Genomic DNA, 72,089 nt, shown 5'->3' with positions numbered 1-72,089 from the left:
AATATCATTCTTGGCACGTCGGTCGTATTACATATTTCATGTTCACCCCTTTCACTTTCAAACATCATCATGGATTATGAACAACAAAGCATCTCTAATCACGACTTTTAGTACACATATGAGCAAATAAGAGTCTTAGACATATTAAGTTTTCTTTCATTATTTGGCATAATAACTAGCAATTAAGACACAATTGAATTGATAATATTCCGACACATGGTCACATTTGAATACATTCTCGAAGGATAACACAATGTGATAAGAGCATTCTCAAGACATTTTGAACATATATCTTTTGACGCAGAGTTTATTCAGAATAGTCAAATTTATAAGGAACAACTCGGAGCATGAGACATAAGAGCTTGAGCCAATCATAATACAACTTATGAGGACATCACGGGCTTCGATTCTACAAGAGGAGTTTAGCCAACATACCTTGCTTTGAGCTCCCTTAAGTACTACAATGATCAAGAAATCCTAGCAACCTCAATCTATTTAGAAACATAACAAAATTGAATTGTAATTAGGAACATACTCGGGGGTTCAACTCATTTGAGAATTTTATCAAACACTAGGTGTGCAATATGATTACAAGGTTCTTCTATAGTGGATTCCTTCATCCCACAACCAATGTTTACTCATTTGAACTCAACAACTTTCCCACAAACCTTGATGGTACATGCACTCATAAATAACACCCTCATACCCAAGAATCACGCTCCACATTACCCATCTTCTACCTCAAATTCGAAATTAAAGACCAGGGCTAGAACCTTACCTCTTTATAAGACAACTTTGCAAGTTTTCCTACTGAATTCTCCAAGACTTGAGAAAGGATTGATGAACAATGCCTTAGGGATTCCTCCTCTCACTCTAGACTACTTTCCTCTCTCTAAAATATCAGTTTGGACCTTCTAAAATAACCCTCAAGGATGTTTTATAAGAATGGGGTCAGGTGTAATTTTCCAAAACATAAGCTTATGAAGCCGAGTCTGCGATCACAGACCATACCCCAAAATGCCAATGCGGCCTGCAGAAATGGCCCCAAAAACTAGGCAGGCCTGGACAGGTCTACAACTGATCGCGGTCTGCAAATCAGTTCTGCGGTTGCATAATGGACCATAGAACCTTCTTCGGAAAGTTTTCTCCTGCAGGTTCTACGACGGATGTACGACTCGCAAAACGATTAAGTGGTTGCATTGTTGACCGCAAAATGACCTCCAAAAATGGCCATTCTTCTGCTTCACTCCTCGGCGGATCTGTGGTCTGCGGAGTAGTTCTACGGTCGTATAATGGACCGCAGAAATGCCCTGTTCTACAACACGTTTTCTTCAACTCCCCAATGCACTGATCCACAATCACGTTACTCTACCTCGCCGCCACGAAACCCCGGCTTCTAGGTGAAATTTCATGGGGCCTTACATCCTCCCCCATTGAATATCATTCGTCCTCGAATGAGGGTCAAAATCCACAATCAGTATCCAATGAGATTCAACTCTTAATTCACACACCCGCAGTTCTAAATTTTGACTAACTCCCTAAATTTCCAAAACTTTTGCCAGAGTCGCCCTTATAACTGGGCCTATCCACATGTAAGAGAATCCTAGAAACCAAACCTAACAACATATACATAATCTAACAATGTAACATAACATGGAAACAACACCAACCGTGGCCTCATAAGTAATATATATTACCAGAAAGGAACACCCTTAACTTCCACTGTACATGTGATACATAATTCATAGAAGGTAAGCTCTCAACATTTTCATAGAACATATCTACTTAATTAATAGCTCTCAACATTCAAATAAATAAGGGTACTTCTTCTTCATCTCTTCCTCGTACTCCCAGGTGGCCTCTTCAACTTGTTGGTTTTGCCATAGCACTTTCACGGAGGCAATCTCTTTATTTCTCAGCTTTTGAACCTGCCTATCAAGAATGGCAATTGGAATCTCCTCATAAGTCAATTCTTTATTAACCTCAATAGTCTCAACTGGAATAATAAGCAACGGGTCTCCAACCACCTTCTTCAACATGGACACATGAAACACCGGGTGCACTAAAGACATTTCTGGAGGTAGTTCAAGCTTGTAAGACACCCGACCAATCCTCTGAATGATTATGTATGGTCGACATACCTCAGACTCAACTTCCCTTTCTTACCAAACTACATTAACCCTTCATGGGGGAAACCTTCAAGAATACCCAGTCATCCTCTTTGAACTCCAAATCCCTATGACGAACATCCAAATAGGACTTTTAATAACTCTGGGCTGTTTTTAACCATTCTTTAATGATCTTTACCTTCTCCATAGCCTAATGCACGAGGTCTGGCCCTATCAACTCTGCTTCCCCAATCTTAAACCACCCAATGGGAGATCTATATCTCCTACCATATAGAGCCTCGAATGGTCCTATTTGAATGCTAGCATGATAACTATTGTTGTAGGCACATTTTATGAGTGTCAAATGATCATCCCACCTACCCTGGAAGTCAAGAACACAAGCGCGCAACATATCGTCAAACGTCTGAATAGTCCGCTCAGCCTTCCCTTTAATATGTGGATAAAAAGTTGTACTAACATTCACCTAAGTACCCAAACCTTGCTGAAATTTCCTCCAAAGTAAGCTGTGAACTGTGCCCCTCGATCTGAGATGATAAAAATCGGAGCGCCATGCGATCTGACTATTTTCTTGATATACAACTGAGCATATTGTTCTGTTATGTCAGTAACCTTAACAGGTAAGAAGTGAGTTAATTTTGTGAGTCGATCCACAATCACCCAAATCAAGTCGAACTTGCGAGGAGTGCGAGGTAGTCCTACCACAAAGTCCATATTGATCATCTCCCACTTCCACATTGGAATTTCTATGTTCTGTGCCAACCCGTCGGGCCTTTGGTGTTCGGCCTTCACTTTCTGGCAATTTGGACATCTTGCCACAAAGTCCGCTACATTCCTATTCATATCACTCCACCAATAGACTTCCTTAAGGTCACGGTACATCTTTGTATAGCTCAGGTGTAGGGAATACGTGGAATTATGAGCCTCGACCATGATTCTTTCCCGGAGATCATCTATATTTAAAACACATAATCATCCTTAGTACCTTAGTGTACCATCATCCATGCCAAGAGAAACGGCTGTGGTCTTATGTTTATGAATCCCCTCCTTCAGTTGTACCAACAATTGATCGTTGTATTATTTTTCCTTGACTTCCACCAAAAGCAACGATTCAACCCTATTTTGCACAATCACCCCTCCTTCACTAGAGTTTGCAAGAGGAACTCCCAAATTAGCCAAACCATGAACCTCCCGTTCCTACAATCCTGAATCACATTACTCTACCTCGGTGCCACGCAACCCCGGGTTCTAGGTGAAATTTTACAGGGCCTTACACTAGCTTTCCTCTCCATCTCAGCGTATTGGTCAATCTCATAAGGAACCCTGATCATGAAAGGCGCTGAAAAGGTAAGTTCAGAAATGGCATATACAGGAGGAACTATAGCTCATAGACGGCAGTATGTGTCATGGGTATGTGCTGATTTGGGTAAGTGGTAAAAGTGACTCCATCACGAGGATGAGTGTGAGTTGTGTTAGTGGTAATAGGCAGGTTTTGTGGCGTTTGAACATAATGGGGTATGTAGGGAGTATGGATAGGGTGATTTGGTGGGCTTGCGGGGATTACTGGAGGTATGACTTGAGTGGTGGGGACTGAAGTTGGTTTTGGCATGATGTGGAAGGAAAGTGGTCGGGGACTGAATCCAAAGAAGGAAAGTGAGGTCGTTGAGAGAGCGTTGTCACGACCAAATGTACAGTTCCATCATGTACAATACTTCCTCCTTTAAAGACTCCATCTCCTGGGCCATCCTGGCCACGTGTTGATCATTCCTGGTATTGTCCTTTTCTCCCGATCGCCCCGGGTTATTGGCTATGACCAGAGCATGTTCAGTCGGGATTTCTATAGAAGACATCTCTCCCTTTGATCTTAGATTGTACGACTGTTCTTCCAGTTTTGTGTCGACACAAACCAACTTTCTTTTGGGGAGTTATAATAAAGTAAGAAAGAAAGAAAAAGAAAAAGAAGTAGAAGTCAGTTTCTTCATTTATACAAGCAAAAAATAACACAGAGCAGTCAATTCACGTATTCAGGCAAGTGCGCCCTAGAATTCGTGGGACCTATCATTGCTGGAGGTAGGCCTAAATCGCGAATGTTTGACAGACAATTACACTTGACACATTTAGATCCAAAGCAATTTTTGTTTTCATTGATAATGTTTGGACTAAGATAAATGAGAACAAAAGATATCACCGTTTCTGATATTCATATAACTGCATGGGCTTAAACAACTTCCCCTTTAGGAAAATAGGAAAACTGGGATAAGGGTACAAAGTGGGAAAGAAGGGGAAATCAACTTACTTCTTGTAACCATCCCCGGAAACATTCCCCATCTCCTATTCTTCTTCTGGCTACTCCTACGGATCTTCCACCGAATCTTCTTCAAACTCCTCTTCATTATCATTGAACTCAGACTCCTCTCCTAGATCTCCCTTCAGCTCTGTCTCAGATTCTATCTGGATGTATTCCACTACCTGGTCATCGTCTTTAGCAGGTGGCAACATGTGAACGATGAATCCTGGGACCACTTGATGGTGAATTGAGGTAGTCACAAGGTAATGTGGCAGAATCTCATGGTAAATTTGCAAGGCATCCACTACGTTCTCCAACCAGGCCATACCCTTTCTGCTTGGTCGGGCTAGCTCGTCTTCCTCGTTGATCCAGACATAATACTCCGGATAGCACCATGAGTTTTGACCCATCGGCATAGTTCCACTCTTCTTGGAGCCTTCTTATCCTAGGGATTGGAATCTATCTATTGTACTTGTCCTCATATAACATTGTCCTTGTCCATAGAGGCACATCCTGGATTATCCCGAACTGTTTGAGAATTAAGGGTGAGTATGTTTGGATGCCCTCAAGTTTGATCAGCTCAATGAAGTATTTTTGAGGAGTCCTTAAGATTGCCCTCCCACCTAACCATGACAGAATCCAATTGACCCATTCTCCACTTAGATAAGTCAGCATTTCCCTCCACTCTTCTTGTCCATATGGGGAGACCCAATGTCTCATCCTCTCGTTGTGGCTGCGGATCATGTTGCTGACGCCCACAAAGTAGTCAATGGTGGCATCTCGTTGGAAGAAATGTTTTGTGGCCCAGATCTGAAGTAGCAATTTACAACCCTTAAAGAAATCATATCCCCGTGCAATCAGCTAGCACCATCGCCACCAGAGTAGCTTGAAGGTTACCACGGATGGTCGCCAGAACCACGAGTAATAAGTTGATGTTGATCCGACCTCTTCTCTGCGTAAGACCAATAATCCCAATAGTGCCAATGAGAAAGTGATAGTCCTGAGACTCTCCCATGTTGCTTGATCACACTTAAATTCCCTCGAATACCACTCATAGCTTTCACGATGTCCAAATCTATCAAACAACTAATCTAGGCTCACCCATCCGTCCTCGATATTTCTTAGACCTCAACTGTTAAGCATACCCAAAACATCCAAGAACCGGTAACCGGGCATACTGACTGGTAGTATTAATTTTCTCCATATGGATGGCAGCTCCATGAAACTAGTAACTTCTTCCAATGTCGGTATTAACTCATAATCAGCAAACTTGAACACCACCTTAGTCGGATCCTAGAACTCTATCAGGAGGCGAGTGAGTACCCTGTCTGCTTGGATGTTTAGCAAAGCGGTCAGTGCCCCCAGGTATGCCCAAATCTCATCTCCGTGTTCCTGGCGGATGTTCTTCCACCACTGCTTCAACTTGTGTGGCGCTCTCATGACCATCTTGATCTCGCGGATATTTTGGTTGATTTGCATTTCTAAAATGGGTAAAGAAAGGTTTTAGTGAGTGTTTTCTTCAGATCTTTAGGTGTCTCATAAAGTTTGTTCGTCTTTCCATAGAAATCATGTCGTTGGGTGCATGACCCGTTAATATTAGGGTAGTTTTCCTAATTATGCGTCGATGTCAAGGACTGACCCACCTAAGGTTTATGAAATATGACATATGTTTACTAGAGTTGAGTGTTTCCAACTTTTGAGTTAGACTGAAGACTACGAGAAGTTATGTCAGTTGACCTGATAAATCCATTCTCTGAAAGTAAAGAGTTTTGAAAAGAAGGTTTGGAGGGGTGTAAAAGACAACCCTTGCGTGCCATTATGTGTGATAGTGTACGGCCAAGACTCGATAGGAAGAAATGTGATGATAATATATGTAAATCAGTAACAGATAAGGGCGTAGCAATAATAAGCATGACAATAAGCATAAAGAGAAAATAAGCATGTAATTGCAAATTTAACTACAGTTAAAGCAATGTACAAACAAATCTAAGTGCCAAATTCAGTCTAAGTCTGCTAAGGTCAGAACCTAAGTGTGAAATTCCCCAACAAAGTCGCCATGTTGTTGCACCCTATGTTGCACTTGTCAAAATAAGATTTAACTTGTTGTTTCTTTGTTAATGAAAGAGAGTTGCCACCTAATATTTAAAGGTATACTAGGGTACCTATTTAATTACTAAAGGTCATATTCTTTATTAGTCTGCTAACATGTGAGATTATGGGTAAGGGTTCTTGTTCTTCTAATGGGAAGGTGTTAGGCACCCCTTAAAATCTACCTGAGGTAACTCCATAGGACTTAGAATAGATTTAGGACTAATTATTTGTACTATGCCTTAACTAGTGTTTAAAAGAGTGCAGCCTATTTTATTTTAAAGCATAATGCCTAAAAAAAGGAAATGTGGTTTAAAGAGGATGGATTTAAAGAAGAGTCTTAGGAAAATAAAGTTTGAAAAGAGGGACTGTCTTCTTTGTTATGCCTTTGGGCTTCAAAAGTCTTTAAGAAAATAGTTAGTAAAGCATAATGAATTAACAACAGTTCATAGCTAGCAGATGTAGAATTAATTACTAACTAAAGCCTCTTATAATCCTAGGTTCATTAAGTCTTTCCTAAGTAACTTTTATATGAATTAAAAGATAAAGTAAAGCATTCAATCCAATATATGCTTTTCATATACATATGAGATAAACCAACAAAAAACACAGTGAAGGATAACGACATAGTGCAACTGTAGAATAGCGAAAGCAGTAAATAAAGAAGAGAAGGCTGGACTTGGGCCTGAGGGCCCAAATCATTGTACATGTTCAAAAGAAAGAGAGAAGGTCATTAGGAAAACAATACTATATGCATGCCTATACATGAAATTTTCAAGAAAAGAACAAAGGAAAAGATCACTGACATTATTTAAATACTAAGAAAGTCATACTAATGTTGAGGTTATATATAGTAAATGATCCACGTTGAACACCTTTCGTTGCCATTAAACACCAAACCCAAAGAGAATAACAAGTATCAATAAATCAAGGGTTAAGGAGAGAATTCTACTCAAGGTCGATGCCCCCTTTGAATCCCCCGACACTTCAAAGTTCCCAAGGGTCTCAAGGCCCAGGGCAATACTTGTGCTGGGGAGAGTAGCCCAACCTAGATTTAAATTCTACTCCCAAATACCCTAACTACTAACAACTCATTCTTCCCTATAGTTTTGAATGCCAATGAGGCTCTTTCAATGCAAACCAACTACTATGACATTTTCTACCACAGAAGCATACTCTTTTTTAATAGAATAACATAGACAAATATATAGAGACAGTCCCCATTGCTTATAACAATACTTTCAGCCCTAGGTGATTGATTAACATACTAGACAAACATGAAGCTCAAATTCTAAATACTCACATCGGCAGGAACATCATAATGTGTTTGCTAAAGAAACATACAATAGGAATCAAATATCTCAGAGATAGATAAATAGCACATAGTTTAGAGTTGCAACAACTTTGGGATACAGATGTTAATGCCTCAACATTGATTACAGAATAGTTTAACACTAGATATTACCATGAGCATACACATAGGTTGATAACACTACTTGAATCCTTTAAAATCCTCAGTAAAGATACAGACAATGATATAGGCAAGTTATTGTACTCAATCAGTAACAACAAATTTTTTCTCAAATACCAGATTCAATCCAAATTAACATAGGAGAGAGAGGACTGAGTACAGTTTCAAAACAATGTTCAAAAGTATGAAGTTATGAGGGATAAACAAAGATTCATGCCAAACTTCCACACATACATATACTTCAATCAAAGTTATGACCTCACACGATAGTATGAGTCTCAAGCATTACATAATCATATTATCAGTATCATTAAGGGTTTTTAGAATAGGAGAAATATCATACTAAGAAAACTTAACTCAGTTGTACAAACTAAGGTTGATGACTAGGCATGGTGGAGTTGCACTCAACTAAAGCAGACACAACTACTATCTAGTTCATGTGAGGTAGGTAGATCATAGCAAAATATAGCAGAATGATCACTGATGTTCACAGAAGGCCTGTCCTAATGAGACTGTCTACAACTAACAGTTAGTCATAGATATAAATCTATCATAGTGATGACTCATAGAATGCTTAAAGGTTAACAAGCACTTACACAAAGGAGGAGAGCATTTTAAACACTTAAGCTTCATAAACCTTAACCAAGTGATGTAGAGTTACCTCTATGCTTTCATGTATGTTCTAGCTAGAATCATCTAACAACAACCCAAGTATAGAATAACATAACTCAGAAGAATATGGCATGATAAGCATGAAGACTACAACAAGAACCCTAAGTATAGAATAATAAAATTCAAAAGAAATACAACATGATAAGCATGAAAACTATAACAACAACCCTAAGTATCGAATAACAGAACTCGAAAGAACATTGCATAATAAGCATGAAGATTGTCACATAATCATTAGAGGGAAATCTGAAGTCTTGGTAGGTATGAGAAATCATTAAAGCATGTTAAGCAACTTAACCACATAGGCTATTTAATACAGAACAGAAGTCACAAGGTCACATAGCTACTTAATCAATACTAATGAAACATAATAGCTGACCAAAGATTGACAACAAATCCATGATGAACTAAAATAGACAATTACAGACTAATAGCAAATATTATAAATGAAACAGGTAACAGTTAACAGTAGCACGCTCATGATTTTTGAATGAAGCGATTAAAAGATAAAGGGTGGAGGTGTAATGACCTCCATTTGAGCTGCAAACCAAACAAATGATTCTTTTCTAGCCGTATAGAATCAAGAACTCACCCTGGCCAGTGTAAGACTTAGAATCAGAAAGAAATTAGAAGCTAGTTAGAACCCCTAGCTTGATTTTTACTACCCAAGACTAAAATTGATATTTGCTAAGTGATTTCGTGGTGTCTTTGTTGTATCTCTTATGTGTGTGTTAGGTTATGTTAGGTGAGAACATTAAAAGACCCTATTTATAGTGACTGTGAATGCATTAGGGTTCCAGATTCAAATCTATAGTAGAGAATGATGGAGGAATGGTGATGCAAGCACAATTGAGTGAAAATCTCAGAGAAACAAAGGGAAATCAGTAGAGATTTTACCTGAGAATGGAAAGTGGGAAACCGACCGTTGAAGCATGAGAGACCATCGGTGTAACGACCCGGCCAGTCGTTCCTAGAGTTATAGCCTTGTTTCCCCATTCCTGCTTCTTTATATGTTGTTCAGCAGTGTTGAGTTGTATCGAGTTGGTAGGTTTGGGTCCGGAGAGGTTTTGGAGTGAAATGAACACTTAGTCTCTTAGTTAGAAAGTTAAGTTAGAAAAGTCAACCGAAAAATGACTTATGAGTAAACGAATTCGGATGTGGATTTTTATGATTCGATTTGCCTCTTTGGGTGATTTTAAACTTAGGAGTGTGTCCGGAATGTAATTTGGAGGTCCGTGATAGAATTAGGCTTGAATTGGCGAAAGTTGGAAGTTTAGAAGTTCTTAGGCTTGAATCCGAGGTTGATTTGGTATTTTGGTGTTGTTTTGGGTGTTCCGAAGGTTCGAGTAAGTACGTGTAGTGATATATGACTTGTTGGAATTATTGGTTGAGGTCCCGAGGGCCTCGGGTGCGTTTCGGATAGGTTTGGGTTGTGTTACGCTTGTTTTTCTTATTTTTCGACGTCCTTTCTTCAAGCATAAATGATATCATATTAAACAAATGAGCTCTAATTTCTTTTTTGATTGAAGCATTAGATCCGTATCATAATTACAGACTCGTAGTAAAAAGAATCGTCGAATGTGGACATCGTATGGGGATTTTATGGTCATTTTACTAAGAATTATGTTGCCAGATTTTTTTTAGATTAATTACGACATTGCCACTGCATTCGTATTTAAAAATCTGCACTATTTGCAAATATTAAAACCTGCATATCTCTTTCATTATAAGGTCAAATTGAGTGATTCAAAAGCCTAACTTGACTAAAATTTCACAAGGAATCCATTGGAGAAACGAGAAACAAGGCAGAATATCTGGCAGAAAAATATATAAAATGAGAGTTTGTTCATTCGGTCATATTTTGAGTTGGGGAGCTCGGATTTGGGCGATTTTGGGGCGATTTTCACCATAAGGATTGAGGTAAGTGTTCTCTACTCAGTTTTGGTTATATTGCATGAATCCATCTTCGTTTGTGGGATTTGATTGATGATTTCAAAGTGATATTGAGGGAGTTAGGGTTTGAGTTTTGGAGAGTTTAAGTGAGGCTTTGAGAGACCAAACAGAGTCCGATTTTGATGAATTTTATATGGTTAGACTCGGGAGAGGACGAGCTATATTATTCTGCCATTTTTGACTGATCTCGAGACGTGGGCCCGGGGGCCGGGTTTTGGCCGGTTTCGACTTTTTGGCATATTTTTTAGTTTTTATTATGGAATTCGATTTGTTAACCTATGTTGATGGTATTAATCTGATTATGGTTAGATTTGGATCTTTTGGAGACCGAGTCCAGAGACGAGGGCATCCTGGAGTAGGATTTTACGTTGTTAAGGTAAGTAACAGTTTTAACTCTGGTTTTGAGGGTATAAACCCGAAGAATTTGATATCGTGTGACTGTTTGAAGGTGATACCCAAGCTAGGTGATGGGTGTGTGGGTGTATACCTTGAGGTATTGAGACTTGGTCCGTCCCGTAAGGCCTCATGGCCATCATCTGTGTTTACGTAGTTACTTGTTGTTGATCTTGTCTGCCTTCATGTTAGAGATCATGCTTAGGCTTTATTCATGCTCACATTATTTGTACTCAGTCATAGAAATTATTGTACATGTTTACCTTAGTCTCTATTATTTGCTAATATGCTGTGATACTTGATGTGGGTTGTATTCCCTTATTTGTTGATGATGGTGAGGCTAGTGAGGTACATGATTGAGTGAGGCCGAGGGCCTGGTTGTGACGATATTAATACCATAGCGCGTGAGTTGACCGTGTGGGTCCAGGTATTGATACCATAGCGCGTGAGTTGTCTGCGTAGCATGTGAGTTGACCGTGCGGCTCCAGGTATTGATATGATGGCACGTGAGTTGTTCGTGCTTAGCGCTTGGGCTTTGGGAGCCCCTCCGGAGTCTGTACACCCCCCAGTGAGCGCAGAGTGGTGAGTGCGAGTGCTGAGTGATGGAGTGACATTGTTGTGAGGTTGCATTTACTTTTGTTGTTGTTGCATTTACCTGTTAATTTTCCTTGTAGACTTACTGATTTATGAAATTACCTATCTACTCATGTTTGTACTTAATTGTGGAAATAATAATTGGGTTATTCTGCTTAGCTCGTCACTACTGCTCAGTTCCTTAGTTATTTCTGTTACTACTGAGTCGGTTGTACTCATACCACACCATGCACTTTATGTGCAGATCCAGGTGATTTAGAAGGCGGCGATCGTTGAGTTCAGGCCGGCTATCTTTGGAGACTACAAGGTAGCTGTTAGCGTCCGCATGACCTTGTTACTCCTTTTTTCATTTCTTCTTTTGGACAGTTAGACAGTTTATATATCTTAGTTTATAGTTTTAGACGCTCACGACTTAGTGACACCCCGATGTTTGGAGCTCGTTTCCGTAGTTTTCTATATTATATTTAGAGTTGATTTAGTTTATGAAAAATTTAAATGTTGAAATATTTTATTAAATTCTTATAATTGGTTTAGTAGTAATATTTTGGGAAGTAGGCTTGCCTTGTAACACGATAGGCGCCATCACGACCATGGTTAGATTTTGGGTCGTGACAATCGGTTAGAAACCTAACACCCAGAGGTCATTGTATTTGACCTCTGGATATCGAATATTAATGATGAAGCCAACTAACGTCTTCATGCCTGCTTCAATTTGAAAGAACGAAGGAAGAAGTCAGATGAGTTGAAGTTTCACGTTTTGGTCTGGGGTTTCAGATTGGGGCTTTTGAAACCAAATTGTGAAAATGGAAAGAGCAACAAGATCTGAAGTGTAGGAGCAAAATGGATAACCATGCATGCCATAGATTTGAAAGATCAAAGGTGATTTGAAGTTTCATCATTAGGGTTAGGGTTCAGATTTGAGGTATTTCAAACTCGATCGATGAAAGAGGAAAGATTCAGTGAGAATCACGGATGTGGAAGACATGGAAGATGAATCTCTGGGTGAGTTCATGATTTGGGCTGTGAGGTTGAGAGAAAACAGAGAGAAAGGGGAAAGAGAGCCGATAGTGTGAGTGACAAATAAATTAGGGTTAGGGAATGAGACCAAATAGTCTTTAGGTTAAAGTGGGAGGAAAAGATCTGGGCCATTGGATCATTTGATCAACGGCCCTGATAATTCGGGCATTTAAGGGTTATGGGGAGGAATTTTGGTGGCTGTCAGATTATAGGATTTTGACGGTGGAGATGAGATCTATGGGCGGGTGTTTAAAAATTAGGAGAAAATCAGAGATTAAATGTAAGTCGTCGATCAAATGGACTAACGGTTCAGATGCATGTGTGTTAGTTTTGTGAGTGATAAGACGGGTGACATGGCACGATCCATTGGTTCACTGGGAATGGCATGTATTGCCAAAGTGGAGGGGGATTGGAGTTGGGTAATATTTGAACTGGGCTTGTGTATTGGGTTGGAATTGATTTAATGAATAGACATTTTGTATTTAATTAAGGAATTGCAATTGTAGCCTTTTAGTTTTTAACCCTTTTAAAAATAATTTAATTAAGCTTAATTAATTACCAATAAAATGTAGTAAAATTATAATAATCAAATAAATTATTAATTATTGTAATTATTTATAAAATATATTATTTTCTAAATTACAACACTAATTTTGAATTATAGTAATCTAATTAATCTAAATTTTACAGAGTAATTAATTATAAAACCTTTATGGAGTATTAAAAATATTTTAAAATAATAAGTACTTTTGTAATTACATAATACTAATGTTGGATGATTAATTTCAAAACCAAAAATATTTTAATACATTTATTGTAAATTATTAAGTATAAGTAAATTAATTTAAAAGGGAGGGTCAAAATTGGTCGTCAACGCCAGTCAAGACTTCCCACACTTCAGAGTAGTTGGATAAGATCTACATTAGGGAGACTGTTCCCTTGAATGGTATACCAGTTTTTGTCATCTCGGATCGAGGCACTTAGTTTACTTCACACTTCTAGAGAGCCGTTCAGTGTGAATCGGACATGCCGGTTAAGTTGAGCACCATATTTTACCCTTAGACGGATGGGCAATCCGAGCAAACTATTCAGATTTTGGAGGAAATGTTGAGAGCCTGTGTCATAAATTTCAGAGGCCAGTGGGATCAGTGTCTACCTTTAGAAAAGTTTTCCTACAAATAACAACTATCATTAGAGTATCCAAATGGCTCTGTATCAGGCATTATATTTGAGGCGATATCGTTCTTCGGTTGGTTGGTTTGAGCATAGCGAGACTAGGCTATTTGGCACAGATTTGGTTCGTGATACTTTGGAGAAGGTAAGATTGATTCTGGAGAGGCCTCGTACAGTGAAGTCCATGCAGAAGATTTATGCTAATAGGATGGCTCGTGATGTAGCATTCATGGTAGGTGAAAAGGTTCTACTCGTATTTTCACCCACGAAGGGTGTAATGAGATTTGGGAAAAAGGAAAAGTTGAGTCCTCGGTATATTGGTCCTTTAGAGGTGTTGGAGAGAGTTTGTGAGGTGGCCAATAGACTTTATTTGTCACCCAGTTTATCGGGGGTTCATCTGGTGTATCATGTTATCATGCTTCAGAAGTACTATGAGGATTCGTCACATGTGTTGGATTTCAGTTGGCGTAGTTGGACAAGGATTTGAGTTAGATGAGAAGTCGGTGGTCATTTTGGATAGGTAGGTTCGAATGCTAACGTCAAAGAATATTGCATCGGTAAAGGTTCAATGGAGAGGTCAACTGGTTAAGGAGGTAACTTGGGAGACCATACATGATATGCATAGCAGATATCCTCATCTTTTTTATATCCCAGTAATCTAAACTCGTTCGAGGACGAATATTTGTTTAAGAGAGGGAGAATGTAATGACCCGACCAATCGTTTTGTGTAGTTGAGCCTCATTTCCCTATTTTATACTTCCCATATACTTATTTTTTATATTGTGACTTGCGGGGATGGTTGGTTTAGTTTTAGAAAGATTTTGGAATGAATCGAAACACTTAGTTCCATGATGTAAAGCTTAAGTTATAAGAGTTGACCGAGGGTTGACTTTGTTGTGAACGACCTCGGATTGATAAATTGATAGTTTCAATAGGTTGGTATGGTAATTATAGACTTAGGCGTAAGTCCGAATTTTGATTTGGAGGTTCCTGGGTTGGTTTAGCGTAAATGGCGAAAGTTGAAAAGTTGAAGCTTTGAAAGGTTCTTAGATTTGACCGGAAGTTGACTTTGAGGCTATTGAGGTTGGATTGTTGTTCCGGAAGTTAAAATATGTCTGTTATGTCATTTGGGACTTGTGCGCAAAATTTGGGATTATTCCGAGTTGGCTAAACGTAGTTCAACATGAGTTTTGAAAGTTTGAAAACTGGTTAGTTCATTAAGCTTGAATTGAGGTGCGATTTATAGTTTTGATGTTACTATTTGTGATCTGAGACCTCGAGTAGGTCTTTATTATATTTTCGGTCTGGTTGGTGCGATAAGACAGGGTCCTCGGGTGTATTTCAAACGAGTTTCAAATCATTTTAGAGTTGGTTGGCAGATCAGGTCTAGTGTTTTCGCACCCGCAAAGTTTTGGTTTGCAGGTGCGAGTCAGTAAAAGCGGGCATGGGGTTGCAGATGCATGTGTGGGTGGAATTAGGGATGTTTGCAGATCCGGTGACCCTTGTACAAATGCGCTACAAGGTTTGCAGAAGCGGTATATTTGCCCAGAAGCGGCAGGTCGGTGGCTTGAGTTATTTTTGCATCTACGAAGTATTTTTCACAGATGCGATGTCGCAGAAGCGAAAGTTAGGCTGCAGAAGTGAGAATCACTGGTCAGAGTATTATAATCGAGGGTTTGGCTTATTTTATCATATTTTGAGTTTGGGAGCTCGTATTGGGGTGATTTTTAAGCGATTTTCCCCCACTTGGATTGGGTAAGTGCTTTTAATTCGGATTTGATTATTATTCATGATTCTGCTCTTGATTTTGGATTTTGTTACACCCCCACATTTTTTATTCACCTAGGAAGTTGAAGATTGATAAGTATGGCTTCTAACACAGCCAATCGGCCGGTGACACATTAGGGGACAAAGAGATGATTACATTTTATTAGATTGTGATAGCTGACCTACCAGACGCAATGGTCGGTACGAGGCAACCCGTTTGGCACTTAGGGTGGTGGAATATCTAGAACCTGATATAAAAAGTAGTGCATCTTTTCTCTCTTTCATTCTACATAATCTCACCAGCTTTAAGTACTTCCAAAATACTCTCAAACTACTTCTAAGAACTCTCAAACGATTCAAGGCCAAATCAAAGGCGAACCTAGTAGAATTTAACGTAAGGAATCTTGTGGTCATCATTGTATCATCTATATTCTTATTATGCCAATTTTGGAAACTCCTTGGAGGTGGAGATAATCACCATAGAAGCATAAGAATTCAGGAAGCGCAATTAGTTCTTCAACAAGGTATGTAAGGCAGCTTCCTTCTTGGCATGACTTAATGTAAGTGTTTCCTTCTGAATGATCCTTATGATAAAAGACTGAATTGTTCCAAACCCTCCTTGATAATATTGTTCATGTCCTTGTATATTCTTTGCTGGTGGTATTTTCTTTCCAGCCTGAGGTGTTCCCGGATGGTATCTTGAGGTTGTGAAACGTAATTCATTCTGAGTCTAATATTAATATATCTTGAAATTGATCTTGCATTGAATATTTATATATATATATATATATATATATATATATATATATATATATATATATATATATATATATTTTACTTTACCAAGATGAGTTATAGTCTGCCGGGTACGACACCTATTATGCAACCACTGATCAGTTGGGTATGATGAGGCACGATGAGATGTGTGATTTTACCGAGCCCTTGTATGCCGGGTACGATCGAGACCTCTTGAGGCCGGTTACACTGAGTTTTGTTGAGATCAAGTACAGTCGAGACCTCTAGAGACTGGGTACGATGTGATGAAAGCATGAGGCTTTACCGAGTCCTCCACGAGGTCGGGCACGATATGATATGATGTGCCCCAAAGTGTAGGTATATATGATATGAGATGGCATGAACCAAAGAGTGGTGTAATAGTATTATATTATATTTAATGCATAGCCCCAAAGAGTGGCTTGAGTTTTACAAAACTTTCATACCTATATGATTCATGGTTACAGTAGTGTACTCCCACTGTGGGTTGTCTTCGGTATCCAGGTTGAAATTTTATATTCATATCTATTATGTCATGTCTTTAGTTTATATACATTTTCAGCCTTACATATTCAGTACAATCATGCCCACAACTACAGATAGACCCGGTGACGTCCCTCCTCGGTAGGGTGCTTATTTCAGCGGTTGGTTGTCACAATGTATATGTATATGTTATTATGGGAACGGTGGGGCTCTGTCCTGACCAAGTTATGTATTATGGCACTATTAGATGCTTGCAGATTGGTGTCATGTATGTATGTAAATGTTGGTTGTGACTTTACTGGAAACAGATAAATAAAATATTGGAAGTTTCTTCCATATTCAGTTGAGTGCATTTTTAATTTTTGGCATTATACTAGGAGGCTGTGGTGGCCCAAATCTCATGTTGAAGGGTCTAAGTATGGAAATTGGTTCGCATGGGTCAGTCACACCTCCCGAGGTTGGGGTGTGAAAAATTTGGTATCAGAGCAAGGTTTGTTCTTGGGAGTCTGCAATCTGTATCTAGTAGAGTTTTATTTATGGGTATGTCATGCAACATACTTATAAATAGGAGGCTATAGGATATGTAAGACACATGCCTTTATTTCTGATCTAGATCTTGCGATAGAGTTGATCATAATTGTTCACTTCTAATCTACCTCTTATTTATGTTCATAGTGTTGCCTACAACAAGATGATAAGCAGTTGTTTAGAGATCAAATGAAGAGGCAGGGACAACCAATCAGGTGCCACACACCCATATAGATCAATGTGAAACTCGCGATGAGGCTGATATTCACGTTTCGAGAACAACACCACTACCACCGGAAAATCATAGATAAATAAATGTATCCCAGTTTTCTCCCTCTGTTTCTCTTGATCAACTCTTAGACATGAGAAGTGTTGTACAGTTGTTAACTGGATTAGTAGTCCCCCAGGCCCACTGTTAGGCCCCTGATAGATCAGATAAAGCAGTTAGTGCGAGAGTTTAGGATTTTATCAATCTAGATCCTTTAGTATTCATAGGAACTTATCCACATTAAGATTCCCAAAGCTTTTTAGATCAGATGCAGTGGACTTTGCGAGTTATGCATGCCACCGATAGTGAGTTTGTAGAACTTGATTCTTTTAGATTGCGGGATGTTGTTGTGACTTGATATGTGACTAGGGAATAGTCTAAGGGACCTCTTGCCCCATTAGTAGGTTGGAGGGAATTTTCTGAGAAATTTTTTCAACAGTATTTTTCTGTTAATATGCGCCAAGCCAGGCAAGATAGATTCTTACGGTTGGAGCAAGGTAATATGCGTGTACCAGAGTATAATATGCAATTTAACTCTTTGGCAAAATGTACCCCTTCATTTGTGGCAGAGATAAGTGATAGAGTGCATCGGTACGTGGGTGCTCTGGGACAACATTTGATTAATGATTATACCACTGTTTCTCTGAATCCGAATATGGATATTGCTCGAATTCAAGCTTATGCACAGAACATAAAGGATCGTAAGAGACATCAGCGAGCCACTCGAGAGTATGACCGGAGCCAGCATAAGAGATCTCGGTCCACAGGTGATGCAAGAGAGTCCCGAGGTGGGTATAGACCTTCGTTTCCTCGGCATCCATCTCATCTGGTGACTAGTGCACTATCAAAGTTCCAGGGCCAGCGTCGTGATCAAACCACTTATTCAAGTCAAGGATAAATAGGACAAAACTCACAATATAGCGGAGATTCTAGTAGGATGAGACCCCCAGTACCGTATTGTGGAAGATGTGGTAAGGCCTATTTTGGACAATGTCGCCAAGGTTTGGACGTATGTTATTCGTGTGGGAAACCCGACCACATTATGTAATTTTCCCCGCGAGAGGTGGGAGAAGTATGGTGCAACTGATGGGATCAGTAAAAGCATTTAGCTTAGGTGGACAACATAATCGCATATATGTATTGTGATGTCGACAGGACCTAGAGTCATCACCATATGTGGCTATACGTATACTATTCGTATTCTCCATTAATGTGTATGCCTTGATAGATCCAGATTCTACTTTGTCGTGCGTTACTCTATTTGTTGCTGGTAAATGTGGTAAAAATCTAAATTGTTACGCCAACCATTTGAAGTGTCTACGCCTGTAGGTGAGTCTGTGGTAGTTAGGCGGGTATATCGAGGGTGCGATGTAAGGATTTATAATCGTCACACCTTAGATAATTTGAATGAACTAGAGATGGTAGAATTTGATATTATTATGGGAATTGACTAGTTGGCTTCCTGTTATGCTAATGTGGATTATTGGACGAAAGTAGTTTTCTTTAATTTTCCATACGAGCCCATCATTAAATGGAAGGGTGATGTTGCAACACCTAAGGTAAAGTTTATTTCTTACTTTAAAGCTCAAAAGATGATCTCGAAAGGATGCATTTACCATTTGGTGTGAATGTAGAATGCAGAGGCAAAGCCTCCAGTCCTTCGGTCGGTCCCGGTTATTAATGAATTTCCTGATGTATTTCTTGATGAGCTCATGTGTATTCCTCTACACATAGCGAGAGATCAAGTTTGCTATCGATGTGTTTCCCAATACGCAACCGATATATATTCCTTCGTACAGGATGGAACCTATGGAGTTTAAGGATATGAAAGTTCAGTTAAAGGATCTTCTAGATAAGGGCTTCATCTTATCCAGTACTTCCTAGTGGGGTTCCCTAGTGCTATTTGTTCATAAGAAAGACCGTTTGTTGAGGATGCGCATTGATTACCGACAACTGAACAAAGTAACTATTAAGAACAAGTATCTGCTTCCAAGGATTGATAATTTGTTTGATCAGTTACAAGACACCAAGTAATTTTTAAAGATCGATCTCAGTATTGGGTACCATCAGCTAAGAGTCAAGAAAGAAGAGGTTCTGAAGACAACCTTTCGGTCCATATATGACCATTATGAATTTCGCATTATGTCCTTTGGCCTGACCAATGCACCAGCAGCTTTTATGGATCTAATGAACTGGGTGCTCAAGCCATTTTTGGATATCTTTGTGATAGTATTTATACATGCCATTTTGGTGTATTCACGATCCGAAGCTGAGCATGCAAAGCATTTGTGAACGGTACTATGGACACTTCAGGAGCGTAAGTTGTACGCTAAGTTCTCCAAATGCAAGTTGTGTTTGAACTCAGTGCCTTTTTTTGGGCATATAGTATCAGATGAGGGAATTAAGGTTGATAATCAAAAGATCGAAGCAATTAAGAACTGGCCAAGTCCCATAACGCCTATGGAAGTACGTAGTTTCCTAGGTTTAGCTGGTTATTATCGAAGATTTGTAGAGAATATCTTTTATTGTTGATCCATTAACAAAGTTGACGCATAAGGCAGCTAAATTCCTGTGGAACGATACTTGTGAAAGGAGTTTCCAAGAGTTAAAGAATAGAGTAGTTTCCAAGAGTTAAAGAATAGACTAACCTCAGCGCCAATTTTAGCTCTTCCTAAGGGATCAAAGGTTATGTTATATATTGTGATGCTTCTAGAGTGGGATTGGGCAGTATTTTGATGCAACACGGTAGAGTTGTTTCATATGCCTCAAGACAACTAAGGAAACATGAGCAGAATTAACCGACTCATGACCTTTAGTTAGCGTCTATTATATTTACTCTGAAAATATGGCATCACTATTTATATGGAGTTCATGTCGACATATTTACAGATCATAAGAGTTTGCACTACATATTCAAGAAAAAAGAATTAAATTTGAGACAGGCGACACGAAGTGTTAAGGGACTATGGTGTTGATATTTTATACCATCCCGGTAAGGCAAATGCTTTGCCTGATGCGTTAAGTCGAAAGTCTATGAGTAGTTTAAGGCGTGTGGAAACTGATAAATTGGATATGACTAATGACTTGTTCCGGTTGACCAATTTAAGTGTACTATTGGTTGATACCAGCGATGAATGAGCCATAGTTCAGAATGCTATCGAATCCTCGTTAGTGGCCGAAGTAAAGGCACGACAATTCGACGATCCAGTCTTGGTGAAAATAAGAGAAAGTATTCCCTTTTATCCGGGGTCAACCAAAATGTATCATGACCTTCGACAGCTATACTGGTGGAACGACATGAAAAGGACCATTGCTGAATACGTCGCTCAGTGTCCAAATTGCCAACAAGTTAAGGTTGAACACCAGAAGCCAGGAGGATTGCTCAAGAATATGGAAATTCTAACCTGGAAATAAGAGATAATTAGTATGGATTTTGTTATCGGATTACCATATTCTCGCTGAAAGTTTGATTCCATATAGGTTATCATGGATAGACTCACAAATTAGCTCATTTTCTACCTATCAGGGGAACTTTTTCAACTGGAGATTATGGTTAATTATATATTAAGGAAATAGTTGGACTTCATAGAGTTCCAATTTCATTTATATCGGACAAAGGGGTCCAGTTTACGGCAAATTGGAGATCTTTTCAAGAAGTTTTGGGTACAAGGATCAATCTTAGCACAACCTTTCATCCACAGACCGATGGTCAGGCTGAAATATGATAACCCAGCCAGTTATTTTGAGCATTCAAACTTTGTTCGGTGGTTTTTGGTCATCAGTAACTTTATATTGTGAATTCTGACTTGCGTATATTGTTAGTTTTGATCTTCAAGCGATTTGGGATTGATTTGGAAGAATAATTCTCAAATAGAAGGCTTTAAGTTGGAAGAGTTGACCAAGTTTGACTTTTGTGTATTTGATATCGAATCATAATCTTGATGGTTTCGGTAGGTTCAGATGATAATTTTGGACTAGGGCGTATGCCCGGATTTGCATTTGGATGCTTGTAGAAGGTTTTGGCACTATTTGGTAAAAGTTGACAATTTAAAGGTTTGGAATATTCATAAGTTTGATCGGAGTTGACTTTGATGATATCAAGTTCATATTGTTATCTCGAGAGTGGGAATAGATTTATTATGTCATTTGAAACTTGTGTGCAAAATCTGAGATCATTCCATGTTAATTTGATATGGTTCGGCACGAGTTTTGAAAATTGAAAGTTCAAAAGTTCATTAAGTTTGATTTGAGGTTCGATTCGTGGTTTTGATGTTGTTACAAGTGATTTGAGGCCTCGAGTAAGTCCACGTTGTGTCTTGGACTTGTTGGTATGTTCAAATGGGGTTCTGAGGGGCTCGGGTGTGTTTCAGATTAATTTGATCATGTTGGGCAGCTCTTGTGTTGGTTCATTGCACCTGCCCAGATTTAGCCGCAGATGTGGACTTGCTTATGCGATTGAGTGATTGCTTATGCGAAGAGGATGTGTCCAAGGGAGTTCTGCTTTTGCGGAGGTTTTAGCTCAGATGCGAGAATGCTTCTGCAAGGTTGGAGTCACTTCTGCGAGATTATCGCATGGTCAGGTGTTTCGCATCTGCGGTAAATGGATTGTAAATGCAGGAATAGGACATAAGTTGAGTGGCTACTTCTGCGGTTGAATGTGCGCTATCACAAATGTTGTAGCAGTTACACTAAAGTTGCAGATGCGATATTGTTGCTCGCAAATGCAAGGGTACAGGTGCGTGTGTTGGTCTGCAAATGCGGAAATGCCTGGCAGAAGCTTATATATCGAGGTTTTGGTTCATTTTATCACAACTTTAGATTTGGAGCTCGGTTTTGAGCGATTTTGGAGAGGACTTTTACCACATGAATTGGGGTAAGTATTTTTGACTTGGTCTTGATTATATTTCATGATTCTATCTTCGATTTTGGCATTTGATTGATGGTTCTAAACGAGAAATTTGGGGATTTTATCTAAACTTTCCTAAAGTAAATAATTGAGTTTTGAACATTGACTAAGAGTCGGATTTGAGTGAAATTAGTATGGTTGGACTCGTATTCGAATAGGTTATCGAAATCTGTGAGTTTTGTTGGGTTCTGAGGTACGAGCCTAGAGTTGACATTTTGAGTTTACTTTTTGATTTTTATTAAAGATCTTAACTTTATTAATCAGAATTGGTTTCTCTTGCATTACAACAACAACAACAACAACAACAACAACAACAACAACCCAGTAAAATCCCATTAATGGGGTTTGTGGAGGGTAGTGTGTACGCAGACCTTACCCCTACCCCGAAGGAGTAGAAGGTTTCTCTTGCATTGTTTGTTAATATTAAGTCATTTTTGGCTGGATTTGAGCCGAGCGAAGGTAAATTTTAAAGGAAAAGCTATTTTGAGTGATGAATTGGCCTAATTGAGGTAAGTATCTTGTCTAACCTTGTGTGGGGGAAACTACCCCGTAGGCTTTGGTCTAATTGAACTATTTAAATTTTATGAAAGACATGTATAAGAGGTGACGAGTGTGTACATGGACTTATATGTGGTATTTGACCGGGCTTAATATGCCTTTAAATGAGATTATTATATGGAACACATTTCATTGTTTATTTAGTTCCCATTTCATTGTGTTGTTGTTGAAATTCTTGAATACATTATTGTCAAGCCGTAGGCTATGTTTGTGCCTTCAACCAGATTAGACCATAGACTATTAATATGTCTTTTATGATAGTAAACTTTATATGAAATATGTTGAAATCACTTTGTGACTACTTAATCATACCCATTACATTGATTTAGCCATAATCATGTTTTATTTAATTGAACACCCCTCTGTTGTTAAGATTATTTGCTATGTCCTTGTGCACTATTATCGGAAGTTATGAGATTATATCTTGATGAGACTTGGTATCATTGTTGTGATGTTGTGGCACTTGATATTGTTATTTTTTGGTATCGTGGCACTTGTGTACATGTTGAGCGGATTGATTGGGGATGTCAGCACGAGGTTTTTCCCATGCAATTGTGTCTATTGGTGTGCGTGTGGGGCTAAATAAGGGTGGTGTTATCTCGGGTTGCCCACATGGCAAAATAAGGGTGGCTTTATGCGCATGTCGTAAAATAATGGTGGCATATCATATATATGTGCACATGCAGCGTAATAAAGGTGGGTATATGGGAATGATATGTGATGGCCTAGGGGGCGTGTTGTTGATGAAAGAAGAGTATATGGTTGTTGTTTTGACTTCCTTACGTGTGTCATGCATATTACGTGATTTGTTGTATTGTTCTCTATGAGCTACTTGGTGTCTCTAATATTACTTGATGATTTGAGTTGTGATAGTACACTTGCACATGCATACACCATAGCATATTCTTTATACCAGTCCCGGAGTAGGAAACTTGATGCTCATTGATCATGTACTTGTATTCTTGTATATTTGCTTTCCTTGCGATACAGATGAGATTAGTACCATGTGACCATGCTGGGCGAATTGTGATATTGAGCATGTGACCTTGAAGTTGGAACACGAAGCACTAAGTTGCTGCAGTTCTCCCCGAAATATTTCCTAGCAAATGTCAACCTTACATGTCACGGCCCAAAATCCACAATAGGTCGTGATGGCGCCTAACGCCGTCGTCAGGCAAGTCAACGGTGATTGATCAACTTAATTACTCATTTTTATTACTTAAAATCATAAATCCCATTAATTAAATAGTATAAAATGAAGATTCCATGGTGAAATGATAATAATTACGTTAACTACCACACTAAACATCCAGTAGGAACCCCAAAAATCCGGTGTCACAAGTGCATGATCATCAACTAGGAAATATAATAAAATACAACATTTGTCAGGAATACAAGTTAGACAGGAGAATATAAATAACGTTGATGGAGACTCTATATGCAGCGGATCGTAATATAGAATGAAAATCACTGTAAAGTTCCCGCAATAGCTGCGCCTCTGCATCCAAGAGACCACCAGAAATGTAAACCTACACAATAAGTGCAGAAGTGTAGTATAAGTACGTAAATCAACACGTAACCAATAAGTATCTAGCCTAACCCCGAAGAAGTAGTGACGAGGGGTCGACATCGACACTTATCAGTGGTCTAATAAATCAATATGGTAATTATGAACAGATAAGAAGCACAACAGTAGTAGTGAGGTAAATTAGTAACTAATACAATCTCCAAAAAATTATTTAAACGATATCAATTTCTCATCTCGTATTCTATCTCAACAGCTCGGAAAATACCCAGTGCCAATATCAAATAAATATGAAATACAATATAAATGCAAGGCAGTAGTGGAAGGAAAAATCTCATGAATATTCAGACTGCTAGCGATATAACGCATGATTACGCTGAAGTCCTAAGGCCATAATTCAGAAAGAATATGATAATGCCGAGGCGATCGGCTCGATCCCATCATAACGTGTACACTGCCGAGGGTCGAGCGGCACGAACCATAGATGCATCTATTATACTGCCGAGGCGAACGACCCACTCCCATGAGAGTGTGGTACATAATTCTCCCAAAGCGTTTGGCCCAATTTACAAGAAAGGAAAGGAATTATCGAATTACGAGACACGAGCTTACGGTACAATATATGAACACAAGGTGACTATAACCTTTACCATTTCTCAAATAACTTCCCAACAACTCAAGGTAATAAAGCTCGGCCTAATATATATGTATATATTTCTAAATCAAGTTCAATTATAATTTCAATTAATTAAGCCAGCAGATTGAATTCAAATATTACATGGTAAAGTCCTAAGTCTACCCGGACATAAACATGCTTTAGCTACATAAGGACTCTCGTCACCTCGTGTGTACGTAGAACCCACAACTAATAGCACATAACAATTACATCACCTAGGGGGTAGTTTCCCCCTCACAAAGTTAGAAAGGAGACTTATCTCGCTCCGAAGTTCCATAACCGGCTCCAACGCCTCTCTAACACCTTAACGCAAAGCCAAACGTCCCGAAACTAGTCAAACAACTTGCAAATCAATCAAAATATACTCCAATGCTTATAATTAATCAATTTATAACAATTCCCAACTTCGCTCGAATAGTCAATAAATTCAACCCTTGAGCCCACTTGCCCGGATTCCGAAAATTATTGAAAATAAATATTTCCCATAACTCATATAGTCTATATCTATAAAATTATCTAATTTTGTCCATGAATCGACCCTCAAATCAAGGATTTACCATTTCTCAACTTTGGGACTCAAGATCCCAATTTCTACAATCCAAACACGGATAAAAATAATAACCAACAGAAATAATCATGGAGAAACATCAAAATAAAGGCCGTGAAAATTACCTCAAACGGAGCTCTAGAACTCAAGATATGTCCAAAATACTAAAATTCTCAGTTTAAAACACTGTCCAGATAATTTTTCTTCATCGCCTTAGCGGGAGACCTTCGCATTCGCGAAGAGCAATTTTTCGCAAAATCCTTTTTCGCGTTCACGGAACCTCTCTCGCATTCGCGAAAAACAAAGCTTCGCACTAGAAACTAGCAATTTTGTCCGACACAGAAATAGGCATAACTCCCTCATACGACAGCATAATTCGACGATTCTTGTTGCTATGACTCCGTAATTACGATACAGATCTAATGGTTCAATTCAATCACAAATCAAAGATCGTTTTCTCAATATTGTGCCCTTTATTTCCAAAGAAACGACACTGAAACATCAAATAAGAGCGTGATACTATCCAAACACATCTAAAACACACCGGAGGCTCCCGGGACCTCGTCCAATCACCCAAACCACTCCCAAAACATAACACAAACCTAATCGAGGCCTCAAATCACACCAAACAACATCAAAACCATGAATCGGCGATCGAAACCTTCTTTAAACTTTCAAACATTCAAACTTCGACGAACGCGTCTGATTCATACTTAAACATTCCGGAATGATGCCAAACTTTGCATGCAAGTCAAAAATCACAATGCGAATCTATTCCAATGCTAAGAACCTCAAACGGACATCGATAAGATCAAAATCCACTTCAAACCAAACTTATGAAATTCTAAAATCTTCAAAATGTCAACTTTCCATAATAAGGGCCAAAATGCTCTCGGACCACCCGATACTCATCCCGAACACACGCCTAAGTCCAAAATATCATATGAACCTATTAGAACCTTCAAATCCTGATTCCGAGCTCGTTTAATCAAAAGTCAAACCTTAGTCAATTCTCCCAACTTAAAACTTTCGAAATTAGAATTTTCCATCCGAATCAACTCTAAACTTCCCGAAATTCGATACTGACTACACGTACAAGTCATAAAATATGAAGTGAAGCTACTCAATACCTCAAACCGCCGAGTGACGTGCTAGAGCTCAAAACGACAGGTCGGGTCGTTACATTCTCCCCCACTTAAACATTCGCTCGTCCTGAAACATGCCAAGGACTGTTTCGGAGTTGTCCAAAATCACTGTTTAATACCTCGTGCACCTGCCTGTGCCACCACATCCCATGTGAACACATTAGCTCGAGCCATACTGAATATCCTCCCTATAACCTTAGCTAACAAGCCTTAGAACCAAATTCAAACATCCGAAATTTTCCACGAGACCCGATTCTAAAATACGAACACCGCATCAATCCCTACACACTGTACCCAAACCTGATCATGCACCTATGCTGAAATCACACCATGCACCACACAACTCGTCTACCCGTAATAACATCCTCCGACCACAATAGCTGAAATTCCACAAATTTGATGCCCTCATAACACTTATAAGCCCTGTTCCAACTCTCGCAATGCTTCCACGATGAAAGAGATGCATAAAGACTCATTACCACGTGCCAAATAAATAAATCATGGGGGTCTCTCCACCTTACAAGAATCATTGCCTCATTTTGAACTGAATAACGATATTTTCTCTTTAATATAGCGTATATAAATTTGATTGCACAGATTTCAGATCCAAAAATCTTGTCTCACCCAATACAAGATGCTTAGGCAATAAGCCACCTCAAACACTGACCAAGATCTCATAAGATGCCATCAATGCGCCGACAATCCACAACTTGAATATGACGCATAAAGATGAACGAACTCTGGAAAGAACTACCCAGCCCGCGTAACAAATAAAACGGTCGAACAGATGCTATGAACCCTTCTCATAGAATGAGAAACAAAATACACAAGAATAGATATAGGGAGCCATACTTAACATCTCACTATTGCAGCGTGTAACCCGATCAAAACATGACATCGTTGCGGCGTGCAACCCGATCCAAACATGATACCATTGCGGTTTGTAACCCGATCCAAACAGCATACCCGTGGCGGCGTTCCACCCAATCCACATATAACAAAAAATAAGGAAGTGCCCATCGAGCCATAATGCTTATTCCTACAAAATACCTGAATATCGACCACAAGCGCGCCAAGTACAAAAATACAACCCTGGGGAGACGGATAGCGCCATACGCTACAAAACCCAAACACAACTAAGGTGCAATAAATGACCTGCATCTCAAGAGTCATCCTGCTTATATAACACCACAAGCTACATGGGATCACAACACATGTGCGAATAATCAAGCTGTCTCAAAACCCATATAGAACAATAGAGTATTACATGGAATAGCTGACCACGGGAATAACATCAAACGTCCAAAGACTCCTCCATAAGCAACGCTATGCTAAATGAACGGATCCAGCCTGATGTAGAGCACACATTCACATTAGACCCATCAACGGACCCCAAACCGATTACGATCATCCCATACTGGGCCAGCAACCTTTTAAGGATCCACAATGGCCCCATTCATGACACACACGAGCAGTTGTATCAATCTGGAACAAACTCCCACAATTCACAACAAAAGCTATAAAGCGCCTCCTAAGCATAAACTCCCTCATTAACGATAGTACAATAATCTACATGCTTGGTTTCAATCTTTAACAATCAAGTGACTAACATGTCACACTTATACAGATTTCCTCATGATACGCTCCCACAAACTTTCGCACCAGGTAGCAAGGTCTGCACCTCCATACCACCAACAGTGCTAATGCTATAAAGCAAATTGAGAATCCGCAAATCAGTACACAAAGTCTCTTGCGCAGGACACCGTTCTCGGGTGACACTAAAGAAAAATACCATCTTACTCTAAACATCTGAATTCTTTCCTGCTCATCTGAGATCGTGACATTCTTGTCAACACCGAACTGCAACCTTGGTCCTCAACTTCAAATTCCCATGTCGCTCACTGTTTCTATCAAACCGATACGCGAGAGACAAGAATTTCATCTTAACGCCTGAAACACCAATAGAATAAACATTCCATCATCTAGAACCCCTTTCACTCAACACATTTCAGAGGAACGATGGAAACACGCAACCGAATTCCCATAACCGTAGAAAATACAAACCTCAAGTTGTGGTCTAAACCACCATAACTCTTCCAGGATCCATCTACACATAACGGGCCATTATAATCAAATACTTCAAAAGCAATCAAATTACGGCGGCTGTCAAGCCCGCACGTACCGCCACAATTCACCTGTATAACATTAACGCGCCGAAGGAACTGATCATTTCCTCAATCACGATGATTTAAACCTTTACCAACCGACCCAACTTCCTCCGATTTACTCTTGACCTGCCTTAGAAATAATAATAGCTCCATTCAAAAACATAACGAAACTCGATCAACACTCATCGTGAGTGAGCCAAATCACAAGATCACATTGTCTCAATACCCACTACAAATACTTGATCTTTAACCACACAACGAACCCAAAATACTTAGACACCGCGTTTACATCCTTGAACCCATTAGAACCACTATTGGGAATCACACACTTTGACCTGGTCCCGAGTATAATCAAACTCCAATTCTCTATTGGCACTTGAACACTCCCAAAGAAGCAACCGGATGAATTATTTTCCTTGCACATCACATGCACAAGAAGCATAAATTCTGAGTCTTCCCAAAACCTGCACATGAATCGATAAGGCGAAATATAGCACACATTCATCAAGTTCTTTGCTCGAATTACCCCTGATGTTTTCTTTTCTTAGTCATAAATAATCCACCAATGCACCGATAACCAGAAACTACACAAGCAGACAACCACGCACTCCAATCATAGACAGTGGGCACCCCCACTTAGCTTTAAGCTACAATTACATAAATCTATAACCCGCAAAGATTCCTCCTTCTCAATTACCATGATCTCGCACCTTTACCCAGCCAAATTTCTCGAAATCATTTGCTAAACATTTCATGAACATTCCGAATCATCAGCCACAATCACAAATTCGACCTCTTACCGGGTAGCAAATAGAATTCTTCATAGAAGCTTCATCAAACTCACGCATCTGCTAACCTGCTCACAGGAGATAGCCAGCCTGTGGAATTTCCATACCAACATCTTCCAACGACGTTGCACTGGGCAAAACTACCACAAAATCAGTAAACCCTCCGAAGCCCATACTCGCCCGCCAACTGTAAAAATCGGTTTATTTCCCGTAGTCATCAACTGAAATTCCGACAATACATTCTAAACTCGAAGTCACGTTGCATCCCATAACGATAATCAAGCTTTTAAACCCCTCTTCATTCCAAGCAAACTCATTTCTGTCATATTAATCCTTCCTCAGTGTAGTAGCCACCGTCCCAAATAGCATTTATGGACTTGGTCATTGTCCACCATGATTCCCAAATCGCTCTAAACTTTTCTCAAGGCATGTGGCTATCCTAACACATAATCCATATGCTACTCTTCCACTCCTACTTCGGTTAAACCATCTCCTTTAAGCAACTTCTCGACCTCTGCTTTTCATACTTGACCTGCTGGCAATTCAACCACCGCGAGATACCTCCCACCATGTCCTTCCTCATCCTTCACTACCCAAATGTTGCCTCAAGTCAAAATCCATCTCTGTAGCACCTAAACTAATACTTGCTACCAACTCTAAGCCTCCTCGAAGATCATCTTTCTCGATCCATCAGTATTAGAAATACCGATTTGATTCTGAAATGCCTACACACCGCCATCTCTGACAACCGCTTCTTATGCACTATTTCACAACACCATGCCCTGAAGGCAAATCAAAGAAGACCATAACACCAGAGAACCTTAATACGTTCAAACAAGGATGACGACACCACATCACAAATGAGAATTCCACCACGCTCGAAAATATCAAGTCCCGTTGCTCCATCAACCAAAGCCTGAAAATCCATAGTTCGATTGCCTTTCCTCCGCTGGAATTAAATGTCAAACCTCAAAACCATGCACTAAGAAATACTCTTTTTGAGTCATTCACTGCCTCGACACATAAATAAGTACCCTACCATTACACCAACATTGTGCGATAACAATGCATGAATATCATAATAATTTGTGCATAGCCTCAAAACCATAGAAAATACAGATACTAGATTGAAATGACAGTACACTCTTCTACAAGGCGACGATAATAGCCTGCCCGAATACGTAGGGAGAAACATCCTACACCATATCTGCATTACCACTACAACTCCTCGATGACCAATTGATAACAAGCGCTCCACGTTGCATAAGATTGAGTATGAAGGAAATGAAGGCATAAGCTTCAATGGAATAAAATCGCAAGAAGAGGAATCAAGAAGGGAAGTGCTCCTAACAGCCATGTAGCCTCTCGAAGATAGGTACAGACGTCTTTGTACCGATAATCAAGATTCTACTAGACTCGCTCATGAATCGTGATACCCAAGTGAACCTAGAGCTCTGATATCAAGCTATCAAGACCCAAAATCCACTATAGGTCGTGATGGCGCCTAACGCCGCCATCAGGCAAGCCAACGTTGATTGATCAACTTAATTACTCATTTTTATTACTTGAAAACATAATTCTCATTAATTAAATAGTGTAAAATAAAGATTCAAGGGTGAAATGATAATAATTATGTGAACAACCATACTAAATATCCAGTATGAACCCCCAAAACCCGGTGTCACAAGTGCATGAGCATCAACTAGGAAATATAATAAAATACAACATCTGTCTGGAATACAAGTTAGACAAGAGAATATAAATAACGTTGATAGAGACTCTATATACTGCGGATCGTAATATAGAATGCAACTCACCGTAAAGTTCCCGCAATAGATATGCCTCTGCGCCCAAGAGACCACCAGGAATGTAAACCTGCATAATAAGTGCAGAAGTGTAGTATGAGTACGTAAATCAACGCGTAACCAGTAAGTATCTCGCCTAACCTCAGAGAAGTAGTGATGAGGGGTCGACATCGACACTTACTAGTGGTCTAATAAATCAATATGGTAAATTATAAATAGATAAGAAGCACAACAGTAGTAGTGAGGTAAATTTGTAACTAACACAATCTCCAAAAATTTCTTTAAACGATATCAATTTCTCATCTCGTATTCTATCTCAACAGCCCAGAAAATACCTAATGCCAATATCAAATAAATAAGAAATACCATATAAATGCAAGGCATTAATGGAAAGAAAACTCTCATGAATATTTGGACTGCTAGCGATATAACGCATGATTACGCTAAAGTCGTAAGGCCAGATTTTAGAAAGAATATGATAATGCCGAGGCGATCGGCCCGATCCCAACATAACATGTACACTGCCGAGGGTGGAGCGACACGAACCATAGATGCATCTATTATACTACCGAGGTGAACGACCCGCTCCCATGAAAGTGTGGTACTTAATTCTCCCAAGGCGTTCGGCCCACTCCACAAGAAAGGAAAGGAATTATCGAATTATGAGACACGAGCGTACGGTACAATATATGAACACAAGATGACTATAACCTTTACCGTTTCTCAAATAACTTCCCAACAACTCAAGGTAATAAAGCTCAGCCTAATATATATGTATATATTTCTAAATCAAGTTCAATTATAATTTCAATTAATTAAGCCAGCCAAATGAATTCAAATATTACATAGTAAAGTCCTAAGTCTACCCGGACATAAACATGCTTTAGCTACGTAAGGACTCTCGTCACCTCGTGTGTACGTAGAACCCACAACTAATAGCACATAACAATTACATCACCTAGGGGGTAGTTTCCTCCTCACAAGGTTAGAAAGGAGACTCATCTCGCTCCGAACATAACCGACTCCAACGCCTCCCTAACACCTTAACGCAAAGTCAAATGTCCCGGAACTAGTCAAACAACGTGCAAATCAATCAAAATATACTCCAATGCTTATAATTAATCAATTTATAACAATTCCCAACTTCGCTCGAATAGTCAATAAAGTCAACCCTTGAGCCCACTTGCCCGAATTTCGAAAATTATTGAAAATAAATATTTTCCATAACACATATAGTCTATATCTATTAAATTATCCGATTTTGTCTATGAATCGACCCTCAAATCAAGGATTTACCATTTCTCAACTTTGGGGCTCAAGATCCCAATTTTTACAATCCAAACACGGATAAAACTAATAACCAACAGAAATAATTATGGAGAAACATCAAAATAAAGGCAATGAAAATCACCTCAAACGGAGCTCTAGAACTCAAGATATGCCCAAAATACTAAAATTCTTAGTTTAAAACACTGTCCAGATGATTTTTTCTTCATCGCCTTCGCGGGAGACCTTCGCATTCGCGAAGAGCAATTTTTTGCGTTGACCGGTCAACCCATAAATCCTTTTTCGTGTTCGCGGAACCTCTCTCACGTTCACAAAGAACAAAGCTTTGCACTAGAAACCAGCAATTTTGTCTGACACAGAAATGGACATAACCCTATCATGCGTAATTCGACGATTCTTGTTGATATGGCTCCGTAATTACGATACAAATCTAATGGTTCAATCCAATCACAAATAAAATGTCATTTGCTCAATATAGTGCCCTTTATGCCCAAAGAAACGGCACTGAAATATCAAACAAGAGCGCGACACCATCCAAACACATCTAAAACACACCCGAGGCCTCCGGGACCCCGTCCAATCACACAAACCAGTCCCAAAATATAACACGAACCTAATTGAGGCCTCAAATCACACCAAACAACATCAAAACCATGAATCTATGATTGAATCCTTCTTTAAACTTTCAAACATTCAAACTTCGACGAACGCATCCGATTCATACTTAAACATTTCGAAATGACGCCAAACTTTGCGTGCAAGTCACAAATCAAGATACGAACCTATTTCAAGGCTCAGTACCTCAAATGGACATCCATAACATCAAAATCCACTTCAAACCAAACTTACAAAATTCTAAAGCCTTCAAAATGCTAACTTTCCATAATAAGCGCTGAAATGCTCTCGGACCACCCGGTACTCAATACGAACACACACCTAAGTACAAAATCATCATACAAACCTACTGAAATATTCAAATCCCAATTTTGAGGTCGTTTAATCAAAATTCAAACCTTAGTTAATTCTCCCAACTTAAAGCTTCCGAAATTAGCAATTTTCATCCGAATAAACTTTAAACTTCCCGAAATTTGATTCCAACTACGCGTACAAGTCATAAAATATGAAGTGAAGCTACTCAAGGCCTCAAATTGCCGAGCGATGTGCTAGATTTAAAAATGACATATCAGGTCGTTACATTACGCACCGATGATAAATGCTAAAAAGTGAATATATTTTAGTATATATGCATATTAATTCTTGTGTGAGTCGCAGAAGATTACGTGGTTTTTGAAGTAAAATATGATTATTATGTGTTTCTTATGTGTAGGAACGCGTTTGGATGACAAATGATCAAAAGATGACAATTTGACACAAAAAGGAGGAGATGGGAAGAATTGGGAGCTTGTCCAATCTCGTGTGTGGCACAAAAATGGACGTGAAAAAGAAGAAAACTGAAGGCGCAAAACAACAAAGTGAAGCAAAGTCACGGATCGCTTCGCGAACTAGAAAATTACAAAAGTTGAGTCTGCGTCCATAGGCGCACGACGCACGAAGGCAGACGTGGATTCCAGCTCTCCTATCCGAGATTTGAATGTTTTAGACAGCCCTCCACCCTACGTAGGTTATATAAATACACTCTAAACATGATTTTTACAACTTTGGAGGAGGAGACACTACGTTAGGGTTACACAAAACCTTTGGAGGCAAGAATACACTAGGAGCAAGGAGGAAGATTCAACCACGAGTTTTTCTTTTCTTCTTCCTATTTTCTATTGTTGGTTATGAATTTTAGTATTGTATTTTCACATACTACTATGAGTAGCTAATTTATTATTTACGATTTTTATGGAAACTTTTGAAGGATTCCAACAATTGGAAAAATCATAACTCTAGACCTCCTTAATCTTGTCTCCAATCCTTAGTATCTTTAGTTGTTAATTTATTATTTTAATTTGTTTGTTAATTAGTTAGATATAAGAATCTTAATATTTATAACTTAGGAATTTTTCAACCTTGTCTTCTTGGTAATAGTGAACAGTTGTAGCTAAACCTTAGTTCTCTGTGGGATTCGATTCCGGACTCTTAGACCGAATTATATTTGCAGCGACCGCTTATCCTTTTTAGGATTAGAGTTGGGCGTGATCAAATTTTGGCGTCATTGCCAGGAAACTAATGGTGTAGTTGTAGGTTTACATATTGCTAGGTTTAAAGTTTGAACTTTTGTTTTGTTTTCTAGTATTTGATTATTTGTTTTTGTTTTACTTGGTAATTTGAGAAACACTGCATCTTGGAATTATGAGAGTTTTGACGTTGGTACTTCTACTTTTGATCCTCCTTGTGCATATTGTGGAGGTAACCACCCATGACAAAATTACCAAAATATTCCTGAGAGCGATTTATGTGCACTAACTCAATCTTATGTGTGGAATGTGTGTGATATGTGTGGTGGTCAAGATGGTCACTTTCATGATTGTGCTTATATTTATTATCCTCCCCCAATCCCTTACTATGATGGTTCTACTTTTTCTTGTGAGGTTAACATGAACAAAGAACTCGGGGATGACAACCTGAAAGAGATCAACAATATGCTAAGGTACCTTGTGGGAAAAAATGATGAGACACAATTACGGATACAAAGGCAAGATGCAATTATTCGCAACTTGGAGGCTCAAGTGAGTCAACGAGTTGAAACTTTTAATGCTCAACATGTTAATATTATGTATAGTAGCCAGGAGATGTGTGCATTAGAAACAGGAATTGAGGTGCCAAAGGAGGGGTCCAAAGTAGAACACCAACACTCTAGCCAGCTAAAATTTGAAGATGTCGATGTTGTAGAAGAGATACTGGAGTCAACCAAGGACACTGAGGGTACATAAGTTGACTCTACTGTGATTGGTGTTAAGGATGTTATTGGTGTTGAGGATGTTGACAATCCCAAGATTAATGTAGTTGAGCGAATTGGTTCACACTCCAAGTATTTTTCCATATTGTGTTTGGATGATGATATGAAAATAGAGTCATTCGAGACAATTGATGAGTCAAGGAATGATGAACAAGGTGCCTACATTCTGGAATTCTTCTTGCCAGAAAGTCAAGATTACATTCCTCATGCAAAGGCTAAGAAGAGCATAACGCTACATTATTTTCTTGGGGCAGTTAGGTTTGTTCCACCACCCTTGGAACATAATCGAAAACTTGAAGTAAAACTTGAGGTTCAATTCATATGCTCAAGGTGGAGGCAAAAAGTGATTTGCGTCGTGCCGCGACGTTAAATCAAGCGCTTCTTGGGAGGCAACTCAGCTTTACTGCCTTTTTTTATTTTTAATTATTTTTTATTATTATTTTATTATATTATTTTTATACTATCATTTTTATTTTCTAGGAGCATAGGAAGCAAAGCCATTGGAAGAAAGCAAAAGCAAGTGAAATGGTTAGAACTAAGTATGGGGTGCCCGCACAAAGAACCAAGTTTGGGAGAAATCTGAGTATCCCATGAGCTGCTAATGCTTCGGCCTTTGGCCTACCAGGGAGTTTCTTTTACCCTCTTGTATTTATAGGTGTGCATTGGGGACAATACATAATTTTAAGTATGGGGTGAAGAGACTGTTTGTGTGATTTTCTATGCTATTTTAGTTGTATTAATATATGTATGTTGAAAAAAATCAAAAATCAAATAAATAAATAAATAAAATTAGGTAGAAATAATCCCTCTTGATTTTTCTTATGGCTACGGTTCTTTTTCAAGGGATGACTCTTTGAACCGGGTAGCAGTTTTTTTTCTTGTAGGTAGAATTCTCAAAACGTTTTGGACTTTTCCCGACGATGAACCTCCTAGACAATTTTCTTGAGGGTTTAAAGTCCAAAAAAAAAAGGTCATTATTTTTTCTTTTTGAACTGATAATGGAATGGGAAGAACTTGAGTATCTATGCTTTTTGACTTGTTTTATGTTGTGGCTTAGAGCTAGAGCATTTGTGCTGAGTACTTTCTTCTTGAGTCTTGTGACTATATGCCTTGAGAGTATATGTGACTTATTCTGACACTTGGGCTCATCTTTTGACTTCTATTATGTTGTTACGACCCGAAATTTCCCACCGACGGGACCGTGATGGCGCCTAACATTTCACTTGCTAGGCAAGCCAACGTTAGAAAAAAATCGTTAAACCAATTCCTTATTTCCATTCAGTAAATAACAATAATTAACTAAAATAAAATATAATAAGTGCGGAATATCATAAAACTGTATTAATTACTACCACCCAGATTTAGAGTCACAATTCACGAGTATTCTAGAATTTACTACAAGTAATAGTCTGAAAGAAATTCACCTGTATGAATGAAAGAAAACAGTAGGACATAAAAGATAGACGGGGACTTCAAGGTTTATGAACGCCGACAAATCTACCTTGAGTCTTCGGATAGCGGACCAGTAGCAAATCTTGATCAACCTGAGCCGGTATCAAAATCTGCACAGAAAGTGCAGAGTGCAGCATCAGTACAACCGACCCCATATACTGGTAAGTGTCAAGCCTAACCTCGGCGAAGTAGTGACGAGGCTAGGACAAGACACCCACATATACCCTGAACAGTATAATCATGCTAGTGGCAACAACAGTGAATAAACCAATAACGCAAAAATAATGGGAAGGGGACATACAGTGGGGGAATACAACATAAAGAGTGAGAATAATGAAAAGACAGAATTAAACAGAAAATCCTTAAACGAATTGAGCAATTAAAACAGCAAAGAAAAACTACACGGCATCACCCTTCGTGCTTTTACTCTCAACCTCACCAAATAAATAAATAGAGCGGTATGGCATCACCCTTCGTACTTTTACTCTCAACCTCACCAAATAAATAAACAGAACGGCACGGCATCACCCTTCGAGGTTTTCACTCTTCCTCACAATATAAATAATGCATGCACGACATCACCCTTCGTGCTTTACACTCCTCCTCACCAATCACAAAATCAATAACAACGAATAGATAAGGGTATCACAAAGAAACCAATATTTTACCCATAATCAATAGCACAATATAATCTCAACCTTGAATCAATATTCGAAAGTTACCAAATCTCAGTGAAACCGGGTATGAGTAACCCATCATTTCAAATAACCCGATAAGCATGGATAGTAGAATTTAAGGGTACAAAATAGATAAGAATAGAATTTCACTCGCATGCTATGACTCGACAACGACGCATAGATGCTCGTCACCTCACTTATACATCATATTTAACAACCAAACACGTAGCAAATGAACACATAATACCTATTCCCTCAAGCCAAAGTTAGACACGACACTTACCTCGCTCTGAATGCCACTTAATTTTCAATCACAACTTTTCCTTTGGAATTCACCTCCAAATCACTCGTATCTATTCAAAAATGACTCAATAATATCAAATATTACTAAAGGAATTAATTATATTTCATAAATTAAATTTTCCAAATTTTCCTCCAAAAAGTCAAAAAATCGACCCCGGGCCCGCTTGGTCAAAAACCCGAGGTTCGGACCAAAATCCTTTTACCTATTCACCCCCGAGCTCGACTATGTAATTAGTTTTGGAATCCGACCTCAAATTGGGGTCTAAATCCTCAAATTTCCGAAATCCCTAGTTTCTACCCTAACCCCTAATTCTACCATGAAAACTCTAGATTTTAGGTTGAATTCTCATAAAATGAAGTAAAAGATTGAAAGAAACGAGTTAAGGAATACTTACCTATGATTTGGGGAAGAAAATGTCTTTGAAAAATCGCCCTAGGCCTCCTATCCTTTTGAAATGAGAAGAAAAATGGCTGGAGTCCGAATTAAATGAACTCGCTGCCCAACCACCTTCGCACCTGCGGTGCTTTGATCGCATCTGGGCATCCGCACGTGTGGACAGGATGTGCGCTTCTGCGGAAAAAGACTGGGCCAACTGGGGCTGCACCTGCGGACAGGGTTCCGCTTCTGCGGTCCCGCTCCTGCGAAGAGAAGTCTGCATCTACGGAAAAATGAAGTCCAGGCCTGGTGCGACCAAAGGCTCGCAGGTGCGGGCACACCAGATTTGGTGCACCAGTAGCCTTGTTGAGGTTTGAACTCAACTCGCGCATCACCCGAATGGCACCCGAGCCCTCGGGGCTCCAAACCAAGCATGCATGCAAGTCTAAAAATAACATACGGACCTGCTCGCGCGATCAAATCGCCAAAATAATACCTAGAACTATGATTTAGCACCAAATCAAATAAAATTCTCAAGAACACTTCAAAATTTCTATTTTCTCAACTGGACGTCCGAATCACGTTAAATCAACTCTGTTTCTCACCAAATTTCACAGACAGGTCTTAAATATCATAATGAACCTATACCGGGCTCCGGAACCAAAATACGGACCCGATACTAACAATGCCAAATATCAATTAATTCTTAAAAACATATAATTTTCAAACTTTTAATTTTTATCAAAAATTCATAACTAAAGCTAGGGACCTCCGAATTCGATTTTGGGCATACGTCCAGGTCCCATAATTAGATACGAACCTATCGGGAACATCAAAGCACGGATCCGGACCTGTTTACCAAAAATATTGACCGAAATTAACTAAAATCAACTTTTAAGGCAAAAATTCTTATTTTCATTAGTTTTCAATATAAAAGCTTTCTGGAAACCTGCCCGGACTGCGCACGCAAATCGAAAAGGCTACAAATAAGGTTTTAAAGGCTAACGGGCTCAAAATAGAGTCTTAATTCATAAGATGACCCTTTGGGTCATCACATATGTACATCATATGTGATTGAATTATATTATGATTGTGCTAGTTGCTTTAACTTGAGAGTTGTGTCTGAGCCGTCCAGAATAAGTCATGTGCATTGTGTGAGGTGAGATTTTGTTTGTACTTTGTGCCATACCTTGTTAGTCTAGAACTTGCCCCATGTGTGACTCGAAGCGAAATGATTAAGTCTTGTGAGTTTAGGAAATGATATATGCATTTCTTTGATTGATCCTTCAGTCTATTTGCCTGCCAATAATAAATATTTTCCTTTGTTAGCCCGTTTGATCCTGTAAACCTTTTTTTTGGTACCCACATTACAAGACAAATCCCTTTTGTTCTTAATTAAATCATGTTGAACCTTTACCTCCAAAAGTACTTAAGTCGCTAGAGTGAAGGAAAAGAGATTTAGTAGTTTTTTAGTGAAACTATAGAAAGGTCAAAATGTGCATATGTGAATGGAGAGAGCTACTAGCTGAAAATACCAATTTATGAAGGGTGTTGAAAAGATTTTGAACAAAAAAATACAAAATTAAAATAAAAAAATCCCTCCAATTCACTTTGATATGTGCTAGTGCTTATGTAGATGTGCTTAAAGCCAATGGGCTACTTTATTTACGGTATCGTAGTGATATGTTGAGTGATCATGAAGAGGATGTGCTTAAAAGTTAAAGTGTATTTGTATTAAAAGTGCTTATGACGGTTAGTCACTATTATCATATCTATCCTACCTGTCCTTTATCCTACGTTACAACCCATGAAGACTTAATTGATCCTAAACTTTGAGAGCTTAAATTAGTAGAGACTTATATTACGGGCAAGTCTATGGTACGAGCTTTGGGGGCATATGAGTTTATTTGCGAGAATGAGTGAATTCTTTTATTCTGTGAGTCCTTAAATTATACTTGAATTTATATTTGAGTGTGCGGACTGATTACTCTCTTTGTTTTGTTGGTGAGGGCATATGCTTTACAACGGATTGGTAAGGAACTCATATCTTTACTTTGCACAAGAAGCAAGTCACAAAGACGAATGTGGTGGAGTCAATTTTTGAGGCTAGGATGTTAGAAGAGTCAAACAAATATTTTAAATAGTCTTGGCATTGGTCTAAAAATGAGGAGAGTATGAAGAGTCCTTATGTCAGGTTCTAAGCATTGATATAAATCATTGTCATTGGTAGGATGCTTGAGTATGTTATTAAAAGTGTACTTACCGACGTGCTTAATTTTAAGTTGCTCGAGGACGAACAAGAGTTTAAGTGTGTGGTGGTGATAAATGATGAAAAGTGCATATTAATTCTTGTGTGAGTCGCGGGAGATTATATGATTTTTGAAGTGAAATATGATCATTATGTATTTCTTATGTGTAGGAATGAGTTTGGATGATAAATGATCAAAAGATGACAATTTGACATAAAAAGGAGGAGATGGAAAGAATTTGGAGCTCGTCCAATCTCGTGCGTGGCACGAAAATGGACACGAAAAAAGGAGAAAACTGAAGGCACAAAACAGCGAAGTGAAGTGAAGGCACGGATCGCTTTGCAAACTAGAAAATTACAAAAGCTGAGTCTGCGTCCATAAGCGCGCGACGCACGAAGGCAGATGCGGATTCCAGCTCTCCTATCCGAGATTTGAATGTTTTGGACAACCCTCCACCCTACCTAGGTCATATAAATACACTCTAAACATGATGTTTACAACTTTGGAGGAGGAGACACTACTTTAGGGTTACACAAAACTTTTGGAGGCAAGAATATACTAGGAGCAAGGAGGAAGATTCAACCACGAGTTTTTCTTTTCTTCTTCCTATTTTCTATTGTTGGTTATGAATTTAAGTATTGTATTTTCATATACTACTATGAGTAGCTAATTTATTATTTAGGATTTTGATGGAAACTTTTGAAGGATTCCGACAATTGAAAAAATCATAACTCTAGACCTCCTTAATCTTATCTCCAACCCTTAGTATCTTTAGTTGTTAATATATTATTTTAATTTGTTAGTTAATTAGTATGATATAAGAATATTAATATTTATAACTTAGGAATTGTTCGATCTTGTCTTCTTGGTAATAGTGAACAGTTGTAGTTAAGCCTTAGTTCTCTGTGGGATTCGATTCCGGACTCTTAGACCAAATTATATTTGCAACAACCGCTTATCTTTTTTAGGACTAGAGTTGGGGGTGATCAACTGCCAAAACAGATGGACTCAGTAAATTGAATTTCAATAAAGATCAGTGACAGATTATAGCTTACCAGAATGCCCAACGTATTCATATACAGAGGTTGCATAAGAGATATAAAGAATGGGTTCTAATTAGATTCAAAAGCTTTTGCTCTTTGATATGTAGCCCTCTCTTTGTCCATTAATTTGGGCATTATTGTCTTGTTCACATCATAAACAGTCTTGGATTGTTGCGCAAAGATAGTCTTGCAGCCTTCAACGCTTGCTTCACACAGAAAGTCAAGATCATTATGTTAAAACAGAATTACATGTAACAAGATGAATGATTTCAGTAGTGTTCACATATTGCCAATAAGCCAAGATAAAATACTAACATTGGCCCTTTCTTGTGAAAGAAGATAAAGCAACATCCTTTTCCAAATGTTCAACCTCCATTCTTTCGAAAATTAAAGCATATCAACTGAAGCATTGTCCTCTGCATTTCCTTGTCTTTTTCTTTTTTTTTGGATTGTCTAGTTGTTAGGGATATAGTAGATATGCTCTAAATTCAGAATTTGATATTTTGAACATATTTTTGTAAACGTTATTTGATATAAAAATATATGACATTTGATATTCTTTTATCGTAGTTATTATTAATTATTTGATTAACTTGATAAAGCTCTTGATTAAATTTTGAGACTAGTCATCGTGATGGAGATCATGATAATGAGAGTGAAGTTTCTTATAATTTAATCTAAATTTGTTCTTGATCGTAGGATTATTAATTTGGACATTAGTTATCCAGTTAGATCAATATTTATGTGATTGTCTTTATAGGATAAAAATTAGTTAATCTAATTAACTAAATCACATAGATAGATGATGCATATAGAGATATGATCATTGAACCGACTCATTGGATAATTCCTAATGGCTAGAATTACCATAAACTGTCAATAGGATATTCTCTTGAAGAATGTGATGTAAGAATTTCCTTTGACCTGAGATCGTCATAGTAATCGACAATTTATTTATTGTGCTTTGATACTAGACACTCATGGCCCAAGGGCGCTAGTTGAAGGATATTGGGTATGATTAAATGCTTGTAAAATTAGTGATTGATCAAGATGGAATTTGTCAACTCTTGGTAATGAGTTTAAGCTCCATATTGTCATGAATTATAAATAACCAAACTAAGACCTTGGCTAGGGCAATTGAATGAAAGAAGAAAAGAGTTTCTTAGGTCATTCAATGGTCGATTATATTTGACATGAACACATAGTTGGTCGCCTATTAGGATTTGACAGTTGAACCATATCCTAGGGTGACCAGAGCTATAAGGACAGAATGAATTACTACATTATTCTTCTACGGGTTCTTGAGAGTAAATTGTATATTTTATGATATCCGGTCGTTAAGCAGTGTTGCTAGACGCCACCCTTGATTAGTATATATATTGATGTGATCAATTTACTACCGAATTAGTATTGAACCTATGGGGTCGCATACTAACGAGTGTTTTGATCCTTGCTAAAGGATCAATTTCTTTATTATTTGATGATTAAATTAAAGAATTTAATTAGTCAAATAGACTTAGTTATTAGTCCAAATAAAATATTATTATATTTTTTGCTAGCACAAAGGATATAATTAATATTGTGAACCAATTGAAGTTTTTTATTTGGAATAGAAAATTAAAATATATCTCTTGGTTGAAATATATATATATATATATATATATATATATATATATATATATATATATATATGTGTGTGTGTGTGTGTGTGTGTGTGTGTGTGTGTGTGTAATAATAGAGAGAGAGAGAGAGAGAGATAATTAATATTTATTTATTTAAGATATATATATAAATATTAATAAAGACTTCTAAGTAAATTCAATTTTGAATTGGATTGACGTGAAGTACGTAAAGGACGTGCGGCTACTTCAGACCCATTAAGAATGGGATTAGAATTTTCTTAATACAAAATGCTATTAGTATTTATAATCCAATTTGGAATTGGATCTTATGGTAAAGTCCATAAGGTCTTGGTAGTCACAATGCAAATTTGAAGAGGAATTCAAATTTCCATAAAGTTTATTTAGATATAAACTTTTACCCTAAATAAACCATTACCTCAACCAAATAGGAAAAGGATTTATAGGTGATGCTATATAAAGGGTGATGGAGAAAATTTATCGTATTAGTAATTCTTGAGAAGAAAAACTACTTTGTGAAAGTGAGAGTACAATACAGAGCCAAGAGAGAAAATACAATAACAAGAAAAGTGTTTCTTGTTCTTCTATCACAATATTTCATTCAATTTACTCACGGGTTTCATTGATCAAAGAGTTGATAGCAAGGATCGATCTCGGGTATGGATACGCATAGAATCTTCGCACCATCTAAAAAATTTAAAACGAGACTCTATTCATCAAGTACGTCTTAGATTTGATATTTGACATGTAAATAAATTTTAAACACAAAAATATCTTTGTAGGAATGTTATTGTCTTCTGCTGCGTGTCCTAATGGACAATGGTGAACAAAATGCTCAACCATGTCTCGTATTTTTGCTTTCCCTCAGTTGTTTCTTCGGTTAGCCTCTAGGATCTCTATAGAATCATCAGACTCTATGGTGTGTGTAGCTATGTGTATCGCCCCGCATATTTTCCGACCAAATTTGCCGCCTAAAGGGTTGCAAGTCGAGCCAAACTTGGCTGCCAAAGAATAGAAGGTCTTTGCACATGGAGGTTAAAATTCCACAGGCCCTCATGGAGGCCACACTCTGCTAGCAAAATCACATGCAGCACAACTGGGCAGGACCACAACCTGCCAGGACAATCATGGAAGCAACTCACTAGCAGCAAAAGCATATGCTGCACAGCTGGGTAGGACCACAACTTGTCTGCGCAATCATGGAGGCAACTATCTACCAGCAAGAACTGGGGCACAACAGCTGGACAGGACCATTGGCACATGGGTTGCCAACACATTCATGGAGATCACATGATGCCAGCATAAAGCAGTGCACCACAACTGGACGGGTTCACAGCCAACCTAGCTGCATGTGGACATTTATTGTATATATAGACATGTATATGCCTTGTTAGAGGGCAGATCTCATACACTTGTATTTCCTTCTTTTGTATATGAAGTAAACCCGAAAATTGGCCTTGGCCTCCAAATCATTGTGTGTCCTTCATTATCTTCCAACCTTTGAGTTTGAAGCCCTAAAGCAATAACTGCAGGCAACAAGGTCAGCCGGTGGCCCTGGTCATCTGACGGTGGTGAAACCAAGATCGAGGGACCAAACCGAAGGAGTTTAGGGGCGAACAAAATGCTCAAGATGTAGAGAACTTCATCTGGAAGATGGAAGACTACTTTGAGTACCTTTGCATCGTTGATGAGGCTGCCAAGATTCGGGCAGCAACGATGTATCTTGCCGATACCGCTATGATTTGGTGGAGGAGGAAGAAAGCCGACATGGAGAAGGGAACTTGCTCCATCAAGAGCTGGGAATAGTTCAAGTTCAAACTGAAGTGCCAGTTCTACCCCCAAAACGTTGTCAATAAGTCACGTAGGAAATTGAGAGAGCTCAGGCAAACAACTTCCATAAGTGAGTACGTGAAGGAATTTACTAAACTCATCCTGCAGATTCCAAACTTAGCAAGCGATGAATTGCTATTCTATTTCATAGATGGCCTTCAAAACTGGGCCAAACAGGAATTGCAGTGGCGTCAAGTCCAAGACGTCGATGAAGCTATCGCGGTGGGTGAGTCCTTAAATGATTTCAGGACAGAAGTCATAAAGGCAAAGGACACCAACTTCCAAATGGTGGAGACCATGGATATCGAGACAAGGGCAAGCAAGTTGCTGCCCCGGACCGCGATTCCAGAGAAGAAGGCAACAAGACGTCTCATTGGCACGACCGATATCACTAAAGGAAGAGGGAAGTTGGTCCCCGCAATGGTTATTACATTTGCATGGACCCTAGTCATGGCTACTGTGAATACCTAATTTTTGTACTATTTTAACACCTCCTAAAGTCATTAGTGTTTTGTTGCTTTAATTATATTTCCCAATTTTTGTGTCTTTGATTGCATATTTCCTATCATAAAAATACCAAAAAATAGTTCTTTCTTTATTTGTGCATTTTAGGAATTAACTAACTATTCAATTGGTGAATTAATTTAGTTAATTGATCATTTGAATAAGTTACTTAATTAATTTATTTATTTGTGTAAATTTAGTTTAATAAGTAGGATTAAGAAAGAAATTGGGCCAAATTTGAAAGATAAAGTGGCCAAAAGTGCAAGATAAGGGGCTGCCTTTGAAAGGGTCCGAAACGACGTAGTTTTGCCTCAAAACTACGTCGTTTCATTAAGTGACCCAAGATCAAATCTCACCCATTGATCACCCATTGATCTAATGGTCCATATTTGATCTCTCAAGAGGTATTTAAAGCCTCAAAAATATAAAAAATTCTCTCATTTCACCCATAACTCTTTCTCTCTTCTCTCTCTCTCTCTCTTCTCTCTCTTCTCTCCACCGCCGCCGCCGCCGGAAATCATCCACCGGCGGTGGACCACCTCCAAACACCTCCAAATTAACACCATATAATCTCCACAACCTCCTCTTCCCATATCTCCAAACCAATTCCTTCAAAAAACCCTCAAACTCCTTGAATTTTAGATCTAAGAAACTTTAGCCGCCACTTTTTGGTCCAAATTCTTGAAGCTCCGGCCAACACCACCCTACAACACATACATGAATGGATAGAGCTCCACGAGACCTATCTTTTCCTACCCATTTCACCCCCAAAATCCCCGTCGCCGCCACGGCTCCGCCGCCTCACCACTGCCAAAATGCCCTGAACCCCCATTTTAGCTATTTTTCGGCTTCAAGCATACTTGTTAGGTATAATCGTCATTTCTTTAATTAATTTCTGATTTTTTTTTATTTAGTAGATTAGTTTCTGATTTTTTTTATATATTTTTTTTTTTTTCTGTTTTGGTTATTTCTTGTTAACTAATTCTTGTTATTGAATTAGCTATCTCTATTTAGTTTAGTGGTTTGTTAGATTCGTTATTGATTTAAACATGATCTTTAGTGTATTAGTTAAATCGTTCACTTAGTTAGTCGATTATTTAGTTGTTGTTAGTTGTTGTTCGATTATTAACGATGCTCGTTCTGTTTTGAGAATTAGTTTGTGAATTTAGTTATTTGTTTAGTAATTAGTTTGCACAAATCCAATTCATTCCCATCAAGTTGGTTTTAATACTTAGTTCAATTACGTTTTTAGTCTCGTCTATGCTTTGTCAGTTCATAGTTGTCCAAGTTTAATTTGTGTTGAGCAAGTAGTTTGTTGTTGATGTTTAAAATCTGAAGTTTAGTTTATTTTATCACAAAATAGGGTAATAGTAGCTTACTTTTACTAGTAGGGTGGCTGAAAGGACATTTTTTCTCCTTGCTTCTGACACAGCAGATTTTCAGGTTGTCCTTTCACCTTTAGGACAGACCTTGAACAGTGTTTAGCACACAAAGTCTGTCCAAAAATCTAACTTTATTTGCCTATTGAAAGGGCTGCTTTTCTCCTATAAAAGGGACGGTATTACACTTAGAATGGAGAGTTCCTTACTCACTGAAAAGGGGGACACTCTATCTTATACTTAAACACATCTTGGAGAGTTGCAAAAAGACATATATCTTTGAGAAAAATCAGCAGCTTAATACATACAACAAGCTGAAATTTCAGTATTTTGTGAGGTTTATTTGAGTGCAAAAAACCTTGAGAAAAATAGAAAGATCCCTTAGGAAATTTGTGAAGTTGATAGCTACCAGTTTCAAGTATTTTTGTTGAGTTTTCTGGGTTGTCTTAACACTTGAGTTGCTGCTGTTTCTACTATATTTGCTGCTGAGTTTTTTATTGCTGCACTGCTGTATTTTATTATTCTACAAACCAGGTAACTTTCAAATTCTTATATTGCAGATTCTTGATGATAATAAGAAGGATTTGATCCCGGTTTGGTTGATGGAACATATTGGATCTGATTTTTGTTTCAAGATGAATGTTATATTAGTATTATCATTATGTAAATCTGTTAAAGATTAGTTAAATTATCGTTTTCTTCTTTATATATGTGATTGAAATTGCATTCTGTTAAGATTACTTAGTTTAAGGAAAAGATAAAGACCCCACTTTTAACCATGTTTGTTTAGTTTGGGCTCTTTTTTCGTGAGTTACTTTCATGGTTCATGTATAATTATCTAAGAAAGACTTCTAACTTCAAATATTTTGATGCTTTAAATTATAGTCAACATAATGTTATACTTAATATAGTTCTTCTCTTTAGCATTGAAGTATTACCGTTTTTTGTAGTTTTTATATTTAGTCATGATTTTTATGTTGTTAATGAGTGTAGTTTGATTAGTGCCATGTTGATGTAGATGAGTAGAAATATTATGTTAGTCTTTAAGAAATAAGTTGGTTAAGAAGATAAAAGATAATAATTAGCATGTAAGTTTCTTTTATGAAAAAAAATAATTTTTAGTTTGGACATCAATGTAAGAAGCAATTTGGGCTTAGAAGAATACTTGTTATTTCGTGTTGTCTCGGTCATCGAGGCTCTTAAGCAACATGGGCCAAATAAGCTGAAATTTGTAGGCCCAATGACAATAGAAAGTAAGATGGGCATTTTCTTTAAAATCAATAAATTGTCTTTTCTTAAATAAAATAAGTGGCCCAATACCATAAAAGTTTAACATAAGTTTACCCGGGTTTAAAGTTTTGCATTAATGAAAATTATTTTTAATAATAATATTATTTTTTTTCAGTCGAACAAGTAATAAATATAAAAAAGAAGCGCTTTTTAATTAATTTAAGCGATAGGTAATTTTAGGCACGTTTGAGATGTAGACCATGTGTTCATACACGGTCCTTGGTCGTTATTATTATTATTATTATTATTATTATTATTTAATAAAGTAGTCATGTATGCATTCCCGCTCCTTGACTCTTCAATATTAATTGTATTTAAACCATGTGTACCGACACGTTCTTTGTTTTAATACATATAATCAAATAAGGACCTTGTGTGCTTGCACGCTCCTAGGCCAAAATTATTAATTATTAAGCGGTACTAGACAATAGTAACTTAAGGCAAATAATACACACTTTATCCAAAAATAATTCAAGCCAAATTTTAGTCAATAAAAGTGACCGTGCTAGAACCACGGATTCGGGGAATGCCTTACACCTTCTCCCCGGTTAACAGAATTCCTTATCCGGACTTTGTTTTCGCAGATCAATAATAATAGAGTCAAATCTTCCTTTGATTAGGGATTCAAATAAAAGGTGACTTGGAACACCAATAAAAATCAATTTCAAGTGGCGACTCTGTAAATAAAATAATCCCTACTCAATTTTGTCACTTTAATTGGAAAAACCCTTTAATCCACACAATATTACCTTTGCAGGTAGAAAAGGGGGTGTGACAGCTACAAGGATTGTCCTTCTTTGAAGAAACTTGGTTCCTTAATTGTGGCCGAGTGGAGGCTAGCAAAAGGGAGAGTCCAAGCTAACGAACAACCCGAAGAAGCAGATCAACAACAGTCGGGCATAGCTCATCTTGGCAACATGATACTGGGCGCAGTGGTAGCCAAAAAGCCTACTTTGAAGCCAGCTGCCCAAGGGAAGCATGACATTGCCAAACTGGTTCACTCGTTAGGCAACGATGTGATTGGCAAGGAGCCCCGATCGAGGGAGCCGAGATCCCTGTTCGTGGATGCAATATTGAACGGACAGTCTATCCGTATCATGGTGGATACCGGCGCGACACACGACTTTATGTCCGAAGAAAAGGCTAAGTCACTTGGCCTTGCGTTTGGTCCTAGCAATTCCGTGCTGAAGAAGGTAAACGCCAAACCCACCAATGTGAAAGAAGCTCCCCACACTGTGCAGCTAAACTTAGGAGCTTGGCAGGAAAATGCGAGTTTCTTTGTCTCATCCCTAGATGTGTTTGATCTGGTACTAGGGCTGGACTATTGGGATGAAGTGAAGGCCTTCATCTGCCCATTTCTCAACCAGATCTATATTTATGACCTGAAGGGTCCATGTGTGGTACCGACAGTGTGGGTCCGTAAGTTGTTAGTTAGTTGTCCGCGATGCAAATCGTAAAAGGCTTCAAGGATGAAGGAGCAACGATTTTGGCAGTCGGGACAGAGACTAAGGAGGTCAAGGTGGACGAAGCCTTGACTCCATATGAACAGCAAGTCCTTAAGGAGAATAAGGACTTCATACCGTGGGCGAAGCCACAGGCCATGGGTCCGTACATGGCACCTCCAGAGTTGGAGGATTCAACGAAGCAACCCGAAGAGCTGCTTGAGTCGGGGCCTGTCAGTCCGTCAAAGGCGCCTTGTGGAGACAAGTGTGATATGGGGCGGTGGCAATCCAGCCGACCAAATATTTTCGTAACCCCTTCGATCGTCGACAAGGAAGTCGAGACCATTATAAACCATCGAGTGATACAAGGAGTAGGTTGGGGCAATGCAAGCGCCCAATTTCTTATCCGTTAGAAGGGGCGACCACCAGATGAGGCATCGTGGGAAAAATATGACGCGCTATGGCCGTCCAAAGATGAAGTTCATAATTACTTGAAACTTTATGGTGTCGCGGTCGTCGCCATTTCAAGTGGGGGAGAGTGTACAACCCCGCATATATTCCGACCAATTTGTCGCCTAAAGGGCTGCAAGTCGAGCCAAACTTGGCTGCCAAAGACCAGAAGGTCTTTGCGCATGGAGGCAATAATTTCACAGGTTGTCCGGGCCCTCATGGAGGCCACACTTTGCCAGCAAAGTCACATGCAGCACAACTAGGCAGGACCACAGCCTGCCAGGACAATCATGGAAGCAACTCACTGCCAGCAAAGGCATGTGCTGCACATCTGGGTAGGACCACAACCTGTCTGGGCAATCATGGAAGTAACTATCTGCCAGCAAGAACTGGGGCACAGTAGCTGGACAGGACCATTGGCACATGGGCTGCCAATATATTCATTGAGATCACATGATACCAGCATAAAGCAGTGCACTACAGCTGGACGAGACTGCCTGTGGATATTTATTGTATATATAGATAGACATGTATATGCCTTGTTAGAGGGCATATCTCATACACTTGTATTTTCTTCTTTTCTATATGAAGTAAACCCAAAAATTGGCCTTGGCCTTCAAATCTTTGTGTATCTTTTATTATCTTCCAACATTTGAGTTTGTGTTATTGTCTTGGTTCAAGCACGACATTATGCTTATTTATTAATTAGGACCGAAGCAAAATTAGTAGTCAGGCACGAAGCCTCATAAAACGGTCCGTGTCATATGTCCCTCACTGATATCTGCCTTATTCCTTTTTCCATATAAAAGGACAGTGGTTATTTTGCCAGAAAATTTCGACTTTTATGCCAATTATACCCTTTGTGAAAAGTGGGTCAAATTTTCAATTTCATATTCTTCCTGGTCATAGCTCATATCACAATATAGCTGTACTATCTACAGCTAAAAATGCGTGTATATCTACCTTCTTTGACTCTATATTTTCACACCAATACATAGCCAAGACAATTTATCATAACAAGTACTCCCTCCCTGTTAATTTAGACAAGTTAGTTTGAGTCGGCACGGAGTTTATCAAAAAAGAATTTTTTTTTTGAAACTTATGATCTTAAAAACGTAAGGGGTTAAAGTTTTGTGGGGCCATAATATTTGTGTGCTTATAAAAGTTTCTCATTAAGGGTAAAATAAAGAGTTTAATGTTGAATTATTTTCAAATTTAAAAATATATCATTTATTTTGGAACAAACTAAAAAGAAAAGTAACTCATGTAATTTGAAACGGAGGGAGTATATAAAGAGTTTATAAACCTGTTAACTGTTAAATTAGAAATTAAAATTAAAATCACTTATTTTTGCACAAAATAATTTTTTAAAAAAACTTCATGTACACACAAAGAGAGTACTATTTTCTTTAAGTATTACTCCTAGTATATATTTATCTTAGAAAAATATATGATAGACATTTTCTTCTAATATTACATATACTATACTAAACAAAGAAAATTATATTTTTGGTATATTATGTTAGAATTAATTATGCCAATAGAATCAACCAAACAAACATACTCCTTTTCTTCTCATAAAAAACTAGCTCAAAAAAAAATGTGCTTCCAATTTATATCAATAATCTGAATTGATGCTAAAAATGAATCAACTTAACTTTTATATATATGGGAAAAAAGTAATGAGCAAAATACCCACCCATTCAGAAATGCAGATTATATCAAAACTATTCTCAGTACATGGGAAATATAAGTCATACAGTAGTGTATAGTAAAGAAAGAAAAGGATTATTGGCAACATGCAACAGTACACAACTTTTTCTTTTGGTACAGTCATGATTAAACATTGGGAACCCAGTAACGTGAATAGTATGTTGGCTCTCATGAGTACTGCCCAATTAGCAGCTAGCAGTGAGAAAGCATTTGAACAATGTAATTTTATTATTTTTAAATAATGAACTTTAAATTGAAAATTTTGTTTAAAGAGTAATTCAAGTTAAATGAGTGACGGTTCAGTCAAAAAAATTTGTAAGAGAAATTTATAACCAAATACAATTAAAACTTTCAAACACATCTTTTAAGCTTCAACTTCAAATACCTTTTTTGTTCTTTTTTTCTTTAAACTTCACTCAAAATAATGTCCAAATGACTACACATAAGTAAGTTTGGCCATAAATACAGTAATATTTTTAACTTTGGTGTGTGAGTATCTTAACAGAAGCGGTGCAATCAAATGATATTAGCTTGTTATACAGAAACACTGACTTGATTAAAATACTGACTAACAAGAACCAAGATCAATATATTTTGGATATGCTTTTACGGTCGTTTGGTATGAGGTATAAGGTGCGATAAGTGGTAGGATAAAATTTATACTTATTTAGTTGGAGGTACAAATTTATTCTGGAATAAATTTATACCGCCAATCAAATAAGGTATAAATTTAATTTTAAACTTAATCCAAAATATTTTATCTTATCCCATCAAATATGAGATTATTTTATTTTATCTCTCGTGTGATATAAATTAGTCAGCGTACCAAAATAACTTTTGCTATGTGGCTCAGTGATCGTTCAGCGCCCACGCAACCAAAGAAAACAGACTCCAATGACATTGACTGCTACCCAACTCAAGGGAATGACAACGTATTGGAAAAGATTGATAAATTGTAATTTCCCTTACAGAAAATCTGAGAAAGGATAGGAAAAAGATATTGTACTCATTGTTGTCCTTTACCTTTTCCTTTTCCTTTTCCTTTTTTTTTTATTATATAGAAGAGATATATAGAAGAGAAAAGAGGAGGTCGACTAAGGGCATCATGGTCATTTCAAAAATATAACTACATTGTATAACAGGCTCAAAAGCTTGATTGTGGGTTTCTATTGACGGAAAAAATAGCCAATATTAATTGTTTATCTTTTCTAGTCGTATACATAAATTATACATAATTTTATATATATAATACATAAATTATACATATATTACATATTCATCGACTATTTTTAATTTAATTGATAGGGTGAACGATTATTTGAGATTATTTGAATTAATTCTTCAAGAATGCAAAAGTAACGTTGCCCAAACTATTTTTCAATGGACCCCACTTCCCATTCAACTTGGACTATCTTCTTCAAATGCACTACTTAATTAATGTTACTTTTCAATTTGTTTGAAAGGAGACTACTTCATACCTTCACCGTCTAATTTGTTTTTTCCATTTAGTACTTTTAACTAAAAATATTATCAGTTGGGTAATTTGATAATTCAACATTTATTTGATTAAAAACATACAATGGTTACATATATTTATATATAACAATTCTAATGTCTCCTTAAGAAATATTATTTCATTTGTTTTATTTATTGACTATTTTAGGTAAAGAGCATTTTTTTTATAAAAAAAAGTGGCAATAAATTATGTAAATATTTATTAAGGTGTTCTTATATTAGTATCAATTGATATAATTTTATACAAGTTCTCATTAAATAGAAATTTTAATTGGAATACTTTATAAAATTAGGAAAAAAAATATTTAAGAATAAAATATAGTCAAGTTCCTTTTTTATTATAGAATATTGAATATTTTTCAAATTGTATAATAATGATTCCCTCTATAAAACATTATTTGAGAATAATCTAAACAAAAGATTAAGATAACTAATTTGGGGAATTGTTTTCTTTATTATGTATTAGGCATCATAAGAAGCATCATTCTGCATGATTATACTTTTTCCTCTATGATTAAATTTAGTTGGGTACTTCCTCTGTGTTCAATAAATAATTCAACATTATATAAATTTCAAAATACATAAATATAAAATTAATAATTTTTTAAAAAGCTCAACAAATAATTATGGTAAAGAAAGTTGTATTACACCCTAGAGTATCTCAGTCATATCAAATGAAACTAGAAAAATACTGCAATGCTTCAATTTAAGGTCATTTTGATTAGTATTTAGAGTGGTTGAAAAAATAAATTTATTTTTAATAAATTATTCAGATATGTCATTAAACTAGAATAACATACAAATTTTCTGGTAAAAAAATCCGAATAATTAAAAATTACAATTAATTTTTCAAAGAACAAAAAAAATCTTTTTCGTCAACTATTTGGAAATAAAATGAATATGTTTTATTATTCAAATTTTTATTAATATAAAAAGAAAAAATAATACATTAACACAATTGAAAATACTAAGAGAGTAAAATTATATATATTCAATTTAAACAATGAGAAAATACATCGTGACTTATTTTTCAATTGAATTTTCAATCAATTTTTTATAATCAATTTTAAGTTTGGTGGTGCAAAATTATTTTTTTAAAATAAAAATATGTAGAACCTTTGTAGAAATACTCTACATTGCACTTGAAGTATTGTATAATCTTTGTAAAATAAAGTGTCAGACTTCAACAAGTATTACAAAGTGATTGGTATAGTAATACGATTTAAGAAAAATTAAAATACACACAACGCAAAAAATTTTAAAAAATAATACAGGTAATGTGGTTCTATACATTATTATGCAAATACCTATATTTTTTTCTTTCCCTGAAGACGAATAAAGTGTGTAATTAGCAATACACCAAAAAAATATTAAAAGGAAAAAAAAAAAAAAAAAAAAAAGGCAACAATTGGACTGTGCATCGCACAGGTACGTCATCTAGTCCTTACTATACACGGTTTATGTCACTTCTACTTCCAAGTAGAATAATTTGAGCTGCGGACTTTTCAATATGGTGATTGGCTGATTTTATTTTCATTAATAAAAGTTAAATTGATTAAATGTTAGCATAAAATATGATATTTGTTTTTAAATATAATCATTTGGTTTTGAAATATTAAACTAATTCAGATTCGCTTTGACATTTAAAACCCCCCGGAAGGAGGAAACAATTCCTACGAGAGATATAATTGTCTCCGAAACTTGAATTCGAGCAGGGATTCCATCCGTCCAATCACATCCATAAAAATTCGGATTATTATTCTAAATTCGAACCATATCTTTTTTCAACTTGTATATATACATGAAAAACATACAAATCTAAAGAAGGATCTCCCGAACTACGTACATAGTATTCCTCTACAAGTTATCCATTTTTTATTAATTATTTCCTTCGTTCACTTTTACTTGTTCAATACTTTAAAATTAGATTTTCACTTTTACTTATCACTTTTAGTATATCAAGAGAAGATAATTTCTTGTTTCCTGTTATACCCATATGTAACGACTCAACCGGTCGTTTTGAGCATTTGCATTTCGTTCAACTATTTGAAGTCTTGAGTAGCTTCATATGATATATTATGACGTGTGTGAAACGTCAGTTTAGGTTTTCGGGTGTTACATAATTTGTTTGGAAGAATGAATTTTATGATTTAGGTTTTAAGTTGGAAAAGTTGACCAATTTTAACTTTTTAGTATTCGAGCTTGGATCGGAGCTTTGATGATTCTGTTAGGTCCAGATGGTAATTTTGGACTCATGCGTATGCCCGAATTTGCATTTGGATATTTTTAGAAGATTTCGGCACTAATTGGCGAAAGTTAAAAATTTGAAGGTTTGGAATGTTCATAAGTTTGACCGAGAGTTGACTTTGATGATATCGGGTTCGGATTGTGGTTCCGAAAATTTCAATAGCTTCTTGTATGCAAAATTTGAGTTCATTCCGAATTGAATTGATATGGTTCAGCACAAGTTTTGAAAATCGAAAGATCAAAAATTTGCCAAGTTTGAATTGTGATGTGATTCGTCGTTTTGATGTTGTTATGTGTGATTTCTGGCCTCGAGTAATAGCCCGTTTGGCCAAGCTGCAAAACTCAGCTTATTTTGAGAAGTGCTTTTCTCAAAAGTACTTTTGGTGAGAAGCAATTTTGTATTTGGCTAATTAATTTGAAAAGCACTTCTGAGCATCAATTAGTGTTTGGCCAATCTTTAAAAATCTGCTTCTAAATGTATTTTTCTTAAAAGTGCTTTTCAAAAAAGTGCTTTTGGAGATAAGCTATTTTTTTCTACTTCTACTTCTCCTCAAAAGCACCTTTTTTTTCCTTTCAAAAGCTTGGCCAAACACCTTAATTTTTTTTAAAAAGAAAAAACACTTTTGACAAAAAAATAAGTATTTTTGCCTCAAAAGAAGCTTAGCCAAACAGGCTATAAGTCTGTATTGTGTTTTGAGACTTGTTGGTATATTCGGACGGGGTCTCGAGTGGCTCGGATGAGTTTCGAGGTGATTTCAGACCATTTCTAGGCCATTTTTAATTGCTGGTTTTTCGCTACAACAATGTGCATCGCGATCACGGCATTGGATCGCGTTCGCGAAAAGCAAAATGAAAAAAATGGGCTTGTGAATTGCGTTCGCGGAGACAGATTCTCCTTCATGAAGAAGAAATTTCTATTACACAGGGCTGACTTTGGAAGCTTATATCTTGCAATCTTATAATGGATTTGGAGATGATCCTAAAGTGAAAGTTGTATCCCTTGATGTCTAGTTTTCAGAAAATTAAACCATTTATCATTTGGAGTTCTCTACAAAAAATTATGACTATTATACTAGAGGTTGTCTCAAAGAGTTAGGCAAACTTGTTGGAATTTGTTCATCGCGATCGCAAAGGGATTTTCGTGATCACGAAGGGTAAAAATTGAACAGAAATTTTTTTGAATCACGATCGCGATGTTGTGGACCACGATCGCCAAGAGAGACCCCTAGCAGCACATTAAAATATCAAATTTTGGGGGTTTCGGCCGTTTTAACATATTTGGAGCTATTTAGCTCGGATTGAAGCAATTTTTGAGGCAATTTTTACCATATGGACTGGGGTATGTGTTCTAAACTCGGTTTTGATTAAATTGCATGAATATATTATCGTTTTTATCATTAAATTGGTATTTTGGGTTGAAAATGGCAGAAATCTTTTAGACTTTAAATTAAGGATTTTAAAGTCGAATTGTGATTGGAATTTGATAAATTTGGTATAGTTGGACTTGGTTGAATGGATGTTCAGATTTTGTAACTTTTTTCAGATTCCGAGATGTGGGCCCCACGTTGACTTTTGAAAGTGTTTCCTTAGGCCTTAATAGATGTAATTGAGTCGCTTTTGGCTAGTTTTGAGCAGTTCGGAGGTTGATACGCGCAGAATAGAATTTATGGAGCATTGTTTAGCTTGCTTGGTATTAGATTCGGCTTGTTCGAGGTAAGTAACACTTCTAAACTTGGAACTGAGGGTATGAACCCCTGAATATACGTGTTATGTGATTGGTGTGGAGGTGACGCACATGTTAGGTGACGGGCGTATGGGCGTGCACCGTAGAAATTATGACTCAATTGATTCCGTGGAAGTGTGTAGTCAAACGATTTGTTATTTTTCCATGTATGTGCTATGTGTTAGAGAAATTGAGCTGTGACTCGTGTTGGAAATCATGCTTAGGCATATGCTGGTATTATTGGGACCCACTGAGATCATTTATGTTGTTGGGTTATATGTTTAAATTGTAATTACATACTCAGTCATGTTCATTAATTTCATATCATATCTCAGTCTCTGTTGCTATTCATTTATACATTATATCATTATTTTTGGGCTAATTTTCATGACATTGTTTTAGCTCGAGAGATTGATGACCGAGTGAGGCCGAGGGCCTGATTGTGAGGATATTTATGGGATAGGGTTGCACGCCGCAACATGTTTTATTGATTCATTCTATGATTGGCTTACTATAGCGCTTGGGTTGGATCTTCCCTCCGGAGTTTGTTCACCCACAGTGAGCGCATGTAAATACTGAGTGCGAGTGCCGAGTCATTTAGAGGATTGAGTGACTGTGAGAAATAAGTGACTGTGAGGAATGAGTGATTGTGAGGAATGAGTGATTGGGAGGACTGAGTGATTAGGAGGACTGAATGACTAAGTGTGCTGAGTGAAATTTTTAGTCAAAGAGCACGCATATGATTTTATCACTATGTTGCATTGCATTGGCATGCACATTGACATGTAGGCATAGAGATGTACTTTCCTCATGCCATTTGATAATGAAATTTCTTATTGTGGAAGAAAGTTTTTGGGAAAAATAATAATTTTCAAATTCACTCATATTTTGGTGATTTGGTGAAAAGAATTGAGTTTTACTGTCATCTTTGAAAAACATGCCCATTTTTCCAGAATTTTAACGAGGAGAGCATCATCTTGAGTTATTACTTGGATTGTTTTAATTATATTGTTCTGAGTTGTTTTTCTGACTATTGATGTTGGACTCTGACTGTTGTCCAAGCTCGTCACTACTTCAACCTAAGGTTAGTTTGTTACTTATTTAGTACATGCGGTCGGTTGTACTCATACTACACTTATGCACCTTGCGTGCAGACTTCAGATGTTGATGTTGGCATTAAAGATGTACATGTGATCCGGTCATAGATGCTTCTTGTTCCCGGTAGCTTTAGAATTATTAATTTGTTCATGTATATTTCAAACAAATGATGTATTTTATTTGATACCAACAACAACAACGACCCAGTAAAATTCTACAAGTGGGGTCTGGGGACGGTAGTGTATACGCAGACCTTACCTCTATCTCGATTTTACTACCAGTCCTTAGAGAGTGTATTAGAGTTAGATATATTATCTTTAATTTCTCAGTTAAATCTCTTTTGAATCGGATTGTTGTTATTTGGCTTACCTAGCGGGTGAGGTTAGGTGTAATCACCACTAGTTGAATTTTGGGTCGTGACACTCATTTCAAATTATTTTTTCAAATCTATTAAAAATATGCATCAATTAGTATGACTATCATGACAAATTATGCACTTCATTTATTTATTTGTTTTTGTTGATGAGAGTGGAAAGTACTGGTACTCCTAGTAATTAATAATGTGCAGACCGCAGTAAATGGTAGCATTGTGCCATTGTTCAAAGCACTAATAATAGCAGTGAGCCATCATTTATAAGATTGCACTAGCGCAGCAATTTCTTCTCCCACCATTTCCCATGACATCCAACTTGTAGCTACCTTTTTTCCTGTTCGAAAAGCAAAATTTTTAGTCATTTCCGCCCTCTTCTCCCTGTGATCCATTCTCCCCGTTTCTTACTATAATCTCAAGTCTCAAAATGCTTGTGGATCCCGACAAGTACCCATCGTTTTGCAAGTTATTATTTAGAGAAGGTTTCATGGATAAAATAGTAAGCCTATTATTAATTTCCAGTTTTTTATTTTCTCTCTCTTCTACTATGTCGAGGTCTACTTTTTCCTCCAATCTAAGTTTTACTAAACTCGATGATTTATTTGTCAGATAATGCCGCCTGTTTTTATCAAAGAAAACAAGAAGAAGTTGGCCAAGACTTGCTTACTGAAAACGGACATAGCAGCAGGGATGTCGTGGGAAGCAAAGATAGTGAGGGAGGATTCCTATTACTTCATATGTGCAGGAGAGTGGCCAAAGTTTGTAGCGCATCACAAACTAGAGCTAGGGGACATTTTGCTCTTTTTTCTAGTTGATAAATCAACGTTCCATGTACTTCCCTACGGCCAGAAAAGTTGTAAAAACCTTTGCGGGAGACATCTATTTGAGGAACTCAGCAGTTCCTCGGAAGAGGAACTTGACATGGGAATCGGACTGTCAAGAAAATCTAAGAAAGTTAAAAGGGAGCCAAGAGAATCGGCAGGTAATATTGATCTGTTTGTGCGTTTGGGGTATATTTATTTGTTTTCAGTTTGTCTGTAGATGCAGATTTATTTACGAGCTGACCACAAGAAAACACACGACTCATATATATAGGTCATATTGACTAATTGGATTTAAGTTCTAATTAACGTTAAGCATAAGTTGAAAGTCTTACAAGTCTAGCTAGACACTTGTATATTGTCGGAAGTGTAATACCTTATATAAGCATGAGATCCTTATAAAATTTGCCATAAGAAAACAAATTAATGTATATATATATATATGTATATATATATATATATATATATATATATATATATATATATATATATATATATATATAGCAAAATGGATATGAAGAATTCAAATAACCCATTCAACTAGTTAGGTATTGAAAGGCACTTTGAGACGCAGTTGGATTTGATTTATTGATTGATCTATATATAAATGCATGAGAATGTTGTAAAAACTAAACTCAGGTTAGAAAGACAGGTGTTGCAGAGGAGGAAGCTCACAGTGGAAGTAAAGGAAATGGTCGAAAAACACTTAGATACAGTGTGGTGAACTTGAAAAATAAAAATCCATACTATGAAATGGCTGTAAGAAAGACACACTCGCTTTTTGTGGTAAGGTCGAACAACTCTGTCTTTTATTACATTATTTTCGCAGTCCTCCCCCTTATAAAGAAATGAAACTTAAAAAAGAGAAAAGGAACAAAAAATGGTACTAGTACTAGATGTTATGCCTTTACTTCCACTGATTTGATGATTATGTTTAGACTATCCCAATGACCTTCGCAAGATGGACTGGCATAATTAACATGAAGAAAATAACATTGATTAATGGAGAAGGGAAGAAGTGGAAAGTGAATATAGAGCATATCGGCCCAAGGGTTCTCATAAAAGGAGGATGGGCTGCCTTCCGAACACAAAACAAGATAGCCGCCAATGGTGAAACTTGTCGCTTCAAGTTGATTCAAGGCTATGGACGTGGACGTGGACGTCCTTGTTATGTTTTACAGGTTGAAAAGATCCCCAAACCTTGAACTTGCTATAACATGTCTGTAGTTGGTTTCTTTTGGTTACATTTTGGCCTTCTCTTTGTAGTGAAGATGGAGTACTAGTAATTAATGGGCATCTTTTTTCCTTATATTTAAGATTTTGTTTACTCGTACGTGTTAGTAATGCCATATGTTTGATTGAACTTGATTTATCCAGTACCGCTAGGAATGGCGGGCAGGGTACGTAGGGCGATGCTTAAACGGGGCGGGTCTACATTCAATTTTTTTAAAATGTTAATGAGGCAGGGATGGGTCACTGAGATGAAGTCCGAAGTGTCTGCTATAGGTTCACTACTAGAAAACTGGCACATTTCGTCTGAGGAATATCGACCGATTTTGGTCTGAACGAAATAGTAATCGAAAGCGGTCTGAAACAAAGAAAAATCGTCTAAATAATTAAATAATTAATTATAAAAATGAATACCGACCGAGGTTTTTTTGGTCCCACAAAAAAATATTAAATTTTCCGATCGCTGTCGGAAAAGGGTCAATCTTTGACCAAAGACCGATCAAATTTCCGTAATATATTAAAATACAATGTTTAATTAAAAGAAATATATGATACCAACCAATGTCGTTCGAATATTTTAATTTAATTTTTTTCAATTTCTAACCGATGTCGGTCTGAATATATATATATATATATATATATATATATATATATATATATATATAATATTGTTATTACTACTACTTATGTTTTAATATAACACTATCTTATAGCACTACACATTTTGTTTTTAAATAAGTTATCAATCGATATCGGTCGTTATTAGGATTTCTTAATTTAATTTTTTCCGCCCTACATAAATTATTTTTTTTATAATAAATAATTATTTATGATATAATTATACATTTTCCGACCGCCTTCGGTCGGAAATGGGTCAATCTTTGACCAAAGACTGGTCAAACTTGCATAATATATTAAAAAATAATATTTAATTAAAAAAATATATGATACCGACCGATGTCGGTTGGATTTCTTAATTTATTTTTTTCCGCCCTACGTAAATTATTTTGTTTTTATAATAAATAATTATTTATGATATAATTATATATTTTTTGACCGATATATATATATATATATATATATATATATATATATATATATATCAGTTAAACAAATCACATTTTATTTTAAAATAAGTTACCGACCGAAATCGGTTGGTATTATTGGTCAAAATGGTCAAACACACGCGCGCACATATATTTTAATTTAGTTAACATGTTTTTTGTAGGAAAAAAAATATGGAAGGAAGATGACTCATGATAAGTTCTTCATGGAGACTCACATCCGAAAAAAGAAGACACCGACAGATCCAAGTAGATGGATCGAGGATCGGGGGGAGACTATATATGTAAGTTTCATAACTTGAAATTAATGTTTATAATACTATATAGTTAATAATTTTCTACCTTCTAAATAAAGGGTCGTTACAAGATTAATGTGGAGGAGTACACTCAAAGCTTGCCACCGAATGAGCAAGGCGAGCGACCATCCGTTTCCGATGAAGAAGCACAAAAGATATGGTTGGATGTTGTCGGTGGTCTTAAAAAGGGGATAGCATACGGCCTTCCAGAGAGATCATTTCGGTACTACAGGGCTGGATTGCAAGGTATAAGGACTTTTGCTCAAGGCGAGATAATTTATAGGTTGACACTCTCGTCTATGGAGAAGAAGATCGCAAAGCTGACAGCAGAGGTTGAACAGACAAAAGCTAGAGAACAAAAGAGAGATGAACAATTTGATACTCTTCAAGTTCAGTTAGAAAAGAGGGACCAACAATTTAATCTCCTTCAAGGTCAGCTGACCAATCTTCTTGCTAGTGGTGCTTTTCCCATTCTCCGGTCTCGTGGGCCTTCCCCAAATGCTAATACTTCTCGTCGTGATTCTTCGAACCATGTCAACGAGGAAGCTTCTAGTAGTGAAGATGAACATGATACAATACAAAACACTCATTGACTGGTGTGTATTGCTAAACACATTTTTGAACTTGTGAATATTTTGTTGGAAATAGTTTTGAATGTTGATTGTATTGTTGATATTATTTTGTTATTGAACATTTGTATAGTTATTATGGTTGACGTTGTTGTTGATTAATTGTTGTTGTTGGTTAATTGTTGTTGACTGGCAGCAGTGTAATGCTGCCATTATAGGATGAATATTAGTTGTGATTGGTAGGTAGTGTAACTTAAAAGCAGGAATTTTATGCCTGGTTTTTACCCAGAAAACCAACCGCATTCGGTCGGAAGTTTAATAAAAGAAAACCCAGAAATTCTTATTTTCAACCGACTTCGGTCGAAAATTTCAATTTCAAATCTGCAGGAATTGAAATTTCCGATCGCCGTCGGTCGGAAATAATTATTTTTATTTAAATATTATTTTAGTTACCGACCGCCTTCGGTCGGTTTTGTAAAACAAAAATTAATTTATATTTTATATTTCCGACCGCAGTCGGTCGATAATTTGAAAAAATAAATAAATAAAAGTATAAATAATTCCGACCGCATTCGGTCGGAATTGTTATTTTTCAAGGGATGAATTAACCGACCGAAATCGGTCGGAAAATTTCGACCGCAGTCGGTCGCAAAGTCTTAGCGATCATTATTCTTCCGACGAATTAAAAGCGATCGAAAATCGGTTCCTTTTCCTTTAATTCCAACTGATGTCGGTCGGTATTTGTGGTCGAAATTTAGCACTTTTCTAGTAGTGGTTGTAACTTAGCGAAATGAGGTTAATGTTTGTGATGGAGCTACTAACTTCGACTTTAAGCAGGCATTTACACTCTTAACTTGTGTCCAACTCAGTAGAAACCAATACTTGAAAAATAAAAAAAAACGTGATATATAGATGATAGCTTATGGGGAAAAAATGGACTAAATTATTGCATTTTAGTGATAAAAAGTTATTTTACTCTCGAAGTAATACAATAGAAAAGCAAAGAGTTTAATATAACAATGAAAATGATGTTAACAATAATCATAATAAAATAATATTTTTATTAGGAAGGAAGTCATAATTAGTTTTTCTATGTTCTGTACTAAATAATTTAAAATTTTAAGCTTTTCAACATTCAAATGCATTCTTATTTTCATAACTGTACATTTTTCATTATTGACAAGTGGGTTGGGAGATGGGGAGGGGGGCTTATGGTATCAAAGTTTCATGTGAAAAATTAGCAAGAACAAAAGGTGGAAGATGTTCTAAGACAACTCCGGTAGGAATTCCAAAAATTTGAAACAGAAAATTCCAGATTTTGACTTTCATAAAATCATAATTTTATGTAATTTTCAGGTATTGAAAGCAAAAATAAATAGAGGTTAGAGAAGTAGAAAATACTAACAAATAAAAAATAAAGGAAAATCGGGACAGTGCGGGACATGGACAAAAATTTGCGAAAATGCTAAACGGAGCAGGCCCCGTCTCTGCCCCGCCCTACCCTATTGACATCTCTAAGTACAGCATGGAAAATATGAATTTGCTCAATTTATTGTAAATTGTATACTAAGTAAATTTTATAAGTGGTCATTGAACTTTGTGTTCATTACGCAAAAGTCATTTCTTCTTCTTTTTGTTACGTAAAATTTATTCAACTTTGTGTCCATTACTTAAAAGTCTTCTTTCTTTTGTTACATAAAAATTATTTTACTTTTCTCTATTTATCACAAAAGTCACTTTAGCCAGATTTTATAATGCTTTTACTTGAAAAGTCTATTATGTCCTTGTATATTATATAAGTATATTTTTACCTAGGTATTTTACTTATAATTAAAATAACTTTAAATTATTTTATTTATTATTATTATAATATATCCATACATTTAATTTTTCCATGGCACTCAATTTGTTTAATCTTGTTCAAACATGAACATATTTTAAATATAAAAATGATAAAAACAATATTTAATTTTTAATATTTATTTAAAATAATAAAAACATATTTGTTTAACAAATGATAGTTTTTTAATAGTCAATAAAAATTTTAAAAGAAGTTTCAAAGATATTTGTGTTTAATATTAAGTTTTTTTAAATCTTTATATGTTAATATTATTTATTTGAAAGTATTAATCTGATATGTCATTTTGCTAAATGTGGGTATTTTATTTATTAGATTAATGGATATGGCGTGGTTGATAAATCAATGAACTTTGATTTTTTAATTTTCATTAAACATATTTCATAAACATGATTAAGAACGTGGACTTGAGATTTGTTCACGGTAACGTTACTGCTCAATGTAATAATGCTACTTATATATCTTGAAAATTAGTATTAAAAAAAATAAATGTACAAATATATTATAAAAATAATAAATAAAATAATATTAAGTTATTTTAATTATAAATAAAATATCTGGGTAAAAGTATATTATATAGCATATAATATAAAAGGTATTACATAATGGGAGGATTTAAAATATCAAGGGCATAATTGTATAGGGTGAAATATGATATGACACATGGACGTCTAAAGAGAGGACATGTGGAACCAAAGACAGGAATGACCGAAGACCGAACACAGTCATTCCGCTTGTCACCGGAAAGAATAACGTTCATAAAGGTGTGTTAAATTGTCACAACCCAAAATTTCATCACGGGAGTCGTGATGGCACCTAGTCTCTAAGACTGGGTAAGCCGATTTTCATTACATTTTTGAAGCCATTTTTTTTAAACTAATAATGGAAATAATTACAATATACAACCTCCCAAGACTGGTAGTACTGAGTCACGAACTTTAACTAAATACATAGAAAGATCACGAGTACCGAATATACAATATTGTTTGATTACAAGTTAACAATACAATGAAATGGAAAGACTCCAAGGGACTGCGGCGACCAATCAGCTCTACCTTGAATCCTTACGATCCCGCTTTAACTCTGCTCAAGTCCGTTATCTTCAACACCTGGCTCTGCACAAAAATATGCAGAAGTGTAGTATAAGTACGCTACGGTCGGTACCTAGTAAGTATCAAGACTAACCTCAATGGAGTAGAGACGAGGTACAATCAAGACACTCACTAGTCTAATAACCTGTGCAATATAATATACAAAATACTAGGAAACAAATAGCAATAAGGGCAGGATTAAATAACCAGTGGTATGCACAGCAAGACAACAAGAATACTATAAACATCACTCAACAATTAATAATACATGTATGCCCAATTAATTCAAGTTTTTCAAATAAATATCCTTCACATAAAATTCTTCCAAATAACTCTCTTTCAAATGCAGTTTTCTCAAATAATTATTTTTCAAATACAATTCTTTCAATAAATCTTTTCAAATATAATGTCCTCAAATAATTATCTTTCAAATACAATTCTTTCATATAATTCTTTTTGAATAAAAATTCTTCCAAATAAATATTTTGAATATAATTCTTTCAATTAAAAAGTCACCATGTGACACCTCATTTCATAATCATAAAAAATACAGGTCTCAGCCCATTTTTATATTTTTCATAAAACGGGTCTCAGCCCATTTTCATATTTCCACGGTACCTCGTGCCCATAATTAAATCATATCACAATTGCACGGATAATTCACGTGCCAATTATCATCATCATTTCATCACAACACCTCGTGCCCACATTTCATATCACAACTGCAGGGATAATTCACGTGCCAAAAATCCTCATTTACTCACGGCACCTCGTGCCCACATTTCAATTTATAATCTGCCTGGCAATAGCCACAGACTCTCAATTTCAACATAACTCAGATTGTTATCAATTTACCAATAACAAGACAGATTGGACAAGGTATAAAAGTAAACACAAGAAAATCACAACATCACATAAAAATTATCAACACCACAACCCCACATCATTACATATCGTCCCTGACAATAGCCACCCTTATCGCTCCTAGTGCCACCTTTATCACTCCTATAGCCACCCTTATCGTTCTACCCAGACAATATCAATAGCCACCCTTATCGCTCCTATTGCCACCCTTATCACTCTTATAGCCACCCTTATCGCTCCGCCCAGACAATATTCTAACAACCACAACAACAGTGAAATGCCACCCTTATACCCACATAATATCAACGGTGAAATGCCACCCTTATCTCCTCAAAATAACAACTCACACAACACAACAATTTATACGAGAAATTAACACAACAACATAATAAAATCAATTCATTTCACAATTTGCCCAATGGCCACAACCAAATTCCAAAGATATAACAAAAATCAATTAATTTCACAACAAATAGCCCAAGGCTCCACACAATGTATATAACACCCAAAGACAATCAATAGAGATAGAAATTACTCAGCATAAAGCAAAACCTTTATTAATGCAAATTTAGATAATTATATTAATACTTATTCTTAAGCTCGCTTAAATTAATTATTTGCATAAGAAAATTCATATTGGAATTAATTTCCAAGAAATACTAAACCAACAATACTCACGAAATTTCATAAATATTTCAAGTAACAATCACATCAAATTATCATATAAAAACAAATTCAACAATAAGGATTTAGGCACGGCAAACAAATGATTTAATAGTTTTCCATAATTTTTCAATTTATTACACAATAATGCCTAAGACTTTAATTCAATAAATTTTGCACGTATAAGCCCGTGTATGTACTCGTCACCTCGCGTACACGGCTTTTCACATTTCACAAATGGCGCATAAGACTCAATGCCTAAGGGGTAATTCTCCCACCGAGGTTAAGCAAGACACTTACCTTTTTGAAGTTAGGCCGATATTCCAAAATAGCCTTCTTGCTTGAATTGACCTCCGGACAACTCAAATCTATCCAAATTAATTGTATAACTCCATTAAAATTCGTCGGAAATAATTCCGGATAATAATATGTCGACTTAAAAATTTATTCCAAAAAGTCAACAAAAGTCAATGCGGGACCCGCCCCTCGGAACCCGACATAATTTTTATGAAATCCGAACACCCATTCCGATACGAGTTCAACCATACCAATTTTGTTGAATTCTAATAACAACTCAACCTCCAAATCTTAAATTTTCGTTTTTGGAAGATTTTACAAAAATCTTGATTTCTCCCATTAAAAAATAAATTAAACGATGAATATACTCATATATTCATGAAATATAAATACTTTAGGATATAGAACACTTACTCTAATTCATATGGTGAAAATCGCCTCAAATATTGCTTCAATCCGAGCTCCCAAGCTCCAAATATGTCAAAAATAGCTGAAACCTCGAAATATAGCTACTGCCCAGGTATTTACTCTTCGCAATCGCGAAAAATGCTTCGCGATCGCGAAGCACAAAAAATTTCAGCCCCAAAATTGCTCTTCGCGATCGCGGAAAACCAATCGCGATCGCGAAGAACAAACTCCCCCAACTCTTCCAGACAGCCTCTAGTATAATGGTCATAACTCTTTGTATAAAACTCTAAATTAAAAATGGTTTAACTTTATGAAAACTAGACACCAAGTACTATAACTTTCATTTGTTGCTTATCTCCCAATTTCTTATAGATTTCTAGATATAAGCTTCCAAAGTCATCCCTTTGCAACAGAGATTTCCAAACTCTTCCCAGACATCCTATAGTGTATCCACCATAACTTTTTGTACACAACTCCAAATGACAAATATTTTACGTTTCTTTAAACTAGACATCAAGGGCTACAACTTTAGTTTTTGGATCATCTCCAAATTGATTATAGATTGCGAGATATAAGCTTCCAAAATCGGGTCAGTACAACAGAGATTTATTATACGCGATCGCAAAAGAGCTTCCACGATCGCGATTCACAAGGCCCCAAACTGCTGTTTGCTCTTTGCGAACGCGACCAAAAGTTCGCGATCGCGATGCACAAAATTAGCAATTAAAAATGGCCTAGAAATTAGCAATTAAAAGAAGTTTTTTGAATTAGGACTTGAACACTCGAAAAAGTTTTTAAGCGGTGAAAGATGGAGTATTTTCTAGTCCTATAAACTTGGTTGCAATTATTGATGACGAATTCAACCCTAAATCGCTTGACTCGCTCATGATCAACTCGTCTATTACTGCCTATTTATAATACCGGTTACCCGTTTTTAACCCACAATATAATGGTTTAAAAATAGGTCAACACACTGACCATATAAAATTCTGAACCATATAAGTGTAAGTAACATAGAGCCAAAATAAATTATGACCTTGATATATGGAGTATAGTATGAAACATTCTCGTCAAGTTGATTAAGGGATATATTTTTTGTTTCAGGTTGTTTTACGAGTGAAATAGGAACGAGGGAACTCCTGCACTACACATAATTTATTTACAAGTTGCCCCTTTTTAAGTTTTAACTACAGTACACATGGCCTAACCTTTTGTTTCATTTGTCAAAGCACAAAATATTAACCGTGAGCCATAATGAGATTTCACCTCGAGCAACTTTCCTACATGACATCCAATGTGTAGATTTTTATTGTTAAAACTATGTTGTCGTTTATTTTAATTAAAGAAAAAATAATCTTGGGAATTATATGTTTCTTTGGTCAAATTGCGACTCGTATTTACACTACTCTGAAGCCTCTTGAAGAAGTATCTTGTGTCTTGAGAACCAAAAAGTTCATAGTGTTACGTATATTGTGTAAGTGTGCAAATCAAAGTCTAGTTTTGACAAATCAAAGTGTCTTGGCTGCTTTTAAATTATATTAGTATATACTATTAAAAGAAATGTGCACATACATTAATTTTGACAAGAAAAGACTACTGGTTAGACGTCATAGAAAAAGTCTCACTACTTGCGGCATTCAATCTGTAGCCTTTTCTTTTCAAAATTAATGTGTTGTCTTTTATTAAAAAGTAGTCTTGGGATTACAAAATATCTTGTGTATATCTAGACTGTTCTAAAACTTCCTGAAGACGTCTTGAGTGTCTTGAAAGTACAAGGAGTATGTGTTACTACCGTGGGTATATAGATGGGGATGATTATGATGTTTTAATTATCAAATTAAATTAATTATTTCGAATTTTTAATTTATAAATCAAATCAAACATAAAAAAGTAAGATTTTTTAATCTCGATTTTTTTGAAATTTTCGAGTTTTTTTTTTTTTCCGATAAAATCCTAATAGCATAAAATTTATAATCGGTGCTCTAATATTTCTTAGGTCCTAATAGGATAAAATTATACAAAATATTATCCAATAAAATAATATGAGATGATCATGATTATACTAAAATACTCAACAAATCGCATAAAATAAATATTGCTAATTAATAAGCCATAATAAAAATAAACATAATTTAAAAGTACTAAATCATGCTAAAATAAGTATGACTAATAAGTACTAAGCATTAATTACATGACTAAATAATATTAAAAGTAAGTTATGCATTTCCACTATCTAAACCAACGCAAAACTAAAAAAATAAATATCAAATACTATTCTCATTCCTAGTATTGATTGAATTTTTTTTGTTAGCATTAGTATTGATTTGATTTTGCTTTGGACTTTATTTAAGTTACTAAATTTTATGGGCTAAAAACATATTTGATCATTCAAAAGTTCTAAGTCGAATCTTAAAATAATACGCTAAAGAGAAAACTATGAAAAAGTTTTAAAAATATTTATAAATTACATTATAATTATTATTTTTATGTATAAAATAATACTATACATATAGTGTCGGGTTAATTTAATTTTGATTTGATTTTTTTTAATTAAAATAATATCAAATCAATTATGATCCGATTTTTTTCTAACACTAAACCAAATTATAATCGGGTTTTTCTCGACAGAACCAAGTCTTTCCGTGGCTGAAGAAGATTCAGGGGATCGGTCCAAGATCGAAAGTGCCTTGGATCAACTTGAATTGGCCAAGATTAAAGAACAAAAAGATCGCTTGGCCGAACAGCGAATGTTTTCCCTATTTCTAAAGGGATTCTACTCAATATTCTTGAAGGAATCCTTTAGCTACTAATCTAGCCTTGGATCTATCTAACGAGCCGTCCACTTTATGCTTGATATTGTAAATCCATTTGCGGTCAATGACTTCTTTCCCTGCAGGCAATGCGTGTCATTTGTCGGTTTTCTCTGTACATGCTTAGTACTATGCAAGATAAGTGTCAATGAACAAGAAAAAAAATACTCCGTATACAATTGCTCTTGAAACAACTGATCATGAGCAGCTGATTTTCCTCATGGATTTCTACTCTTCCGCTCTTGCCAAACCAGAAAAAATGTTAGTGGACGCCGACAAGCCTCCAAAAGTTTTACAAGCTTTTAGCTAGAGAAGATTTTATGAATAGAATTGTAAGGTCTTTTTATTCTTCCTCATTCTTTACTATTTCGTTTTGGTTATTGAACTCTAAAATTCTCTTCCATTTGAGCTTTGCTAATTTGATTTCTTAGGAACTGCCGTGTTCTTTCATAAGAGAAAACAAGAAAATGTTGGCAAAGACATGCTTATTGGGTGTAGCTGGGAATTCGTGGGAAGCAAAGATAGTGAAGGAAAAGTCCAAATACTTCATATGTGAAGGAGAGTGGCCACAGTTTGTGGTGCATCACAAACTCGAGCTCTGGGACATTTTGCACTTTTTACTCATTGATAAATCTAAGTTTCATGTCCTGCCCTACACCCAGAAATGTCGTTTAAACTTTCATGAAAAGCGACTTGCTTTTGAGGAACTCAGCAGTAGCTCGGAAGATGAAATCGGACCTTCAAGAAAATCAAAGAAAGTTAAAGTGGATGATGCAATAGAAATATCTGATTGTGAGGAAGAAAGCATTGACACGTCCAGTGATGATGAGTCCAAAGATGGAGATATTAATCCATCCTGTTCACGTCAAGCAAAGTACAAAAAACCTAAGCGGGAGATGGTGTCTGCAGGTTATAA

The 72,089-nt window shown here is 36.7% G+C and overlaps 1 protein-coding gene and 1 long non-coding RNA gene across 2 annotated transcripts; both read left to right on the top strand.

The window, feature by feature from the left end:
- Positions 1-46,414: 46,414 nt before the first annotated feature.
- Positions 46,415-48,285, top strand: LOC138905375 (uncharacterized). Its single transcript, XR_011413542.1, has 2 exons — positions 46,415-46,842; positions 47,915-48,285. It is a non-coding gene; the product is annotated as an uncharacterized lncRNA (long non-coding RNA).
- An 11,183-nt stretch (positions 48,286-59,468) lies between these two features.
- On the top strand, positions 59,469-63,361 carry LOC104113624 (B3 domain-containing protein At5g18090-like). Its single transcript, XM_009623844.4, has 6 exons — positions 59,469-59,701; positions 59,812-60,184; positions 60,676-60,809; positions 60,962-61,204; positions 62,482-62,601; positions 62,673-63,361. Exons 1-6 carry the CDS (start codon positions 59,630-59,632, stop codon positions 63,204-63,206), a joined length of 1,476 nt encoding a protein of 491 aa, XP_009622139.3. The 5' UTR covers positions 59,469-59,629; the 3' UTR covers positions 63,207-63,361.
- The last annotated feature ends 8,728 nt before the right edge of the window (positions 63,362-72,089 follow it).

Source organism: Nicotiana tomentosiformis, chromosome 2 (genome assembly GCF_000390325.3).
Source record: "Nicotiana tomentosiformis chromosome 2, ASM39032v3, whole genome shotgun sequence".
NCBI lineage: Eukaryota > Viridiplantae > Streptophyta > Magnoliopsida > Solanales > Solanaceae > Nicotiana > Nicotiana tomentosiformis.
Note: the sequence above shows the minus strand (reverse complement) of the source record. Positions and strands in the feature narration are given on the sequence as shown.

What these genes read in the sequence shown, in the direction of transcription:
- LOC104113624 (XM_009623844.4), top strand. Translation starts at nt 59,630, where the DNA reads ATGCTTGTGGATCCCGACAAGTACCCATCGTTTTGCAAGTTATTATTT. An exon ending in GGAGCCAAGAGAATCGGCAG is followed by an intron (nt 60,185 to 60,675) that starts GTAATATTGATC and finishes TTAGAAAGACAG; the next exon opens with GTGTTGCAGAGGAGGAAGCT. An exon ending in AGACACACTCGCTTTTTGTG is followed by an intron (nt 60,810 to 60,961) that starts GTAAGGTCGAAC and finishes GATTATGTTTAG; the next exon opens with ACTATCCCAATGACCTTCGC.